General features: G+C 41.2%; 1 protein-coding gene across 4 annotated transcripts; it reads left to right on the forward strand.

Annotated features, from left to right (window-relative positions):
• The first annotated feature begins 8712 nt into the window (after positions 1-8712).
• ZNF326 (zinc finger protein 326) lies at positions 8713-44856 on the forward strand. Of its 4 annotated transcripts, none has more exons than XM_032487043.1 (12): positions 8713-9120; positions 11244-11288; positions 19580-19615; positions 19711-19822; positions 21876-22281; positions 24670-24868; positions 27726-27837; positions 31297-31444; positions 32572-32671; positions 35493-35623; positions 37104-37199; positions 42159-44856. In XM_032487043.1, the coding sequence occupies exons 1-12, from the start codon at positions 9105-9107 to the stop codon at positions 42513-42515; spliced, it is 1758 nt and encodes a 585-aa protein (XP_032342934.1). In that variant the 5' UTR covers positions 8713-9104; the 3' UTR covers positions 42516-44856. The 4 variants fall into 4 exon arrangements, with proteins under 4 accessions (XP_032342934.1, XP_032342935.1, XP_032342936.1 ...); XM_032487044.1 differs by having other exon boundaries at positions 8944-9120; positions 22140-22281; XM_032487045.1 differs by lacking the exon at positions 21876-22281 and having other exon boundaries at positions 8956-9120.
• Positions 44857-72089: the final 27233 nt, after the last annotated feature.

Consider the following 72089-nt stretch of genomic DNA (forward strand, 5'->3'; position numbering starts at 1 on the left):
AATGGTGTACTACGACCTCTTGGGAGAGCGGTCGTTAATTCCCAGGGCTGGGGCACACGCTGTGTTAAAGCAGCTGGAGCCAGGCCCACTGTAGCCTCCCTCTTGCTGGCAGTTTTGGAGCAACGAGGGGAGTGGAGCGGCAGGATAGATCCCCAGAGTTAGTAAGTTTTGTTCCTAGATCCTAGCCAGGGCGAGCAGATTTCAGGGGGGTGGGGAGGGGGGGGCTGGGACAGGCCCCTCCCAGCTGGAATTCTCCCTTCCTGCTCCACCTGCCCTTCTCTCTGCACCTCTTTTCATTGTTCCTGAAAAGGATGTGGTTGGAGGGGAGGAGATTGCAGAGAAGCAGCTGGAAAACAGCTATTCAAGATGCAGGGTAGGGGCGTGTCAGGATGCTCCTTGGGTCAGGCTTACCCATCTTCCAGTCTCACTCCCTCTACTTACTAGCTGAACGACCTTGGGTGAGTATCTGAACTTCAGGAGGCCTTCTTGTCCTCTTTCGATTAGAGCGAGATGAATTCCAGGGCCTTCCGAGACCTGACAACTGTGCCTCTCTTCTGGGATTCCTTTAGCTCCGCCCGCCGCGTTGACTATGCAGGGACAGCAGGCGCTCCTTGTAGGGTCTGCTAGAGAGGGTCCGGGCACCTTTCTTTTAAAACAACTTGTCTTCCTACAATCGTGTATTTCTTTAAAGACAAGCATAGACGACTGGATTGGTCAGAGTAATGTATGCGTAGAAATACCTGGTGGCAAGAATGCCGCTTGTTTCTCCTTCAGGACGACATGTTGGCCGGAGCACAGCTCCGTCTGTGTTCGTTTCTTTGCGCCAGACCGCAGCTCGTGCGCCCTTGCTAAGGACTGACGAACTGTGTGAAAGGGGAAGTAAGCTTCTCCTTCAAGACAGGAGAGTGAGCCTCTATGCGCCTACCTCCCCGCATAACTCCCCCGAAATAAAAGTAAGCAAGTGACCCCCAAAAGTATGTGACTGGAAAGGGCAGAAGCCCACAGACTGGAGATTTCAGCAAATTTCTAAAAGATAAAAAGTAAAAGGGGAGGATTACTGGTTGAACTGGGCAGAACATGTCACAGGCTAGAATACGCAAGACAAAAGGATGGTGAGGAACTTGAGAAGAAAACAAATTCAGAACAGCAACGTCACAGACGACATGTGAAGCAGGCTTCAACCAGGCATGAATGCGAGCAGGGAATGGAGTGGAAGGAAAGACAATCCGTCTGCCCTTGATGCTAGAAATGGCCCCGTTTGAGAGACCCGGGGGTCGTGACACTGGGCCCGTGGAAAATGTCACCCTCGCACATGAACACGGAACAATGTTTATATGGATCGTAACAAAATAAACGTGGTATATTGGCTTGCTTCCCAGTGTTTACTGTATTTTAATAAACTTCATTTTTTAGAACAGTTTTAGATTTACAGAGACATTGTAGCGACGCTACAGAGTTCCCCTGTTACTAACATCTACGCAATATCGTCCCTGTGTCACGATGGGTGAACGAGCGCTGACACAGCACCATTAACTGAAGTCTGTGCTTTGCGCGGATTCCCTGAGTTTTTGCCTGGTCTTCTGTCCCAGGGCCCCGTCCCGGATGCTGCACGCGTCAGCCAGCCTGCTCCTGAGGCTCCTCTTGGCTGTGGCAGTTTCTCAGACTTCCCTTGTTTGTGATGCCCTCGATGGGCCTGAGGAGAGCTGGTCAGGAATTTTGTACAATGTCCCTCGTTTGGGGTTTGTGTGGTGTTTTTCTTAGGATTAGACTGGGGCTATCTATGGGTTTTGCAGAGAAGACCACAAAGTCGAGTGCCATTTTGTCACATCGGATCAAGGGTGCATGCAGTGAACACGACTGACCACTCTTCTTGGCCCTGACAACCTGGCTGAGGTGACGTCTGCCAGGTTTCTCCAATGTAAAGTCACCTTTTCAGACTGTCCCCTTGGGAAGAAGTATACAGGCTATTAACTTCTAAAGTCAACTTAGAGACAAGGTAGGAACGAGTTTTTGTGATTGAAGTATAGAATGTAAATAGTCACAATTTTGTTCATGGTCAAGTGCTGCTGGCAAAAAGGAAATAGGAGAAGCGGAGGAACAGGACGGGGGTTGACACCTACATTTTATGGAGGAAATCCGCAGATACTCTATTCATAAAATAGAAATTTGAGCCCTTGCTTAAAAATATTAAAGTTTAGTTCCAGTAGAGGAAATAAAGCACTATCATTGCTGTGAAACCCTGGGAAGAGAAGCGTAGCACGAGACACATGCTCATCTTCATACTGTGAAGTTGACTGATCCTGACTGAAGCTGGTGATCCAAGAAGAGACACTGTGCAGTGGAAGAGAACACCAGTGACCTCACTCCGGATGAAAGCAGAGTTTTCCTCCGAAACCGGGGACTGGAGCTGCCTGAGCAAGGACAAGAGGAGAGGCTGCTGCTTTTCACTGGAAGTTCTTTTACACGGCTTGATTCATTACCATGTGCACAAATCGTTTGCTTTACCACTGAAGAGGGCGTGTGGGGTGGTGCCAGGATGCATCCTGGACCACAGTGTGACCCTTTCTGTGTGGAACCTGCCTTCAGTGATCCAAGCAGATCAGTCAACAGCCTAAACTTCAGTCACACAAACCACGCTACTATGCAGTGTTTTGTTGAGGCAGAAACCTCATTTCTGAGAAAGTAAAGGGGTAATCTTCTTAGGTCTTTGATTTGTAGGAAAGGCATTTAAAAAAAACTCCTTTTGTTTAGAACTAAAGATTAGGAAGATTTCAGTTACAAAAGAGAAACTGGCTGAAAGACGTATCAACATGTCCCTGGTTGAGAAGTGCTGGCAGTCGGTGGAAACCCTCTGTGTCTCCTGCGTTTAGCATTACACAGCATGTTTCCGTGTAAAGCCTTTATTCTCACTAGCAGGGTTGCAGGGTAGTTGGAGGGAACACTGGAACCAAGTCAGATCTTAGCCCTGACTCAGGGTGTAGTTGTTACACTATTTCACACCCAGGGACAGATCGGTCAGCGTGTGGTTATTCAATCTATGAAGTTTCTTTTCTAGACTCAACATCTTCTCAAGAAATACAAGTTACTGAAACAGAAGCAAACTTATTCCAATAGCATCTCTTGTATGTGTCTTGAAAGTCAACATTGGTGACAATTTTAGATTCATCATTTAATCAGAATCCCCAGAGTGAGTCCTGGATTCTGGAACTTGTTAAAAGTGCCCGGATGGTTCTGGAGTAGAGCCAGGCTTGAAGAACCACTGACTTAAATGGACCATAGCAACTTCTTTCCCTACCCTCAACAGTAACTATGTCTATAAAGAGAATGGAATACAACATTTGACTGAGGAGAAATTTTTATAAACACTGATTATTAATAAATATCACATGTTGTTGGGTATCAAATACATATTTTACACTCTAGATGTGCTCAAGAAGTTTGGAGAATATGGAAAAGTAAATATGTATGTCTACGGGCATATAAAAAGTCATCACAAAAAGAATCACTGTTCATGTTTGGGGATTTTTCTTTCCATTTTATTTTCATGCTTTGTCTTTTCAAAAAATTATTGACATTGTTGGATTCCATATACAATTTTGTACATTGCTTTTCAAATCTGCCATTATAATAAGCACTTTCTAGATTCATCCTTTAAAAGTCATCTCTAAAAATGGTATCTAGTGAAATGAGGGAAACAGGGACATTTATATCCACAATTGAATCAAAATAGAAATTCAGGTACTTAGAGCACAGGCCTATGGGAGTGTTCTCTACTCTGTGCCCATTTAGAACACGTCAGACCAGCACTATCTGGACCATGTGCTCAATTTCTGCAGCTGAATTTTGAGTATATGTGGTGTGTGGTGCCCTCTACTGGCTCTCCCAGGACTGTGCCTTGTTTCTGTTTGTAAACATGTGTTGGGTAAGGATCCTAAAGAAGGGGGTTGAATGCATGTTTGAGTTTTGTATGTCTATATTTTGATTAATATGTTTTGTTTTAATGTAATTTTATAATTTTTATACATACATTTATTTTCATACTCTTTTCCATAAAAGGTTATTACAAGATATTGAATATAGTTCCCTGTGTTAGATAGAAGAAATTTGTTTTTTAACCTATTTTTATATATACCGGTCAACATTTGCAAATATCAAACTCCCAAATTTATCCCCTCCCACCCCCTTTCCCTGGTAACCATAAGATTGTTTACTATGTCTGCGAGTCTGTTTCTGTTCTGGAGATGAGTTCATTAGTGTCCTCTTTTTTTCTTTTCTTTTTTCTCAATTCTATATTTGAGTGATATCATGTGGTATTTTTATTTCTCTTTCTGGCTTACACTCCAGGTCCATCCATGTTGCTGCAAAGGCATTATTTTATTCATTTTTATGGCTGAGTAGTGTTCCATTGTATAAATACACCACAGCTTCTCTATCCAGCCACCTGCCATTGGACATTTAGGTGCTTGCATGTCGTTGCTGTTGTATACAGCGCTGCTATGGAGATTGGGATTCTTTTGCCTTAATGTAGAATTGAAGCTGTCTGAATGCTGGGTATTTAGTGGTGACTGTGGGTCTGTTTCCTTTTTATTAATTGCACAAACATTTTAGAGTCTACCACATGCCAAGGATTGTGCTAAGGGCCTGGGGACACAAAGACAAAGTCTCCACCTTTAAGTGGCACATGGTCAAGTGGGAGGGACACAACCAGGTGGGACAACCTACGTAACAAGCCTTGGATATTCCAGCAGAAGAGCCTGACTCTTTATAGATCCTTGTCCTCCTCCCTCCAGAAAATTCATCCTCTTTGGTGAAGCGTGTGGCTCTAGCAAAGACACGTGTAGCAGAACCAGGAAGAAAGAGGACACCTTTCCAGCAAGGCAGATCCACCAAATCAATTCTGGCAATCAGCGGGGTTGATGGATGTCACAGACAGCTTGCTCTCAGTTTACTTAGGAAATTAAAATTTATGATGGACTATAACACATTAACAAGATGAAATAAAGGGCAATAATTCAGAGGTTTAATTGACCCCCTATAAGGGAATAAACCTCATTTTCTAGAAATGTATGCCTTATATCATATGTACCTAAAGAAGGAAGGTAATTATTACATTTTGATAGAACTTTAGCATTTAAAATTTTACCTTGATTTTTGGTGAAGGAAATGCATATGAAACCAACAGAGTTTTTCTAATCTGAGAAAGGCCGAAAGCACAGAACAGCATGAGGAATTTCTAAAGAGTTCATGATCACTTTTGTTGGCATGACGTTTCTTTGAAAACATTATGTATAATTATGCAAGATGAACTGTAAGTTAGCAAAGCACCCCTGCTTAACCTGAGGACTGTGATGGGGATATTGGGTCTACAAGGTTGACTCCACACACCACTAGACCCAAACGTGACTGTGTAATATTTATCATGAATATGGAGCCAGCTTATATTACACTGTATGCCTTACACATATTGTATATATATATTGTATTGTATTGTATTGTATTGTATTGTATTGTATTGTATCGTATTCTATACCTCAATAAAATTTAAAAAAATGGAACCCACAATTACTTGCTGTGCAGTTTTGGACGAGTAACTTTCACACTGTGAAATCAGGACTCCCTTTTGTGACCCCACTGTCACTGCTGAAATGACTGTAGGATGCTGTGTTTTGTGCCACGAAGCTCTGGTTGTCCAGTTTGTCTGACGTCTTTATTCAGTGGCAGCTTGGCTAACGCGCCGCTCCCTCAGTATACAGTAACAGTGTGCTACACGCAGGCCTTACAAAGGGCACAGAAAAGGTGCCACGCGCCAAGGGTGTGAACAAGGAGCTGGACGAAGAGGTAGCTAACTAATTACAGCAAGAATCCCACTGTGACAGCTGCTATTAGGTAACACAGGGGAAGGGGATTCTGACTAAACGTTAGGGAGGGGCGTACAAGGAGGTAAAATTAGCGTTGAGCTCCGAAGAGCAGCAGAGGAGGAGAGGAAGCACAGCAGAAGCAGAGAGAACAAGACAAGCGAAGGCTTAGAAACATGCAACACACGACTGTCCTGGGGAGCAGCAGACGGCCCTGGGTTGCTGGAGCAGAAGGTATGCAGGTGGAGGGTTAGGAGATGAGGAGCAGAGGGGCCTGGGGCCTCTGGGCAGTGGGGTGGCGGGACCTCTCTAACAACCCCTCGTGACCAGGTCTTGGGCGTAGCCCCTCGATTCCTTCTCCCTGCAGTCTCCTCTTGGCCGCAGCCCCACATCCTTTAACCTCTGTACTTAAAAAAAAAAAAAAAACAAAAAACCCTATTGCCTTTCTTTTCCAAGGGACTGTGCTGGTCTAGCATTTACTAACCTTCTACCTCTTGCGAAATATACGACAGATGAAATGGCATAAGACTTTGTACAAAATGCTGGCCCCTCGGGGTAAAAATCTGAGCGGAGCAAAGAGGGAACAGGCCAGGTAGCCTGGCCAGACCCTGGGGCGGGGATGGGGGTCGGAGAGAGAGAACAATGAAGTCAGATAATGACGTTTGGTACACAGTTGGTGCTCAAGCAGTATTTGTTCAATAAATGAATTGGGGTGACTTGATGGTCTCTCGAGTACAACGGGGTGTCTCAGGTATTGCCACCTGCCTCTGTGAGAACACTTCCCATTTGGGAAGAAGAAAAGAAGGGGAGAGGAGACCCGTGCATTCTGGCTCTCCATGCATTTGTGCTGAGGCCAGGTTTCTTCTGAAGTCAGGAGTTCCTTCCCCGGCAGTTTTCTCTTTCGGAGAGAAAGGGGTGTGTCACATACCTGATGCACAAATACGTATAGTGACTCACTGTTTATTTCCTTCCCCTCAAGCCGAGACCTGAAGACCTTAGGTTACAAAAGCATTCCTTTCCCACGGTAACAAGAAAACAGGTTAAAGCCGTCAGGGAGAGCTCAGTCTTGACGTCAGACACGGGCGCTCGGCACTTAGGGCGCAAAGCTGACGGGTCTAATCTCAGAGGGCTTTTAATGTGGGGAGACGCAAAGCCCAAGTGGCACTTGGTGCGAGGGGACAGCGCTACACAGAGGTTGGCCCAGGGAACTCTGAGCAAGGGCTTTGAATAGGGCCCAGGGCCTTGCGACTCCAGATATAGTTTGACAAACAAGCAGCATCTCCTGGAGATTTGTGAGAAATGCCGACTCTCCGGCTCCAACCCGGACTGACTGAATGTGGATCTGAATTTTAACGAGATCCCTGGGGAATCATATGCACGTTAATATTTGAGAAGTACTGGCCTAGGGAGCGTTTCTTAGAGGAAGTAAATTCTGAACTGTGTTTTGAAGATGAGTAGGGTTAACCAGGGGGCGTTCCAAGCAGAGAGAAAAACATAAACAAAGGTTCAGTGGCGTGAAGAAGCATCGGGGTGTTTTGGGGACTGCGAGTAGCTTGAAACAGTCAATCAGAAGGCAGAGAGCAGCAGAAGAGCAAGGAGGAGGGAGACGGCAGGTCAGGCAGCGGCCGGAGCTTGCGGGAGGGGCCCTGGGTTAAGGAGCTTTGCTTTAACCTCGTCCGTGATAGAGACGCACGATCTGTTCAGATTTGCATGTTAGATCACCGCAGCCCTGAGAGCCTGAGGTCAAGGTGGAGAGGCAGAGAAGTCGTCTAGGACGCTATGGCAATAGTTTGGGAGAGAGATGATGAGTCTAATTCAGGTAGTGCAGTGGGGTTGGGGAGGAAGGGCAAGTTGAAGGCATTTTAGGAGGTAATAAGCAGATGAAAGGCTTCAGTATGGATTGAGGGTGGGAGGATGGGAGAGCGCTGAGTCTTGGCTGCATGAGTTGCAGGCTTCTGGCTGGAATTAGTAGGTGGTTGCTCATGACGCCACTAACAGAGATGAAAGAATAAAGGAGGATGGGCAGGTTTGAGGAGGTAAATTACGAGTTCAGTTTTCAATATGTTCTGCTCAGGTGAATAGAAAACACGTACAAGGTAGGGGTGGGGGAGAGAAGAAAACAAAAGGGTGGAGAAGCGGGTGAATCAGTCAGGGTGGAGAAGGAAAACAATGAGGAAGAAGCAATGCCCTGCCCAGATTTGGGGCTACAGTAATGCACATCGTGTATCTGTGAGTCTTCTCTTTCTGTTCTACTTCCAAAGGCTGCCTTCTTGGAACTTGGTTCCATCAACAAAGAAGAGCAAAGGGCTTGATTCATGATTTCCTTTCCTGTGATTAACTCATTATTGACACCATTTGCTCCAGGAAAAAAAATGTTTTTTCTAACCTGGAGTTCAAGCTGCTCCAGGGTTAGAATGACCAAACAGCTGTCTTTGCTCACATTGTCTTGTGGGTGAATAACTGCCCACAGTCCCCAACACTATTTCCAAAGTGGCCGTAATACAGAGTAATATGTATGAATGTCTGCCCGTGGTCATTCTTCAAGTTCTTGGTGACCCCGGCCACAAATCTTCCCCGTCTGTTAACTTTTCCAACACTTTTAAAATTTTGCACCTTGAAATTCAGAACTTGTGAACAGCCTGAATTGGATCATACTCACAGTCGTCTCCTATCTAGCAATCTCACGAATTTCTAAACACGTCCCGGACTTCTGCATCCCCACCGCAGCAACTCCATAGATATTTTAATACTTTCTCACCAGTCATCCTCAGCCAATAAAAAGCAAAAGGTTGGCACGTGGTATATTAGTTTGGGCAGGAGGAGGTATTCCAACCAATCCTTTCGCTCTTGCCAGAATCAAACATGGCGGGGCCGCAGCCAGACTTCCAGAGCAGCCCGCCGTCTCCCCGCGACCCAGGCCGGTCTCCGGGGCCCCTTCCCTCCACCTGCCTTCCCCCGCGCAGAAGGCGGCCCCGCGCGGAACAGCACCTGGAGCGTGACAGCGGCCCTGCTTCCCGCCCCCACTCGAGGGCACGCCCACCGCCTCGCGCCAGCCAATCGCAGGACGCGCTGCGGCGGCAGGCAGCGCCGGCCGGCCCCGCCCCCAGCCTCGCTGCGGCCTGCGGCTCCGGGCCGGTAGCGCAGCTCGGGTCGCGCTGACTGGCTGTGAGGAACCTCGGGTCGCGGGCGCTCGCCGCCGGCCGCCGCTCAGCCCAGCCCCGCCGAGGCCGCGGGCCCCGAGCCTCCGCCATGGACTTCGAGGACGGTAAGCGCGGCCTGCGGCCGGCGGCCGCGGCTGGCGGGAGGCGGGGGGGCCCGGCCCGGGGTCTGTTTACCGTCTCAAGATGGCCGTGTGGGCTTTGTTCTGCGGCCCGGAGGCCGCGGGCGCGGCGCCCGGAGTCGGCCGCGGCGGGGACCCGGCCGGCCGCCGGGGGGGCTCCGCGCGGGCCGCGCTGCGGGGAGCGGCGCCGCGGCGGCGTCCCGGGCTCAGGCCCCGGCTCGGCCCCGGCCCAGCGCCCGGGCCGCCCGCTCTGGGAGCCCCGGCCCCGGGCGTCTTCTCGCCGGGGGCGGCGGGCAGGGGCTGGCGGCGCGCGGCCGCGTCGCGTCGTCGGCCCCCGGCGGGCGTGCAGGGCGGCGGGGAGAGCCGAGCGCAGGCAGGGCGCCATCCGGAGCGGGAGGGAGGGCGTTCCCGGCGAGCCGAGCGGCGCCCGGCCCCGGGCCCCGGCCCGAGACGCCTCTGCGCCGCGCGGCGCAGCGCCTCCCCGCCGGTGTGCAGGTGGGACTCGAGTCCGGGGTTCCGGCTGAGCGTCGCCTGCGCTTCGGGGTCCGACGGGGGCGCCGCCGCCTGCGCGGGCCTTGCTGTAAGCAGACCGCGGCTTAGCAAGCCCTTTCAGCGTCTCTCTCGCCCGTTCTTTACTCCATTTTCACACGCTCACAACGTAAAGTTAATTTGCTCTTCACCGTGTCTTCGTATCTTGCCCAACTTTTATAGGAATTGGTGTCAAGATAAAATGTGTACATAATGACAGCATTACGGAGACCCGAAAAAGAGTGTGAATGATTAAATTGGATTTTATCCTGTGTCACCACGTATTTCTGAATAAAACCAGTTCATTAACTGGTTGTAAGCCTCTAACCCAACCCCCCAGAAATGTATAACTTTGAATGTGCTGTGAGTCTAACTGATCTTTTTGATCTTTGATTTGGTTTCATGCCACAAAGAGTTAAAGCTGTCAAACCCAAGGCTATGAAAGGGGTCTAGGAAAAAAACCCCTTTTGTGGATACGTTTCAGTTACTTAATAGCAAGTTCAGCTGTTAACAGTAGCACACTCTGGTGTTTTCCTTCATTTTAGTTGGACCTTGACTCATTCTGTTACAGATACCTTTAAATTATGAATATTTGAAGTGCTAGAGTTGAGAATGAATTTTAAAAATACATTATTGTGTTTTCACACCAAAGTTTGATGACAGAAGCAACACCCAAGTTACAGCAGAAACTACCAAGGTGGTGGGAGGGAGTGACGGGAATGGTTCCCTCCCCCCATAAAGGAATCCATTGTAGAGAATTGAAAAACACTAGTAACACTTAGTACATTTGCTTTTTATTATCACCATGTACCTACAATTCTAAAACAGTGTAAGTTATAAAATTCTAAACAATGTCAGTGATAAAATACTCCCTTTCTCATGCCCCCTGCTTACCCCCACTGCTATATTTGGGGAATGGAATTTGACTAACAATATATCTGAATCTAATCCTGTGTAGTGTAGTGGGATTCTGTTGTATCCAAATGACCGCTGTATTAGATTCCTTTCTTTCAATATTTATTAGTAAAATTAAGTGAAGGATTTAAGAATTGCCAAATTAATTTTGACAAATTATCAATATGATTTTTGGTGGTTCCACACCCTGGATAGATGTAGCACACCTACATATACACATATATGCATATGCATTTCTCAAATAAGATCTTGAAATTTTTAGAGAGCAAATTAAGTGGTAAAAGAAATATTAACTTTGTAGAAATATATTATGTAGAATCAATTCCCAGATGCCCCTGCTTTTTGCATTATTTGATATATAATTTAATCTGTCTTTCCTTTTGTTGCTTTGTATATGGATCCTCTTTTTTGGCTGTTATTTATCAGATGTTTTAACTAATTTTTATATTACTGTAATTTTGATGATAAACTTGCCATTTGGGGAGATCATGAAAAGGATTTTTATTTTCCCATATGAAATACTTACAATTATTTATACCCTTTTTCTGCTGATAATTAAATTAATGGTATTTTTTAATTGCCTTTTTTGTCTTTTGAATAGATGTATAATTTCAGATTTTTGCTAATATTGTACTAATTCTTTTCTGTTAAATATGTCTTCATAGATTACACACATTCCGCTTGCAGAAATACCTATCAGAGCTTTAATGGTGAGTGTCCTCTTTCATTTGCTCTTAAATACGTTAAGGGAATGCATTTCGGTTTTTCTCTTTGTCCATATAAAGTACCAATGTAAAAAGTGAATTCTGCCTTGTTGCAGTTGTTGTTTGGTCTCTTGATGAATCTATGATTCCTTTAATTTATTGCGAAAAGCCCTGACTCCATTCTGAGTGATGACTGATGAGAAACTAGCTGAGAGTTATTTTTGTTGAATTTGAGGCTTTGGTATTGAGTAATGTAGATTAAGTGGATTATTGGCTTGGTTCTGTATTGCTTCTTTTGTAATACATTTTGACCTTGTTTTTGAGGTCACTTGCTTTAATTTGCCCAAATGTGTTAGTAGATAAAGAGCTGTCTATAGGAGTACATAAAAAAGCCCGATTATTTATTGATATAACATCAGAGTTGTGACTGCAAGCCTAGATAAAATCATAAGAGATATGCAGAATACAATTGGATGTCATTTTGTTAGTTTTTTAGAGTTAAGGCTCTGCCAGACAGGATGATAATACAAAAAAGAACATGGAACAATCCAAAGAGATTAAAAAAGCATTATGTGAAGGACCCCAAGAAGTGGAATTAAATACCCTGATTGCCAGAGAACTGCAAAATTCAGTTATTGTACAGAATGGAATATATTCACAAAATAATACTGAAACAAATGTATTACTAAATAGACTGTGCCATTTTATGGGAATAGTTACCACACAGTTAATTTCTATTTATCATCTACGAATTTAGAGAAACTTTGAATTTGATGTTGGTGAAAAGGGTTGAGCATATAGGAGGTAGTCAATATGTATTGAGTGCTGAAAAAAATATTTTTGAGCAGGAGAGTGACATAATAAAATTACCAGAGGAAGTTTTATTTGCATCCACAAGTAGATTAGATTGAAAACTGGAAAATTGTCAAGAAGACTGTTTCATAAATGTAGGTGTAAGGATTTTAAGACCCTGAACTTGGGAGGTGATGATAGTAATTTACAAAATATTAAGACATTTCTAGAGAAAATTAGCAGAACTTAGTAGTGAGTGGGAAATTGAGGGGGATGAATAAAAATGAATCCAGAATTTTAAACTGGAGTGAGTAGGGCTAGTACTTTTACCAAAAAGATTTGGAATGGTAGAAGACCATGATCTCCAGTAGGAGGTACCAGAGAGTTGGATTTAATGCCTAAATATAGAACCTTAAAATGCAGAATCATACAGGGCCAGAAGTTTCTTTTTCTTTTTTTTTTTTTTACTGAGTTATAGTCAGTTTACAATGTTGTGTCAATTTCCAGTGTAGAGCACAATTTTTCAGTTTTACATGAACATACATATATTCATTGTTGCATTCTTTTTCACTGTGAGCGACCACAAGATCTTGTATATATTTCCCTGTGCTGTACAGTATAGTCTTGTTTATCTACTTATGCCTGTCAGTATCTACAAATTTCGAACTCCCAGTCTCTCCTTTCCCACCCCCCTCCCCTGCCAGAAGTTTATTTTCTTAATGTACAGTGTTGCAAAAAGTGCTTCAGAAATTTCTGACACTAATGTTATGACCTTTTTTTCCTAAAGATGCACTTTATTTTTAGTAGAAATATAATTGTCATATTAGTTTCCGGTATACAACATAATGATTCCATGTTTGTATATACTGTGAAATGATCGCCACAATGTCTAGTTAGTATCTATCAGTGTAAGTATTTTTCTTTAATGAGAAATTTTAGGATTTACTTTCTTAGCAACTTTCAAATATGAAATACACTATTATTAACTGTAGTTGCTATCTTGCACGTTGCATCCCCATGCCTTATTTTATTTCATAACTAGAAGTTTGTACCTTTTGACTCCCTTTATCCGTTTCATCCCTGCTCCCCACACTCCAAACCCCAAACCCCCTTGTCTGGCAATTGCCAGTCTGTCAAATCTATGAGCTTGGCTTTTTTGTTAATTTGGTTTTGATTTGATTTGTTTCTTTTGTTTGTTTTTAGAGTCTACATACAAGTGAAGTCATACAGTATTTATCTTTCTCTGTCTGACTTAATTTCCTTTAGCATATGCCCTCAAGATCCATCCATGTTGTTGCAAATGGCAAGATTCCATTCTTCATGGCTAAGTAATTCTCTCTGTCTCTCTGTCTCTCTGTCTCTCTCTCTCTCTCTCTCTCTCTCTCTCTCTCTGTCTCTCTCTCTCTCACACACACACACACACAGCCCCCCCACATCGTCTTTATCTGTTCATCTGTCAGTGGGCACTTAGGTTGTTTTCATATCTCGACTGTTGTAAACAATGCTGCACTGAACATGGGGGGGGTACATGTATCCTTACAAATTAGTCTTTTACTAGTGTTATGACTTTTATTTTGCTCTTATTTTTAGTTCCAGATGTGTTCTCACTAGAGAGTGATTATTGGAATCCCCTGTGGAGCTTTCTCAAAATTTATCTGTTTAGCTCATACTCTAGTCCTCTTGAATCTTAATTTTTAAAGCACGTAGTCCTTGGCTGAGTAAGTTTTGAAGGAGTACTTTGAATGATTTGGGAATGCAGCTCTAGTTAAAGGCCACTGCTTAAAAGCACTTGGAGATCTGGTTTATCTACATTTTATAAACGAGGAACTTAATCTGAGGGATACAATTTGACCTCATTCATTCAACAGGTATTTTTTGAGATATTGTTCTTGGAACTGGCAGTATAGCAGTGAACAAAATGGACAAATATTCCTGCCCTTGTGAAGTATACAAACTAGTGGGCTGAAATAATAAACAAGATAGACAGTAAACAAGTAATAAATAATGTATTGCTACAGTTGCTAGGGAGAATAGTAACACAGGGCGAGGGGGAGGGTATGTATGTATGTTACAATTTTAAAGAGATTAGTTGGGGAAAGACTCCTTAAGAAGGTAATTTTGGAGCATAGATTTGAGGGACTTGAGAATGCAAGCCATGAAGCTATCTAGAGGAAGAATGCTGTGGGAAATAAAGAAATGTGTAGTAGTTACCAGCTGAAGCCAACAATGCATTGATTGTTAACATTGTATTTTCCAGTGACTGAAATGAAGTAGAAAATATTAGAAAACATGTCAGGGTACAGATTTCCTCCACACCATTTCTTGGAAGGAAGTTTTATTTCCAGTGTCTGCATGTTTCCTTCTTGTTTCAAAAATACTTCTTATATAAATAGCAGACAAGAAAAAGGAGAGTGTTTCAGGTAGAGGGAAAGCAGGAACAAAGGTAGGGCTGAGTGCATTGTGCTTCAGAGAGGACTTAAGAAGATGGGCTTGATTACAGCAGATGGTTCTTGCTGAGCAGTCTTAAGGCAAAGTTAGAGTAGTGAGGTGTAGCCAGAAGGCATTGAAAATCGGAGATAATTTGCTTATATCTAGGAAGCAGTAGAAAGCGGAGACCTGAAAGAGTTGAGAGAGTGAGCAGCACAGGTACAGAAGAGCGTTACTGGCAGAGGGGGTAGCAGGTGGGAACACGGGTGTAGGCCTGCTGTGTTCTGGAAACAGCAGGGGCCTGGTGTAGTTAGAGTGAGGTCAATGAGGGGAGGTCGTGGACCATGAAACTAAGAGGCAGTGGGGTGAGATTGTCGGTGGGAATGCAGTTTGGTGCAGCTGTTACGGAAAACAGTATGGAGCGTCCTCAGAAGACTGAAAATAGACTTACCATATGACCCAGCAGTCCCACTCCTGGGCGTATGTCCAGAGGAAATCTAATGCAAAAAGATGCAGGCACCCTGGTGTTCACGGCAGCACTGTTTACAGTAGCCAAGACATGGAAACAACCTAAATGTCCATTGACAGACGACTGGATAAAGAAGCTGTGGTATATTTATACAATGGAATACTACTCAGCCACAAAAAAGAATAGTCCCATTTGCAGCAACATGAATGGACCTGGAGATTGTCATTCTAAGTGAAGTAAGCCAGAAAGAGAAAGAAAAATACCATTTTTTAGATATGGAATCTGAAAAAAAGACAAATGAACTTATTTACAAAACAGAAACAGACTCACAGACATAGAAAACAAGCTTATGGTTAATGGGTGGCAGAGGGAAGGGAGTGGGAAGGGATAAATTGGGAGTTCGAGATTTGCAGATACTAACAGATAAAATAGATAAACAACAAGTTCATACTGTATAGCATAGGGAACTGTATTCAATATCTTATAGTAACTTGTGGTGAAAAAGAGTATGAAAACGAATATATGTATGTTCACATATGACTGAAGCATTATGCTGTACACCAGAAATTGATACAACATTGTAAACTATACTTCAATAAAAATATATACATTTAGGGGGGAGAGTATAGCTCAGTGGCAGAATGCATGCATAGAATGCATGAGTTTCTGGGTTCAATCCCCAGTATGTCTATTAAATAAATAGATAAAATTACCTCCCCTCTAAACAAATTTTTAAAAATTAAAAAAAATATATATATTAAAAAAATGTGATGGGGTGGATGAAGAGGTAATGGGCAGGATTTCTCAGCTTTGGTTCTGTTGATGTTGTGGACTAGATACCTCTTTGTTGCGGGAAATGTCCCGTGCGTTGTAGAATGTTAGCAGCATCCTTGGCTTCTGCACTAGATGCAGATAGCGCCCACTGCACATTTTGGTGACAACCAAAAATGTTTTTGGACATTGCCAATGTCCTCTGGGAGGCAAAATTGCTCCTGGTTAAGAACCACTGGTATAGGGCCTTATAGATTTTAAGGCTTTGGCTTTTACTTGGAGTAAAATGGGAAGCCATTGGAAGGTACTGAGCATTGAACATAGTTTAATTTACATTTAAACAGAATTCTTCTAGATTTTTTTTTAAGAATAAACAGAAAGGGAGCAAAAGTGGAAGCAGGAAAATCAGGAGGCTGCTGCAGTAGTGTAGGTGAGAGGTGTGGTGGCCTGCACCGTGATGCTGGTAGTGTAGAGGTATAAGAAGTGGTCCATTCAAGACTCAGCGTCACACACTAGTTGTTTTGGTCACAGGTCGGTGGTTTTTTCCTGCCACCCCACGGCTCTTGTTTTGTGATTTAATAGATGCATTTTGCCATTTGCTGAGCTCATCGTTTCTGTGATAGCGCAGGCAGAGCAGTAGAATAGGTTTGGCTTAAATATCAGGTCAAGTTTAATTTTTGAGTGAATTACCTTCTTATTTAATTTTTTAAATTGAGGAGTGGTTGATGGAATATTACATGTTTCAGGCATACAGTATAGTGATTCACAACATTAAATGTTATATTTCATATAGTTATAAAATACTGGCTATACTCCCTGTGTTGTACAATATATCCTTTTACTCATTTATACTACTAATAAAGACATGTTATATTTTTATAGTTTTATTTTTAAGTGATTTTTAGATTGATTTGGTAAGCTGGAGAATATTGTTTATATATAAACAGTCCTCTTATATGTCTATGTCCCTGTAATCACACTGATTATTTACAATACATATAAAAACTTTTCCTCTTTTCCTTTTTAATAGACTGAATAGTAACAGTACTGTGGAAAATGTACCAAAGTTATTGCTATGTAAAGGTAGCTCTGTTAATTTTTGTGTACTCCACAGTGCCTGGCAGTAGGTGAGTGTTCAGTAAATGTTAGGAATTTATGACTCCATAGTGAAATAGAAACATACAGAATCAAAAAACTAAACGATTTACTATCTAAAGGCAGCCTCTGCTTACTCAAAATAGAAATTAGCAGAAATAACAAAATACTGGTTTTTTTGCTTTGTGTTCCTAAAACTACTTTTTAACATGAGGCTGTAGAAGAAGACTTTTTATTTTGAAAACTTTACTTTAATTTCATAATTGTCTCTGTATAAGAGAAATGAGCATAAATTGTATACTTACCAACTCTAAAGACAAATAATTGACTACTTTATTAGTCTAGAATTATGTTAAGATGGTGGCCACTGAGCACTTGCAGTGTGGATAGTCCGAATTGAGGTGTGCTGTAAATGTAAATCACACACATGATTTCAACTAGTATGAGCAAAAAACAATGTAAAGTCTCTCATTAATGCTTTACTGATAAACTTTTTGTACTCTGTTTTATTAAAATCCATTGGGATGCCTTGCACTTTGAATGGATCTTTTTATGATGTATGATCCTATAATATCAGGCATTAGTTATTTGAAAAATAGTGGTTTACTAAGTTATTCGGATTTTCCAAATATTCACAGATTTTTTTATACAATATATAAGGTCATGTTCATTAATTTTATCAGAAATTTTATCAGAAATCAGTATCAATTTTATCAGGAAAGCCTTTAAATATTGGGAAGCTGTCAAGCTTAAGTTTTATAAAATTCTAATTTTTACTTGAGAGCTTGAATTTTATCATTGGCAACAAACATTGTCACTTGTTTTCCTTGAAGTGACAGTTTCACTTCATTAATTTTTGAGAAAATGCCTGCCAGATGCTCAAGTCTGAAAGCCATAGTTTTTGAATGTCAGTCTTTCCTTTTAGTAAAAATAGTATTCCTTGTAAAAAGTGGCTAATTCAGTTCACAAACCACACACTAGCACGATGGCTTTTCCTGGAGAGAACTATGGCATTTATGGAACTTTATGCCCTGATATGCAGCAGAATTGCTGTATGTGCATTTCTGTTTCACTACACAGGACGGCAGAGAGAAAGTATACTCAAAGGTCATGATGTACTGCAATTAATCTTACTGCTTCACTAAGGACATTCTTAAAGTGAAGATGGCATTTTTGTTACATCATTTTTTACTGCAGGTGTGCAGTACAGCTACTTGCATGGTCTGGTGTCCCTGCCTTGATTTGTGCTGCAGCACCAGGACTTTTACCCACCAGTGCTTTTGCATCTTCAGTGCAGAAAAAATTCCAACACTGTGGAAAAGGCAAATAATGTCTTAAGTATTATTTATGAAAATAGTTTGACCTTGTGGACCCCTTGAAAGGGTCTTGGCCAACAAGCTATTCCTTGAGAACTACTGCCCTAGAGTGTGTTAAAAAATAATGATTAGATCCTGACCACAAGACTCGTGAACATTTAAAATGAGGCCACAGATAACAGAATGTAAGGCAGAGTATCATAAACAGCACAGAGGAGCGACGGACTTTTGTACATATTCAAAGGAGAGAGATAATAATCAGCTGAGACAGCATCAATAAAAATGTCCTTGAAAGGATTAGTGTATGAAATGGACTTTAAAAGATGAGAAGATGTCAGTAAGCAGGTACTTGGGGTGGTAGAGGGGAGTGCTTTCATGCAGAAGCAACAGCATGAGCTTGATAGGTGATACTTAACGAGACTTTGGGAAAATCATTTCATCTCTTTAGACCTTTTTAGTTCTGTAATCTATAAAATGGGAAGATCAAATGTGATCATTTAGGTCCCTTCCATGTTTAAAGTTGCAAGATTTTGTTGTTAGAAACAGAAATACTTACATGATTGTAATTAAAATTTAGTGTTTTTAAAAAATAAAAATTAATGTTTTTGCTCTTCGTATACTATTATATATTAGTGCATAAAACTTGGAGAGTGTGATAAGGATTTAAAAGGACTTTATAGGAAACATTCTAAATTGTTTTTAAAACTTTTTGTTTTTATAATCATAGTAATTTCATGTTGTTATCTCTTTTGTTATATTTTCCATGTCAGAGGTTGAGATTTAGGCTTAGTGTCTTGATTTTATTATAATTTTTTTTAGTGTTTTTATTGTTAGAATTCACATTCATTCCTTTTATTCTAAATATTTGAGGATTTAAATATTTATAGGTACAGTACCACAGATTGGCTCCACTCTGATTTTACTTTTTAAAAATATCTATTTCAGTTACTGTATGAACTAATTGAAATTAGGCTAATTTAAAATCTAGCTGCTTCTGAGTTTCTAGACATTTTGAGAGGAGTTAGGTGCAGAAAACTATTTATAACAAATTTTTTTCCTTTTGACATTATTAAATGCTGGCTTTTTTGAGAATAGGAATTTTAAATTGTGTACCATGTGGTACCTAACCCAGGGCCTTATGGTAATACCCTAGTCAAATAAATACCAGTTAAACTGAAGATAATTTTAACATAGAACTTTTTCATTGATAATGTTTTTCCTTGAAAAATTAGGTTTCATTAGCAAATCTGATTTTTCATTGGATTATCATCTCTGTGTTTTTTCCTACAATGTCTCGTATGAGTTTAGCTTAAATGTTAATGACAAATTTTCAACTCAGATGATTGATATGAATATCTTGTGTTTTATGCAGAGATTCCTGAAGAGAATGGTATTTCACTGATGTTTTGTTATTGACTCTCTTTTAGGAATGGATCGTGATTATGGCCCTGGATCTTATGGAGGTCTGACATTCAAGGATATTTATCTAAAAATTCTTCTTTTGAGAGCCAGTAAAGGTGAGCATCTCTTAATTTTTTTCTTTTTAAACTCTTTATAGGGATGGATCGTGACTATGGCCATGGATCCTATGGGGGTCAAAGATCCATGGACTCCTACCTAAACCAGTCATATGGCATGGACAATCACAGTGGTGGTGGTGGGGGTAGCAGGTAAATTGCATAATCACTTGGCCAAATAATTAGATGACTAAGATTCTGAATATTTTGAGTATTCCTTAGGCATGTTATTATAATACTTTTGAAATTGAATAATTGCCTTATTTGTTTAAAGGTGTTAATTGTTATAAAAATTGTCTTGGTGTCACTGGCAGACATCAGTTTAGGAAAACCGTTATCATTTCAATATAATAGAGTAAGATTTTTTGTCTTTAGCTGTGAACTTTCTTTTTTTTTTTTTTTTTTTTTTTACTTCTTGTGCTTTTACTGCTTATCAATCAGAATGTCCGAAACAAATGATATAAAAATGTTACTGGAAATATTATTTGTGAAGCTTTTTCCTAATGATTTTCAAAAAACTTTCCTAATGTGGGGTACTCTCTAAAGCAGCAAAGCAGGTTTTGACTAGAATAGATTTAACTGAGCCAATCTAGCTACATTCAGTTTCTAAGAAACATTTAAGACAGTTGATTCTTTTAATTTTAATTTTAAAGTAAGTTACAAGAGCATATCATAATAATAAAAATGTTCTTTAAATCCCATCTAGGCTATTTATTGGCAGGTACTACTTACACCACAAACTTGTGCTCTAGACTCGGATCATATTAAAGCCCTAAGTCTATACCTTTGCTTATTTTAACGCACTAGAGTTTGGGTTGTACTTTATTTCACTGTCGATGCTGTCAAGGCTTAAACCTGGCTGAGCTACTGCAGGCTCTGGGGTGAGCACATTTCAGGCCGAGGGGGTCTACTTTTTGAGGCACAAAGATTCCTATTAAATACAAGTAAAGCTAGTTAGGACACATTTGAAACTATTGTCCTTCGTAAAGTGAAGGATCTGGATTCTTTAAAGATGGACTGAATGATATTTTCTTTCTTTCTGCTTTTATGGTTTATAGTAGAGAAAAATCAAGAAAATAAACAGATACAATTTTGCTTATGTGATAGATGTTTCGAAAAACGTAGTTGGAAAGAAGAATAATTTTTATATGGTTACTAGGATTCAGAAGTAGTGATCCGTAGATGATTGAAGTAATGAACACATTTAATGTTTTACCGTATCAATTATTGCTCTATTACATTGTCAATGTAACGTGCTTAAACTGTGTAGATGTTACCATTTATCTCACGTGTGATCATGGGCCTTTATAAACCTATGTTGTAAGGTAACACGCAACTTCTGTACTCAATGCTTTGTGAGAAGTATGATGATTTGCTTCTTTTGTTGACTATTACAACCTTGAGGAGACTGTGCGCTCCCTTTTTTAGAGTAGTTTTACAGTTTCCTCCCAGGGAATAATTTTTCAAGTAATTGAAGACATTATAAAATGTATTCTTTCTAATCTGCTTTGAAAATTCATATGCAGAGGGTATATGTTGGTGGTCTTTTATTTTCTATTTTATGTGCTTATCCTTTCAGAATCGTTAGATTTATGAGTCTACAAGTGAAAAGTGACTGAGGATTGGTTATTGACCTTAGCCACAAATTTTTATAACCAGAGATAATTCTCCAAATTTTGACTGCTAGAGACACAACGAAGCAGTTTTGTGATAGAGATTACTGGGAGTGCAAAAGGATCTCTTTTGTGTCACAAATAACCTACATCTGTGTAGTCTTCAATTTGTGTCCCTATTGAAAGCCAAAATACTGTAAATATTTTGTATTTTCCAGTATTAGGGATGGATTCAAAGAAAGTTTGAGTAGTTTGTGAACTTTAGCAAATGACTTTTTTCAAGACTAGGGCTGGGCTTAAATAATGACAGACAAATCTTTTCTTTTAAATAAAATAGAAAAGCTGCCAAAAAGCAGATTTTGAAGCTAAGGTTTAACTCAATTCATATTTAAACGCTGACTCAGATAGCTTTCTATCTGGGCTCATGTTGAACTGCCCAGCCCTAATCAAGTATGAACCAAAGTAGAACTGTGCAAACCAGTACGGTATAAATGAATTTTAGTTGATAAATGTCATCTAATAATTTGTCTTTTGAATTGTCTAACATTAGTAAGCTTACTTTTGTTTTTTCCCTCACTGTGCAACTCTTCCAGGTTTGGACCTTATGAGTCTTACGACTCCAGGTCTTCTCTGGGTGGGCGAGATCTGTACAGATCTGGCTATGGTTTTAATGAGCCCGAACAAAGCCGCTTCGGAGGTAGTTATGGTGGTCGCTTTGAGAGCTCCTACCGGAATAGCCTTGACTCTTTCGGAGGTAGAAACCAGGGCGGGTCTAGCTGGGAAGCACCTTACTCCCGTTCAAAATTGAGGCCTGGGTTTATGGAGGACAGAGGAAGAGAGAGTTACTCTTCCTGCAGCGGTTTTTCTTCACCCCACATGAAGCCTGCACCTGTAGGCTCTCGGGGGAGAGGAACGCCTGCTTATCCTGAGAGTACGTTTGGAAGCAGAAACTATGATGCTTTTGGAGGACCATCAACAGGCAGAGGCCGAGGCCGAGGAGTAAGTACAACAGAATCTTTCCAGATTCTTTTCACTAGTCACTCTTTTAAACCCTTTCAAGACCATGGTTTTCAACAGAGTAAACACTGTTCATCCCAGTGTATTTTGAAGCAAGAGCTGAGTTGTAAGCATAATTTTTAGGTTGCCTGTAAACGTTCTTCCAGCACCTCAGAAAATACGTGGCAGCGTGAGATGATTGTTCATGAAGTTTTGCCAAATCTCCCTTTATTAAAAAGGTGAGGATATTAGGTTTGGTCTAAAAGGGGTTAAAAGGAGTTGCACTTTTCCTTGTCAACACTAGCAGTTTTGCTGGTGGGACAGTTCTTGGATTATTATAAAGGTAATAAACCCTTTTGGAGTTTCTGAGTAGGTTAAAGGTGCAATGTATGATAAAATGTGTATACTTTGCTGCCAAACTCCAGCATGTAGAATTTCTTCAAAGCTTCATATTTCACATTAAACACAAGAGGCTAAAAGTTGGTGATAGATGAGGGGAGCTCAGCCATGCTTACCTGGTGAAGAAGTTGAGATGCATAGTAGGTTGTAGAGGATTCACGGTCAGTACACTTCCGCTAACTCACCCTCCTGCAGCAGGTCCTGTCACTGGGTGGTCTGTTTTACCTGTGTCACTAGTTTTTCTAAGAGAAATAATTTCCTCCCTGAACAAACGTCTATGGCTTCTTCCTAGGAAGTAATATTTTGTAAATTGCTGCTTAAATGAGTACATACACTAGTCTTCAAGTATTTAATTTCAGGATTTATAGTATAAAGATTATGCTTTACATTCTTAGGTAACTTGACTTACATGAATTTTTACCCAGTAAGTGTATGTAGATTGTGGAGTTATTATGTAGGTTGATCTTATAAAGAATATTGTATTTTTTTCTATAATGTAAGAAATGGGTTTTTTTGTTTGTTTTTTAAGTCAGCTGCTCTTATTCTCTTTGCAGAGGAAAGTACTTCTGATAAAAATGTAGTAGGGCACACATTTTTGACTGTCCATTATTATTAGCCTTTGGTACATCAATGTAGTGTATCATACTTGTGTAGAAATTTTGCATTTATAACAGTTATTCTTTACATATGTAAAATGCATTGCACCTTTAATGGATAATTAATGGAGACTTTTCTGATGTGACTGTGTGAATGACCTGGGAACACAATTTGCTCAAGTCTACCAGGTGAGACAGGCATTCCTTAGCCTAACACACAAATGTGAGCAACTGGCACATTGCTGCTCCACCATACTTTGTGATTGTAGATTAACTGAAAATGGTTCAGATAATAGGCTTTGGGTTTTGAAATTGAAAATCTATTCCAGTTTGAAAATTTGGAAAACACTTGCTATTTATTTTCCGTGCTATGTATTACTGTAGGCAAGTGATTTTTTTCTTAGTGAGACTTAAAGTATCCACTTTGTTTTCACAGTGGAAGAACAGGTACTCCTGTGCTTTGTCTTCACCTTCTAGTCTGAATGAGCTTTTCTTTCTGTCCTCCTGTTACGAAGTAGATGAACCAGTAGGGCTTTCTTTTTTAGTCTTCACTTGTACAATTCCCATTGGATCCTTCTCTTCAGATTACTCCTCAATCTTTATCTTCTAAAAGTAAGGTTAGCAGAATAAATTCCTGTGGACATGTGGCCTCCTGGTGTAGTGGATTTTGTTAATGACAAGAGAAGAGGAAGGGACACAAAGAGTCGTTTGGTAGTATGACTCTTCATTTGTAAACTTTTGTTTCTTGGGCTTCTGGGTCAGAATATGTTTCTCTAGGTAAGAATGTGAATGGAACGTCAGATGCAATTCTTTATCTGAAGTGTGTCTTGGAAGTTGATGCATGGTTATGCTTTAACTCTCCTATTTCATACTGTGTTCCATCTCGCCTTCTCATCCCTTTTTCAGCAGGGAGAAATCCTAAATGATTTCTGGATCTTTTTTGTTACTTCAAACTTCAAATATGGTCATCTTTGTGTTTCAGTTTTAAGCCAGGTTTTAGTAAAATAAAGATTTCTTTTAAGGTCTTTTCATGGGAAAACATCGATTAGGAACTCTGAAGAGGAGTTGTCAGAGAGTTGTACAAGTGGTAACATTCTGACAGGCACATACGTTGTTTATGATCTCAAGTAATTTTGAATTGTAAGAATCAAAAATAGGTAGGAAATACCATATTTGTTCTACTGGAAATAAAAATGCTAATTCACTGGATTTGAGTTCATGTAATAATTTACAAAGTTTTTCAGTATACTTACTCAGAGTGAACACGTGAAATTTAGTTACATTCTGAGGAATTTTCAGGTGAAAATTTTTATGTAGATAACATGTAAATTTTTTATGAATTCATACTTTATCTTTGGATATTATGCTAATATTTCTTGATTTCACAAATTTGCAGCATATGAGTGATTTTGGAAGCATTCATAGACCTGGAATTGTTGTTGACTATCAAAACAAACCCACCAATGTGACAGTTGCTGCTGCAAGAGGAATAAAGAGAAAAATGATGCAACCATTTAATAAGCCTAGTGGGACCTTTGTTAAGAAACCCAAGCTGGCAAAGCCTGTGGAGAAGACGAGCCTCAGCAAGTCACCCAGTAAGTAAGGACATGTAATTGCTGTGGCTCACGGTACTGTTTGTTTTTTTGACTTGATGCTTTTAGATAATTTTTTCATGTTTATGTGGACAAACTGCATAATAATTATAGTTGTTCAAAGCATGATGCTTTTGATACTAATCGTGTGTTTATTTTGTTTCTTGAATTTCGTCTCTTTTTAAACTGCTTCAGGATTAGTGTGTGTATCCAACTTGACAGAAGTGGGATTGTAGTAATTGTTACTAATAGTAAGCTAGCACTTAACTGAACGCTTACTGTACACTGGGCACTGTTTAAAAGGCACGATGGACATTACTTATGTAATTCTCACATCAGCCTGCTCAGGTAGAGGTGTGCATACCAGACCCTCTGTAGCTGGAAGAATAGGTACAAAGCAGATAAGTAAACTTGCTGCCCAGGTCAAACGACCAGTAAATGCAAAGTCAGGGTCTGCTCCAGGGCAGGTCTTGCTGTAGAAACCCTTCACTTAAACCGCCATGTGATTGTGACAGAAAATTACTTTGTATTATTTTTTTCCTTTTTTAAAACAACTTTTTAAAATAATTACATTACAGACATTTTACTGTATCTGAAAAATTAATTGAAATTACAAATGTTGGGTTCTTTCCTCAAAATTATAAGCTATAATACAAAACTCAGGAGCGGTTTAAATACTATCCTTAAATCTACTTTTCTGCCATGCTTTGCATTTGACATCTGTATTGTTTTTAAAAATAACAGTATTCTGGAATTCTGGACGCCTGATACTAAGTTAATAAAGTGTGCTTTAGTAGGATAACTGTGCTAATTGATAGACTGTTATTTACCAATATTACTAGAGTAGGCAATTCAATTGATCCTCTTGCGGTACATTTCAAAGATATATTTTGCAGGTGTAGTTAAATAAACATTGCAGAGTTTGATACAGAAACTGATCCGCTAAAGCGGATATCTGTGACCCAACTTTTTGTTTTTCCTTTTTAATAAAACTTGAGGATAGAATGAAGCCAAAGTTCTGTGGTCAGATCACACTTTCACTGTCAGGTGTGAGGTGGGCATTCTGAAAGATACCTGCTTCTTACTCAGGAGTTAGAAGTCTTGCTACGTTATGGTACGTATAGACTGTATGATTTGTTGAAAAGCAGTAGGAAAGGAACCATATTCAGACATTTGGCTAGAGGTACAACATATATCATAGCTTTAGCACATGGAAGGAAATGAAATTGTTTCTAGTTTAAGGTCTTATACAGGTAGATTCTCCACTGAGTGAGGGTTTGAGGGAAACTGAATGAGGATATTGAAAATGATTAGTAAAATAAAAATGTACATTTAAGCTCCTATAAAATGAGGAAAATCTAGATACTGAATTTTAAGGTATTGATTTTGTATCATTTTGAAACATCCCACTGTATACATAGCAGGAACTTAGTATATATTTACTGTTGAGTTTATGAATCCCCAGGTATTCATGATTTTGTATTAGGTATTTTTTCCAAAGTTAATCCCAAAGGATAAATAATGCATAAAAGGAAAGTTTTGAGGGCAGATGAGTTCTTTGAAGTCTAAAATTAAATGTACCATAAGAAAGAACCATTTTCTTTCTTTTAATACAGTGAGATACCACTTCACACATGTGAAGTTGATGGCCTTAATAAAAAAAAATGAAAAAGGAAAGAACAAGTGTTGACAAGGATGTGGAGAAATTAGAAGCCTCGCACGTTACTGGTGGGAGTGTAAAATGGCACAGCTGCTGTGGGGAACAACTTGGTGGTTCCTCAGTGATTAAACATAGACTGACTGTGTGACCCAGCAGTCCCACTCCTAGATACATACTTCAAAGAACTGAAAAGAAGTACTCAAACAAAAGCTTGTCCACTTAAGTTTATAGTAGCATTATTCACTAATAGCCAAAAGGTGGAAACAGTCCAGATGTTCATCAGCAGATGAATGGATGGAAAAAATGTGGTTTATTCGCATAGTGGAATATTATTCAGCCATAAGAAGGAAGGAGATACTGATCCATGGTACAACACATGGATGAACCTTGAAAACATCATGTTAAATAAAAGAAGCCACACAAGAAAGGCCACATACTGTATGCTTCTGTTTATATGAAATATCCAGAATAGGGAAATCTGTAGAGACAGAGTGTGGATTAGTAATTTTACCAGTTGCTTTGGGATAGAGTAAGTGGGTAGTAACTGCTTAATAGATATGGGGTTTCCCTTTGGAGTGATTAAAAAGTTCTGGAACTAAATAGTAATGATGCACATCATGATATGCTTAATGCCACCAAATTGTACACTTTGAAATGGTTAAAATAGTACATTTTATACTGTGTATTTTATTACTTTATTATATTCACATTAAGACATGTTTTAAGAATAAGAGGAAGAACCAGCTTTTATTTTAGAGTTTATACATTTTAAGAAATTTTGGGAGAGCTACTGTAATAAATGAGTTTTTGCATCCAAGGCTCTCTGTTTGTTGTTTTTCTACTTTTCATGCATGGGCAGGTTACTTCAGTGTTTCCCTAGTGTGATATTCAGAATGATTTTAGGTGATTTGGATATTATTGCTAAAAATGAAGATAAGAAAAAATGAGCAGATTTAGAGAAAAGTATGTAGCAAATAATAGCATATGATGAGAAGTAAATTTGGTAAAATTCATGATGATCTTATTCAGATGAATGAAGTTTCAGAAATACTGAGTAATCTCAAACTCTGATTTTCCTGGTGAGTTCAGTTTAGATAACTGCCCAGTAAATCTGGTATGTCTGTAATTTGTGAACTAGGGACTGGAAAAGGAGAATGGAAGAATGATTTTTGGTTTTAACCTTTTTGTCTGATCCCCTAGCAAAAACTGACCCGAAAAATGAAGAAGAAGAAAAACGACGAATTGAGGCTCGGCGGGAGAAACAAAGGCGCAGGAGAGAGAAGAACAGTGAGAAGTACGGGGATGGATACAGGTTTGTGCTTAGTACAGTTAGAAAGTTGGACTCATTAAGAAACCGTTTCCTAGAAGAGGCAGATATATCAATTAGAATGTGGAAAATTCCTGAGAGTCAAATTAAAAGGTTTGATTAAAGATACATAGAGATGATTTTGAGTTTTGGTATTTTTAGTTATCTGTCGGTATCCACAGTGGATTGGATCGAGGACCACCACCCTTCCTATCTTAACCCCCATCCCACCCCCACCCCCACGAATACCGAAATCTGAAGATTCTCAAGTCCCTTATGTAAAATGACATAGTATTTGCATCTAACCTACGCACATCTTCCCATATAGTATAAACTGTGTCTGCATTTCCTGTGATACCTAATATGGTGCAGATGCGACGTGAATAGTTGCTGGTGTGTGGCAAATTCAACGTCTGCCTTTTGGAACTGGGTAGAGTTTGTTTACCTGGTGTTTCACCTGAGGCTGGTGAAGCCCGCGGGTGCAGAACTTGTGGATGCAGTAACTGCTTAGGAGAGTTAAGGAAAAAGAGGTCCCATTCACGGTGGTAATCCTAAAATAACAAACACCTAGACATACAGTATTCTGAAAAATAAACACATGTCATAGCATGAAGAAGACTGCAGTCTTCCTGAGATTGACTACATGGAGACATAAGGATAGTCTTATAGGGTTATCAGCTTCTAGGCTCAAAAGCTATAGAATAAATTACAAAGGAAATGATGACTAGATTTGTCTAAATAACATTCTAAACTTGAAGCAAACAGACTTGGAAAATATAAATGTGAGAAATGATTAATCAAGTTACATAAATATTACTCAACCAGACTTTTTTAAAAAGGAAGACAAGAAGATGCTCAATATAGAATTTAGTGAAGGAAGAGCAGCCAGTTAATAATTTTAGGGACAATGTTGAAGCTCACTGTAAGTTAAATAAACTGAATATTTTAATAATAGTACAGCATTTTGTTCATGAGGAAAAGGAAATAGAGACTTACTCACTGGGGTATAATCAAAGAACGCCATTACAATTTGCTGGTGACTATATGATGTTAACACTACTGGGAAGCAATAGCAGTTTTAAAAAATGTCTAAAATTTTTTAATATTCATTAATTTCTCCAAGAAAGTAACCTAAAAATATAGAGGAGTTTAATTGAAAAAGATGCCCATTACAGCATTATTTATAATAGCTCCAAACATGAGACAAATACCAGTGACAGAGAGAGATTAAGTATATGTAAGATTTGACACATCCCTTTGTGGCCTCCTAGACCGTTGTTAAAAATAAAGGTTATAATGCCTGTAATAACTTGGAGAAAACGCAGGCAAAGTAGAAAAGTATATGTACAAGATGAAATTATGTATAGGAAAAAGGATAATTAGGCAATTTTTAAAAAGGGGAATAATTGATATATTTTTCTTTTTTTTTTCCTGTGAAATCTGCCCAGGTACTGCTTATGCTAGGAAAATTAAGAATATAAATTAAAAAAAATTAATTTAGTATATTTCCTATTCAGAATAGTTTTGCTCTTTAAAAGTTAACTTGTTTGTATAGTGTGAAGGGAATGAAATATTTCATGTAAGTGAATTTTCTGGATGTCTAAAACTTTATCTTATATCTTAGTTCAAATACAACATTTTAAGAGAAGAACCTGCGAATTACTCCATGGAGATATTTTAGTAGTGTATGAGTTTCTTTTCATATTAAACAGGATACTCTTTGTTTAGGGATATATTGGCTTTATTTATGTAAAATGTAGTAAAAGAAAATTTAGTTGCTTCTGAATCCTCAGATTTTTTTGTTTAGTCTGTCTTTGACAGCAGTTTGCTTAGTATTACTTCTGTAATCCTTGCGTCCAGCTTTAATAACCTTTTGCTCTGCATTTCCTGTTAACTCCTTGTTTGCTGGGTCCCGAGAAACAATAGAATTAAGCTTATTAAGAATTAGCTTATAGGGAGGAGGGTATAGCTCAGTGATAAGGGTGCACGCTTAGCATGCACGAGGTCCTGGGTTCAATCCCAGTGCCTCCATTAAAAATAAGCAAGTAAATAAACCTAATTACCTCCCCCTCAAAAAAAAAAAAAATTAGCCTATAAAAAGAAGTTCTAGTTTTAAGAGGAAACTGTCCTTGATCCTTGTGATCATCTCTGTTATGAGGCAGAGAGTAATCCCTTCCTTTGACAGGGTTAACGGGCTTAGTTACTTCGGTGAGGAAGTAAACTGAATTGAACACTTTGTATCAAATGCATAGAAGTCCAGAGGTGATCTTCTGTTGAATGACCCTGTGAATACTTTCCCCATTAGAATTACAGATTTGGACATGATATATCCATATGAATATGATAAATGTTGTGATTTGGAGAAAGTGAAAGAACTGAACTTAGTCGTTTAGCTGGTTTTCTCTCTAACTCTAAACATAAACCTCTAGACATAACCAAAAGAATGTCAGTTCAGTTAAGTTGTCATTTTAGTATAAGACTCCTTGAAAATCTAAAATTAATTTACTAGAGTGGTTCTGCTTTGAGTTAGGAGGACAAGAGATTGGCAGTGAGCAAGTATTCTTGTGATCGTTCTTTCTGGACACTTGAAAACTTTCAGTAGAACAAAGAGACTGGAAGAGTAAGGGAGCCTGGGGGAAAGGGATGGGTGTATGAGAGGAACAGCAGACAGCAGTGTGTGGTGAAGGGTGCCAAAGAGGGAGGGGAAAGCAGTTTCACAGGAGACGACTTCCAGGTAGGAGTACGAGCACGAGTTCAGATCCTGTGCTCTTACCCAGTGTTGTAAGGAATTAACTGGAAAATGGGAGTGAAAGTCAGAGAAGCCAGTTAGGAAACTATTGTCATAAGGGAAGGGAAGTAACAAGAATATATAAGGTAGGAACAATTAAATGGGAGGAAAGGGGGAGATTCATTCTGGAGTGGCTCCTGAGCTCCTAAATGAGTGCATCTGTCCAGTCCAGGCCTATTAGTCATCCTAAGTACTACTCAGGGGCGGGACTTTTGATCACCCAAGAGTTCCAACAGAGTGAATTATAATTACAGTCATCTGGTGTTCCACTTGGTTTTGTTGATAATACTTAAGTGGTTTGGAAGCTTGAGGATGGAATAGAGTACAAAGTAAGTAGTGGAGCTTTGGAAGCTGGTATTTCTGGACGTTTGCTTTGACTTTCTAGCTGATCTAGGCTTGAAGGGGATAGTTTAGGAATAGATTGAGGAGATCCACTGATTCCATCTTTTATACCCAGAAGCTCCAGTGTGGGCCAGAAATGCCAGTGACAGTGTTGTCCAGACAGGTACTTAAAGAAATACTATTTTTCTTCTGACTTAAGCTAAATTTAAATCAACCATCAAGTGGAAGAAAGGAAATAATTTATGCTGGTAAAATTAATTTCATTAGTATAGTCTTACGAACTCCTTCTAAGTAAATAAGGTAATATTTAAAGGAAAACTTTTTATTCTTTACAGGATGGCATTTACATGTTCATTTTGTAAATTTCGAACATTTGAGGAAAAAGATATTGAACTGCATCTGGAAAGTTCTTCACACCAGGAAACACTAGATCATATTCAGAAACAAACCAAATTTGATAAAGTAGTTATGGAGTTTTTGCATGTAAGTATCTCTTTGAAGTGAGAAGCACTTTATCTGATATTTGAATTTCTAATTTTTTCATAGTTTCCCATCTTTCTCTCATTTTGTGTTCTAAAAATTTAATTTACTGTTCACCTAAAGAAAGAGTTGTTTTAAAATTAGCTTAGAAGTAGATGTGAATTCCTCTTTTATAGATTTTAGATTTGTTATTTGAGAGAACATTTTATATTTTTCACAGTAGTTTCTGGCAGAGCTGTCAGGAAAAGAATTCCTTTAACAACTGTTTACTGATGTAGAATCAGCTGTGTTGTATTAACAGTCCTCTAGGTACCTGGTGTTGTGCTGGGTACTTTTCTTCATATTTCGTTTGAGCCTTGTGGCAACTCCGTTTTATCTTAAGAGATCATATGCTCTCAGCAGTTTATTGGCTCTTTCAGTAAATGGAGTCCAGATTCAGAGCCAGAGATTCTGGTGTACGTTCAGTGTCCTTTGTATTATCAGGACGTGGGCATCAGTCCAACAGTGTTTCCTTAAGTACCTTCCAGAGGCGCTCTGCAGGCACTGGAGACATAGGCCCTCCGTGAACTAGCAATAGCTGGAAATGGAGCGACTCACACACAGGTCACACTATTAGGCGGAAGGGCCAAGAGCCATCATGTAGGCAGAAGGGGCTTAAAGAAGGGGAGGAGAGTTGGGCCAGGGCTGGAGCTGGACTGCTAACTGCATACATATAATTAATCGGGCAAAAGAGATGGAATTGTTAGAAGGTTAGAAGTACAGCGAGCACTCACTCCTCTGCGTCCGTGTAGAACTGTGTCCCTTAGTTAAGATTTCTTTCTGTAATTGTGCTCACTGACTGGTTCCTAACTGTCGTTTAGAACTCAAGTACTGACCTGCCCTGAGAAGGTCTCTTGACTGTTCTAGCTGGCTTAGATCTCTCTCTGTATATGCTTAAAATATGTTTTGAAAAGTAAATACTTTTTGTAGTTTCCTGCTACTTTGTAATAGTCTTTTCAACTAAATTGTAAGCTCCTTGAGAACATTTATTCTTATGTAACAGATGTCATTATCTTCCATGGGCCAGACATGGTGCCAAGCACACACTGCATGCCCACTGAAAACTGTTTGCATTCTGTTTTGTTTTCTAGGAATGTATGGTTAATAAGTTTAAGAAAACATCTATTCGTAAGCAACAGACAAATAATCAAACAGAAGTAGTCAAAATAATTGAAAAAGATGTCATGGAAGGTATGTATTTAAACAAATTATTTTAGAAATTTACATGCATGTTTCATATACCGTAACCTACTTCATTGTAAATGATGCCCATTAGAGTGACACAGTACAGAGTCGTATGTGGGAGGTCTGAGTGGGTCATCAGAAATGAGTTCGTTTGGTTCCTATTCTCATGCTTGCAGATTTACCTACCCTCATTGCTTTCACTTCATTTCCTTCATACGGGAAAAATCAGCTTTGCCTCTAGACGGAAGATACAGTTGTCCCTCAGTATCTGAGAAAGACTGGTTCTGGGGCTCACTGTGGGTACCAAAATCTGCAGATGCACAGGTCCCATAGCTGGCTCTCCAGTATCCACGGATGCAGAACCCACGGATGCAGAGGGCCAGCTGTACTCCTGTGTGTCCTGTGTCTCTTATTCCTTCTCATCTTTTTAAGGACTTTTGCTCAAATGGTGAACTCTTCTGTTTTTCAGTCTTTTCTTCTCTCTCTTTCTTTTTTCTTTCCTTCTTTTGATTCTGTCTCTGAAGCTTATGCTTATCTTAAAAACAAATAAACAAGCACAAATGTTCTAAAAACTCCAAAAGAAAAGAAAAACATAGGCACTACTTCCTCTAAAACCTGCCTTTCTCTTTAAACAAACACACTTCTTTAAGCGTAGTCGACACTGGTCTCATTTCTTCATTCCCGTTTATTATTTCATCCACAGTAGACAGCTTCCTGCTACCACTAGTGTGCTGACACTGCTCTGACAGGGGTTACCAACACCAGCTTCCGTGTGCTCTTTGCAGTCGTTGTCTTTCCAGCACTTTCCACTGATAACTCTGTTTGTGGATCTGTCTTCCTCCTTGGGTTCTGTGACGTCTCACTGCCCTGTCTCTGCCCTCATGCTCTCTCTTCACTCCCTTGTCGTTTTCACTCCCTGTGCTCTTCTTTCTCTACCAGGCTTTTAGAAGTTGTTACTTTTCAGTATTCTGTCATTCGTACCATCATCATCTTTCTTTGCATTCCTTCCTGATGAATCAGTTTACTTACACAGCTTAGTTCACATCTATATATCGATTACTTACACATCTGTATCTTCAGCATAGATCTCTCTTCCGAACTCCAGGCTCACATCCAACTGACTGCTGACATCTCTCTTTAGCAGTCTCACAAAACGAACATGTCCAAAAAGTCTATCCTCCCCGTAAGCGTCCCCCACCCCATAAAGAAAGCAAAACAAAAACTTAACAGAGATCTCCTTCATTCATCTTGGAACATGGCCCTATCATCCAAGCCGGAGTGTGCAGTTAATCTTAAGTGCTTACCCTTTCTTTGCTGTGTCTGTAGCACTACGTTTTACTTATGTACTGAGTCTTTCTTTATCTCCTTTTTAAATACTGAATTTGTTCAAATCTGTATCTGTTCTCTTTTCAGTTACAGTATTTTTCTAACACGTTTCCTTACTTTTAGTCTTTCTTATCTCTAATTCTGCTACATGATTTTATTACTTGGAGAATTTTCAATGGCTTCCCCATCCTCCACCGAATGAAGTTCAAATTTCTAGGCATGGCACGTGAAGCTTTCCAGTATCTAGGCCCTGCTCTTTTTCTCTTTGTCCCTTCTTTAGAGTCTGTGTCCCAGCCATATTGAATTACTTTCAGTTTCCAGAAAGTGCCATTTTCTCTCATACTTTCACTTGCACGGACAGTTGTCTCTCTGTATCTGAGGGAGACTGGTTCTAGGACCCCTCTGCAGGTACTAAAATCTCTGGATGCTCAAGTCCTTTATAAAAAATGAATGTAGTATTTGTATATAACCTACTCATATCCTGTCATATACTTTAAATCATCTCTAGATTATTTATGATATCTAATACAGTGTAAACATAATGTAAATAATTGCCAGCACAATTTTTTGCATTTTGGAACTTTATGAAATTTTTTTTTTTTTTTTACTATTTTCCATCTGTGGTTGAATCCACAGATGTGGAACCAATGGATACAGCTGGCCACAGTCCTAGTACCTTACAACGTTACTTCAAGAATGAAATGCCAGAGGTCATGGAGATCTTTTCATATAATGGAAGCTACATGTTATCTGCTGTTTTCTTAATCAAATGTCACGATAAATTGAATTACCCAAAGGAAGAGCCAAGTCAGTTTTTTTTAACATTAAAAAATACATGATTCTTCAAAAGTGATATAACTCCAATACATATAATTTATCAATTCAATGTATTTACCAGGGTCCTGTTATGTGGCAGGCACTGTTCCTGAGAGCCAGAGTTACAGGGATAGCCAGAGCGCCAAAGCTGTTACTCTCATTCTATTGAGATGTGCAGAAATCAACAAATAAAATAGATATTAAAACCATGCAAAGTAACCTTCGCCTCTGATAAACCTCAATCAGCATTTTTAAGATCCAACATACATTTTTGTTCCTAATGAATCCAATTTTGACATTGTTTCCCCTATTCCTACCTGCTCACTTTCATAAGCGTGGGAATTCTTATTTTACTACAGAGTAAGTTTTTTTAATACTACTTTTATTTTCTTTATTAATATTCTTTGGAGCTGGACTTACAGGCCTCAGAGCATCATTGTGTAACACGACTTGGAAATATAATGTCATTATACTTTATAATTTGAATCTGTTATCCATATAGGTTTTAATCTATACATGTAGATTTATGAGATAGGGCAGAAAAACTCAGCCTACACACTCTGATCTGTCTTTTGGAAGAAGGGGTGTAGATAATCAGGGGACTGAAACAGTGAAAATTTGACTTGTCACAAGGAAGGATGTCTGAATGGCACTTTTCTCACTGACAGCTGCGTTTCTCTTGTAGGGGTCGCTGCAGACGACCACATGATGAAAGTGGAGACGGTCCACTGCAGCGCGTGCAGTGTGTACATCCCTGCTTTGCACAGCTCCGTTCAGCAGCACTTAAAGTCTCCCGATCACATCAAAGGGAAGCAGGTAGGTTTTAGTCTGTCTCAATGACGTCGTTGAAGTATTCATTAATCCCTTACTGCCCTTCAAAGGCTGGTTTCACACCTGTCTACTTACGGTTTCCTTTTTTGGGGGCGGGGGAGGTGTAATTAGGCTTATTTATTTACTTTTAAGGAAGGTGCTGGGGATTGAACCCAGGCTAGGCATGCACTCTGCCTCTGAGCTGTACCCTCCCCACCCCAAAACCTACCTACTTGTGTACAATCCGATTAATCTCATGCGTGAATAGCTGTAACAATGCTTAGAGAGGTAGTGTAGTGCAGTGGTTAAGCGTCGTACTGTGGGCTCTGGAGCAGGACTTCCTGCGTCTGGATCCTGGTGCAGTACATCCGTGTGTTAAACAAGTAACGAGCTTTGCTTTGCCTGAGTTTCCTTATCTGTAAAACGAGGATGGATAATCACTCTACTCTTAAGTAATTGATTAAGGATTAGGGTGATTAAAATGTAAAAGGCATTTAAGTGGTGTCTGGCACATGGTATACATTCAGGACATCAGAGCTGTTGTTGAGCCGTTCTTTTTATTGTTAACATTTTTTAAAGTTGGTACAAAATAGTTTTATGAATGAGTGTGTATGTGTTTTAGAACAAAAAAGAAAGGAAAGATTTGATTGTAACATATTTTGATGATTGCAAAAATAAATTAAAAAACTAGGATTGCCAGTTACTATCTGTTGTTTACTATTTTTTACTCAAAAATTTTAGGAAAATTTACTATTTTCTCATTAATTAGCACATTTCTGCTTCTGTGTTGGTTTTATTTAATCAAATTTATTTCAAATAAAAAATGTTTATTTTGTGAGAAATTTGTTTTCTGAGAAGCAAATTTAAAAATTCAAGTATTAAAGACTTTAGTTTTAAATAGAGCATTCCTGAATCTTAAATTCATAATTTGTATTGACATGAACCTCATGTAACTCAGAATGTTTTAGCTACTTGCAGCACATATGATCTTTTTTTAAGTCTTTGTTCTTTTTTCTTTTTGATATTCCCTTGACACCTTTTTGGCAACTAGACATTCCGTATTATTTTCCTCCTTGGTTTAATACAGTCTTGTACTAACCACAGTCTAGAGGAAGACTAATTACTCTAGCAGTGTGAAAAGTTATTCTTTCTTTTTTGATAGCATGAAAATGAACAGTTGGAGTAGTTGGGGCGGGGGAGGTGGCCGTGGAGCGGGAAGGAGAGAAGGCAGCTGCGCACCTGGACTTGGGGCGTCTAGTGGCTGGGTGTCTGGTGCGGCTGGTCAGCCCAGGGAGTCCTCGTTGTTCCAGCCCAGAGCTGACTCAGGTTGTGGCCAGTGCCGCCCATGTTGCTTTAAAGCTTAATTTGCTTTAAAGAAAGTAAATAATTTAATTCTAGGGATTTGGTCGTGCAGTGTCACTTTAATTATGGAAATATTTTTCATGGCATGGTTTTCAAGTATTTTAATGTGTCCTGTTTTTCATAGGCTTATAAGGAACAAATAAAAAGAGAAAGTGTCTTGACTGCTACAAGCATTTTAAATAATCCAATAGTGAAGGCACGATATGAACGTTTTGTTAAGGTAAGATTTTAGGGCAAAGACTTTAAGTTACATTGTAGTATTGTAATAATTAAATGGTGACGTGGCCACTCTTTATGATATTTAATGTAGTACAAAATTAGGAAAATTTTACTTAATATCTTGCATGTAGAAGGTCTTTTTTCTTAATTTTTGGGATTTGTGGGGGGAGGGAGCAATAAGCCATTCCTTTCTCATCCCCTTCCTCGTGCTGGGCCATCTGAGAGATACATAAGAGTCTGATAGAAGATCCAGCTGTCAGCTTTATTCTTTTTTTTAATTCCACCTATTTCTTTTATATTTATTTATTTTATTGACATACAGTCAGTTACAATGTATAGATTTCTGCTGTACAGCACAGTGTTCTAGTCATGCATATATATACACACATATATTTGTTTTCATATTCTTTTTCACTAAAGGTTATTACAAGATATTTAATATAGTTCCCTGTGCTACACAGAAGAAGTTTGTTTGTCTATTTTTACATATAGTAGTTAACATTTGCAAATCTGAAACTCCCAAATTTATCCCTCCCCATCCCCTTTCCCGCCCCCGGTAACCATAAGATTATTTACTATGTCTGCAAGTCTATTTCTGTTTTGTAGATGAGTTCATTAGTGTCCTCTTTTTTCTTTTTCTTTTTTAGATTCCACATATGAGTTATATCCTATGGTGTTTTTCTTTCTCTTTCTGGCTGTCAGCTTTATTCTTGATTTTTTTTTTAAAAAGGTGACTTGGAGAATGTATCTTAGATATGTGGTTACTGTGGACCTTCTAGTATTTCACTCCTAGGTAGACTTACCTCCCCCTGACTTCTGTTACTGGTTCAGCTGGATGGCAACAGGCTTCTTGACTACCACATGGCATAGAACACAGACTAGAATGTACCCTTTCTGTTGCTAGGAGGACCCAAAAGAGGGGACAGAAAGGACTGAGTTGTGCATGCCCAGTTTCTTTTTCCAAGCATACCAGTTGGATAAGTCATTCCTCTTCCTTGGATAAAAGTTGGAGAAGCAGCAGGGAGATGAGAAATGTTGCTCGTAGAATCAGGAGGAAGAAGGTTTGCTTCTCATGTCAGGAACCTCGGAGGTGAATGGTTAGGTATACCTGGCCCACTGCTTCCCAGGAGTTTTGCTTTTTATTATTGCATAAAACCCTTACATGTTATAAACACCGTACAAATAAGAATTACTATTATTCAGGAAATTAATAGAAATAAATTGTAGAGGTTAGTTTTTGAGTCTTTATAAAATAATACCTCATTTAAAATCATCCCTACACTGAAGAGAGCTGCTATATTGAAGATTTACAAAAGCATTACTTATATAAGTAACTAAATCTTTATTTTATAAATTAGAGAAGTTCTGTTTATTTTGCCTGTTGTGATTAACAGTTACTCTTATTTAATGATTATTAAATGATTATACATGTATATTTAATATTTATATTAAATGATCATTAAATTATTCCTCAACTAGATGACTTGAAAGCTGAATAGATCTCAGTTCTTTCAGTTTGTTCCTATGGGGCCTATATTCTGATTTGTCCCATTTGTCACTTTACTACAGTCTTCTTCTCCTTCTTCTTCTTCTCCTCCTCCTCCTCCTTCTTCTTTCTTCTTCTTTCTTCTTCTTCCTCCTCCTCCTCCCTCTTCCTCCTCCTCCCTCTTCCTCCTCCTCCCTCTTCCTCCTCTTCTTCCTCTTCTTCTTCTCTTTTTGCTGAGGTCAAACCATTTTACTGAGGAGATTCAGGGGAGGGTCGATCGGCTGGGAGGACAATTAGGTCTGACGTCCTTGTCCGGCCGGGATCTCTCTAGCTTCACACTTGCTGAAAGCCGCTTTACTACATTCTGGACACCACTTTTAAAAAGTGAAGACAGCCCTAATTAAAATCTGATTTTGTGGAAGATATGGCATCAAAAAGATTAAAGCATCATAGCTAAATTAGGAAAAGTTAGATTTTTATCCTTGCTATATCACAAACTTTTGAGAAGTTAATGGTTTCTATTGATGTATGAAAGTAATTTTTTATGAAAGAAGAATACAAATTAGACTATCTCCTTGGAGTTTTCAAGCTGCAGTTTACAGTCAGTTCATGGGATGAGATACATCACTAGTGGGGGTGTCTTGCTCATGTGCATGTTGTGGAAGAAGTCCCTGAACTGAGGAGAACTCTTCTAGAATCCTGTTCCTCCATGGGATCCCAGGACCAACAGTATTGACACTGCCTGCAAGCTCGTTAGAAATGCAGTTTCTGTTCATGTCCAGGTTTTATTGAATAAGAATCTTCATTTTAACAAGATCCAAGTGAATCAGCACATACATGTTACAACATGAGAAGCGCTGGTGTCACATTACTCAGCGATGCTCTGTCCAGCAGTCCTGTCTGCTCTGTTTCCTGCTGCTGCTCCCCAGAGCGTCCTCTGCTCGTGATCTGCTCCGGTCACGGTTTAAAATGCTTTCATCTTCAAGTGCTCCCAGACTGGCAGAATACCTTTTAAACTCTTTGTCCCATGAAAATAGTCAGCTTATCAATTTCTCCCAATTCTCCAGCTGTATCGTCTTGTTCTACCTTCCCTTCCTGGCCCAGGCTCTCGTGGTCAGCCCTCTGACAATGCAGTGCTTCCGTTCTAAGATTCCTGACCGCCTTGTTCTTCCACCACTGCAGTTCTCAGCTGTGCCATCTGTGGTTAGCTTTATTACCTGTCGTTCTTGTTAGAAGTGTTGTGGAATTGTGCCTTTACTATGTTTGCCGGATTTCCACTGCAGTTCACAATGATTTTATTCACTATCACCCAGTGTAGGGTGCTTCCTGTAGTGACTGTTTCAGACAGTTTCCACTCTTCACACATCCTGAGTTCATCCTTACTCCCTTCGCTTCCCATCTTCTTACCTCTTCTCTTGTTTTAGGGAGATTGAGGCCATTAGATGTGAGCTCTAGCTTTTCTGCTTTTTGCTTTAGATTTATGTATGTTTCCCTCACCTTTATTGTTGTCTTTGGAGGAAAATTACTCTGGCCCTTTAACTGTGTTCTTGTTTCATCAGTTTTCTCTCTCTCCTTACTTTTCATCTGATTATTTTCTGTTTATTATCTTATTCCCCAAAGAGACATGGTTATGCGTTCCCTAAACTAAAAATGACTTGACTTTTCCTAGACTCTGCCTCCTATCTTATTATCTCTTCCCTTACTATCATCCTTGAAAAGATATTTCACCCTGCACTGTGCTCTCTACTTCTTCTGTATTATTCACCCCTAGCATTTCCCAGTTGGAGATGTGTGATTAGAATCCCCAACAAAGGTAAAATCAAATAAAAAGCTGTCTAGGCCCCTTTTAATACCTTCTGAATTAGGGTTTCTCAAAAATGAGTATCTCCCTAAGTGCTTCTTAAATACGCGTATTACCAGACTTCTTTCCTGGAAACTGCGATTCAGGAGGTTTAGGTCTTAAATTAATTTAGGAATTTGTGTCTTAGCAGGAACTCCAGTACTTGATTAATTTGAGACCTGAAAGTATTAGGCCCAGGCCTGTGTTTTCTGGGGGCTGCAGAGGAAGCTGCGACGAGTCCGTGCTGGGCGGTCGTCGCTCTCTGACTTCCACCTGCACCACGCTCTCGAGATCACCAGTGCCTTAAATTCAAAATAAAGATACTGATATATCATTCCTTTAAACATACGAAAGTAAAAGGGATCGTGTAATAAATGCCTCAAGTACCCGTACTCGGCTTTAGTAACTAGTCAGCTCTAGGGACCTTCTCCAGTTCTCTTCCGTTGTTACCGGTTTGCCTCATTTGACACAGCTGATCTGTCATTTAGTCTTGAAACTTTGTTTTTTGGATTATGTTGTGTTACCCTGGGTTTCCTCCTGCGCTGAGGATTCCTTTTCTAACCCTTGTCCCCATGTGCAGGCAACTTCAGCAGGGTTTATTCCTGGCTCTTTTCCTGCCTGCTCCCTCAGCACCCCCTCCCCCAGCTGTCCTATTTAAGACCTGGTTTCACTGTTCACTCTGCCGCCAGTTCTGAAATCTAAATGTCTTACTTGGAAGTCTCCTCTCTCTTGAGTTGCAAGCTTACAGTTTCCTATTAGACATCTTAGATTTTAATTAGATGCAGCCTATACCTGCCTCTTCCCCTTTCCCCATCTTAATTTACCTGTTCCGTTAATGGTGTCACTATCTCTTTTGCCCTTTCCTGGGCTGTTAGAATGGACTCCGCACTAGTGCTTCTTCTCTTGCTGCTCCAGCTCATCTTCCTACTTGGTGCATCTTTTTTTTAGTCTTTAGTTTCACACCTCTAAATTTTATTTTATTTTTTTCTTTTTCTTTTAAACATTTTTATTGAGTTATAGTCATTTTACAATGTTGTGTCAAATTCCAGCGTAGAGCACAATCTTTCCTACTTGGTGCATCTTAAAGTGTAGCACCAGTGTTACTCTCCCCTACTTAGTGACCTCCCTGCCTTTTCACTTCTTACGTCACTAATACAGCCTTCTTATATGGTCCAATTTATGAGATATAATCCAGGTACATAGTGTAAGTATTTAAATAAAATACTAAAATAAAATTGTATCTGTGAATGTTTAGTAAATTCCAGATTTGCTTGTTTAAAGTAAAAGTAAGGCATGCTGTCTGATACATACCTGATTTTTCATTTGAGTTTTATTTAATTTTCATTTGAATTTTTTAAAGAGGACTTGCAACAGTAGTACATTGGATACTGGTATAATTAAGTAGAACATAAATCTTCATCTGCTTTGTTTTATGGAGTATAAAGTAACGACTTCAGGAATTTATATACTCACATAGGTATGAAATAGATACTCAACAAATATTAAACAGATTTGCCATAAGTTGAAATAAAAAGCTCTAAATAGTATTTATTTTCAATGACACAGCAAATTAAAAGCACTGATTAAAAAATGAATGTGCTGATGTTAAAAACTATTTTTCTTCATGATTTTAGGGTGAGAATCCTTTTGAAATTCAAGATCATTCTCAAGATCAACAAATAGAAGGAGATGAGGAGGAGGAAGAAAAGATTGATGAGCCTGTTGAAGAAGAGGAGGAGGAAGAGGAGGAGGAAGAGGAGGAAGTGGGGGAAGGGGAGGAAGTGGAGGAGGTGGAGGAAGTGGGGGAAGGTGGAGGAGTAGAAGGAGTAGGGGACACAGAGGAAGGAGGGGACACAGAGGGAGTGGGGGAGGAGGGGGCTCTGGGGGGAGGAGAGGGAGGAGAGGGGGTCGGGGAAGGGGAAGACGCAGAGGAAGAAGAAGCCAAGGAGGAGCCTGTTGGCTTCCCTGTTGACCAACCTGAAGAAAATTAAATGTAAGGTGTTAGTCAGATTTAAAAGAAGCTTTAAATTTCTGTCCCAATGTGGAAAATGGTAAGAATTTTAATAGTTTAAAATATGAGAGTTAACACCATGTTGCATGCATTCCACACATTACAATTTGTTTTATATAATTTCTAAACGTTTGACATTTGTTTAATAAAATGAAGGTAAGACTATTTTAGTTTTTATAGCTACCAAACTTAGATTCGATAAATTGTTTGTATAATTTTTAAGCTTAATTTTTATTACTTTATTGGTGTTAAGGATAACAGATGTGTATTGTTAGTATATCTATTCTAATCATTTGAACTTAAATGCTGCTCTTGGGAGTGTATATTCAAGTGTGCATTAATGTTTTGAATACTTACCCTAGAAGAGATAAATTGGGCAAGTATTTTGTGCTCTGTGTATTTTTTTACGGCATTGGACATTGAATAGTAATTTGCGTTAAGATACGCTTAAAGGCTTTTTGTGACCATGTTTCCCTTTGTAGCAATAAAACGTTTTTTACAAAAACTCTCCCTGGATTAGCAATTTTAAATGAAACAGAATTCATTAATTAAATGAGTATATAAAATCAGGATTTGCCTTAATGTATGAGTTCAGCTCTCAAGTGTTTTAAGATAATTGAGAAGATGTGAATTAAAGAAAAAAATTACTTCAATCACTTTTTTTAAGTATAATTAAAATATTTTTTAACATATTTCAATTAGAGGTCAGTCTATAACTGACCTGTTTATACTTGTTTTAATTCATTTCTTTTCTCTGTGCCTGTGTCAGATCTTGAAATCTTCTTGGAAATATATTTGAATACAAATAATTTTTCATAGTTGTGTTAGTTCTTCTGTCATGCCTGTTTTTTGGCTGAAGAGTCAAGAAGCAAAGTATCACTTTTTTAGAAAGAATCATTTCTCCCTTGAATATTTCTTTCCTTTTTGTAGCTCGTATGCTTACATACTCAACAAGAGAAGACGAGATTGATAGGTGATCTATTTCCAAGTGACCATCTACGTCACTGAAAAAAGCCGTGCTCTTATTTGAATCCTTACTCTGGTCTCTTTTGAGAGGAGGACCCTTCCAGTGAACTTAGCTTCTCAAAATTCTGAGGCATTGAATGGACGAACATATGGGTATGTTAAGTAATTCTGAAGCATTCAGTGGATGGATGGATGGGCATTTGTGGAGTTTCATAGATGATGTATCTTTTTGCATATAATAGAGTTTTTGAAAAACAGTTTTTGAGGTCAATTTGGGTTTATTGTCATGGGCTAGATTTGCATATCTGTAAGCTGGGAAAATCCCATAGGCATTCATATCCGTTTGTAAGGAACTGGAGCCAAATAAGAGGTTAGTTGAAGACTGGAGAAATCTGGATCCTACTGGGAGTCTGGATTTACTTGCACAGGCCTCAGGGAGCCTGTGCTCAGGAGTGCAGGGCTTGATGAACCTTCTTGTTTCTCCTTTATTTTAAAATATTTGTGGAAGGGCTAAGGTAAAAACAAGGTAAAAGCCTTTTAACCCTTTGGATTAAAATTATAGGCAGCCCTGCGTACCCGAGGGTTCTGCATCCTTGGATTCACCGACTATGGATTGAAAATATTTAGGGGGAGAAAAGTTCCAAAAAATTCTAAAAAGCAAAACATGAATTTGCCAGAAACTGACAACAATTTAAATAGCATTTATATTTTACATTGCACTTACATTGTATTAGGTATTATAAGTAATCTAGAGATGATTCAAAGTATAAGAGAGGATGTTTTTAAGTTATATGCAAATACTTAACCATTTTATGTAAGGGACTTCAGCGTCCGTGGATTTTGGTATCTGCGAGGGTCCTAGAACCAATCCCCCGTGGGTACTGGGGAATGAATCTGGCATTAGTAGAGTACTTACTTAAAAAAAAAAAAAAAAAAAAAAAAAAGACTGCCCTGAGTAATTTGATTGATATGTAGAACTTTTGGAAAGAATTCTGTATAACAGGAATCTGTATAACAACCTCTAAGTAAACATTTGAATGTGAGAGATAACAAAGAACATCTTAGTACTGAGTTTTGTGAAACATCTTAAGACTTTTATTCAGATTAGCTTATTTGCAAGATATTAATAAAGTGTATTTTGTTAATTGTGCTTAATTCAGGAATTTAAACTTTTGTATATCTTACTGGATAATTTGTAGGCAGTTTACTTTGCTGGCAGGTTAATTTCTGTGATCCTTCAGTGTTTATATTTTCAGTGTTTTTGTGATAAGGATTTATGTAGTATCTTTAATAACCTTTCAACTTCTGTTACCCAGGCATTATTTGTTTTCTTTATTAAAAGGCTAAACGTGTCAGCTTTCTTTTGCAGACTCTTCCATCCTTCAAGGTACCTTGAACATTAGAAGAAGCTTTTCTGAGGAAACATAAGGATAGTAGTTCTTACATTTTTGTAGAAGTGAGAGTTTGGGGCCACCTGTACTACAGGTGTACTAGATCATATTCTTTGGAGATGATGTGTTTTTAAAAAATATCCCAGGTGATTCTCATAGTAGCGGTCAGTGATTGCGTTTTGAGAATATTTATGGTCGCTTCAAACAAATTGTAGTACCTACAGCTCCTGTCTGTTAATAAACGAGTACAAGTTTGGGAGATTCTCCATAGTATTTCACAGAAACACTGGCATGACCTGTTACAGGCCTCTGTGAGTCAGAAGACTGGGCCTTGTTTTTGTTTTTGTTTTTGTCCCCCCCCCCATTAGATTATTTAATTCCTGTAAGCATTTTGTAAAGTTGTGGTAATAGGAGGAGTAGTTTGCCCATATAATAAGCTTGCTTTCGTGTTACTCCCCTACTTGAAGTCCTTCATTGGCTTTCAGTACCAGGTAGTATAAACATCCTAATTGCTTTGCTGTGGCAGTCATGGTGCTGTGTGTTTTGTTCCTTGCCTGCTTCTCCAGCCTTAGATCTCAGCCTTACCATGTTTATATTAACTTCCTGTCCGCATAAACGTTTGAACTTACAACCCTACTTCAGGAGGTAAGAGTGATCCCTAGAGTTGCCGAGACCTGACTGTAACTTGACCATATTATAGCGCTCAGACACTGTGTTTGTGCTTCATAATGTCATACTATTGTAAAATATGCTTACTTATTTCTTATACTATCTATTATGTTTTATAATAGTGTAATATAATATCATTTCTAAAAAACCTTTAATCCTTTCTAAGAATGAGGTGAAAATAACTGCAAATGTCTACAGAAATTTGTATCCGAAAAGTCTTGGACATGCATGTAGAAAAAAGTACTAAAAAGGCAGATATTGGTAGGACACTTTAAAATGTATTTAAGAACTCTGTTTTTATTGGCAAGATTGTTCTTATTGTAGAGATAGTGTCAAGTTATCTTGTTACCAGACTTTCCTTATTTAACATTTGCTTCACCTACCAAATTGTCCTTGTTTTGGAGTCAGACTTTTTTTAATGTATATGTAAAATATACGTTGTGTGAAATTTACCACTTTCATTTTTTTTGAATGTACAATTCAGAGGCGTTAGTGACAGGCAAACTTTTGATTACAGTTTGACATCCGTTGTCATTCTCCCAGTGGACAGAAAATAGAGTAGTCATGCTGGCAGAAGTGTTTCAGTCCAGTTGACAGTTACAGTTCATGTAATAAAATGAACAATTTGCCTTTGATAGTTAGAGTTCCTACCCTGATAGCTGGATCACTGTTTAAATCAGGGAGCCTGCAAGGCTGGGGGGCAGCTTTTTGGCTTTGGTGAATTCAGTCAGCACTGCCACCATCTGAGGGCTCCTCGGAAACAGTCATACTTGTCTCTTCCAACTTTTTTCCTTCTGATTTTCCTAGTTTTTGTTTCTATTTAAAAAAATTTTTTTAATTGTGTAGTAGGGGTAGAGGTGAGGTGGTATTGACAGTGATGGGAGATGGTCCCTCTGGTGACTGGGAGTGGGGAAGAAAAGTATGAATTTGGGGAGAGTTGCAGATCGAAGTGGCAGGCTGGATTCAAGTCACTGTCTTCTAAAGTTCTGCTAAAATTACAGAAGATACACAGTGACAAAAAATTACAACAGTAAAGATAAACCCAGAGCCTCGTTGGAAGCACAACAAGGGTGTGCTGTGAGGCATTTCTAGAAGATGGAAAACCAGGAGCCAGACCTTGGTGAGGAGAAGCAGCCGTGGCCACAGGCAGATGACAGTAGGGAATGGCCTGCATGTTCAGAGGCCGCTGTGAGTGGGTGGCTGCAGTCTGTGTGGTGAGGCAGTTTCAGAGGACTGAGTGGTCGTGCTTGCCTCTGGCTCAGAGCAGTTGGTCCACGGAGCCCCGTCAAGTGAGAGCCATGACACAGCATGCGGTTTGCCAAGAGGAGTGAGACCTCTGATACAGGAGCATCCCAGAGGACACACACAGGGGCCTTCAGAATGTGGCAGCGTCCTGTGTGTTTTGTGGACACCACAAGAAGCTTTGGTTCCTCATACTTAGGAAACAGACAGACAAAAACCTGGTAGCTCTCCATTTCCCATTTTTCCTCCTAACCGTTCCACCCTCCTGCCTCAGCAATTCCCTCCTTGTCATCAGAGTCGGCCAGGAGATTTCACTCAGACCGAGAAAACAAACTTCAGGTGACCGCACTTAAAACCTAGCACTTGGCAGACCGCCTTAGTTCTCGAGCCTCCCAGTGCCTGCTTTCATCTGGATTTTACATTTGTAAAGGGTTGTGAGGAACAAAGACGATGTGATAGAGTCCTAATGCGGCTCTCAAAGCCTAAAAGACTTTGCTAACTGTCCCTTCACAGAAAAAGTCTTCTGGTTCCTTGCTTCTCCTTTTACGCAGACAACCTAGGGGCAACAAACTGCGAAGGAAAAGAGCAACATGAGAGAGAAGCAGTAACCTTCAAGCAGAAATAATTTCTGGGGAAACAGTGCAGGGGGGAGAAAGAACGTTAGCGTAAGCATGATTAGCATTACATGTAGTAATTAGTAATCATAATAGTTTTATATGTAATCCTTAGATACAATGTTTTATATATAATCTTCAAAGATTTGAGAGGTTTTTGCACTAATTTTAAAAAATGTAAACTATGAAAAAGAAATATCTTGGAAATAAAAAATAGCTGCTAAAATGAAAATACCTATTTCAGGCCAAGCAGTTGAATAAACATGAGCGAAGATCAGATTACTGACCTAGGGTTTGAGCCCAGGGTTGCTTCCAGAACTTCTGAGAAAAGATCAAATAGGTGGAAATGATTAATGAAAAGTTAAGACCCATGGGATAGTCAGGTGAATAGCATCCATTTAAAATAAAAATTGGTGAGGTTAGGAGCCATACAGAGGGAGAATTCACCATTGACTCTCCTGCATACATGACAGTGCCAGGCCCATGGTGAGTGATCAATATTTTTGAATGAATCAGTGAAGGTATGCATAAGAGTTCTAGAAAGTGAGAACTAAAGAAAAGAAGTAATGGGGAAAAAATTCTGATGAAAGACTGACCTCATGTTAAAATGCCTAAGTACTGAGAAAAAGTAATGAGAAAGGAGACACTTTAAAAATACATCCTGACAAAATCTATGTAATCCCAGGATGAAAAGACGATCTCAGAATGTCTAAAGAGAAACAACCTGCGTGTAAGGGGGAAAGAGCCCCACTGGTCTCAGTTTTACTCTTAACGCCATGAAGAATGACTGAAGCAGACCGCAAGAAGTCCTGTAGGCTGCGTCCTGTCGTCACAGTACGGTGAACTGGAACAACAAGTGGGCAGCAATCAGTGGACATCTAATCGATGTAAGAGAAGACTCTGCCTTGTAATGCTTGAATTTAAAAGAAAAATGAAATTTCAAGAAATTTCTATTTTCTTTAACCTGTTTCAGTGAATACAGAAATCTGAAACACCTCTCAGTTTGGTCTCTGAGGCTAGCATGACCCTTATTCCAGAATGTTGTGTGTCAAAGACAACTATAGATCAATCTCACTTAGGAACAAATGGAATCATTGAAAAAACATTAGCAAATTAAATCTAAAAGAACACAGTCATGGCAAAGTAGGGTTTATCCAAAGAATACAAAATAATCTATTAATGTAACAAAACATTGGGAAATCTATTTATTGTGACTTTTTAAAAAGGCAGATCTAATGAGGAAAAAAAACTCATGATAATCTCGACAGATGCTAGAAAAACATTTCCTAAAATTTAACACTCATTCCAGATGTGAATCTTGTGAAGCTAGGGATAGAAAGAAAACTTGAGTGAGGACATCTACCAGAACCCTTCAGCAAACGTCCACATTCAAGTCAGGATCAAGCCTGTTGGCTACAGAACAATCACTTACCCGCAAGAAACAGAAATACCAGGAAGGGACAGCATAGTCGTCATTTCAGGCAATGTGGTTGTGGAAGTGGCACCTCCAAGAGCATCGAGCGGAAACTATTAGAAATAGAAGAAGGTAGTTGTGTTTAACAGTTCAGCATGCAAGAATCTGTAGCATTCCATGGATTGAAATGGGCCAATTGGAAATGTGATTTTAAAAACCCTATTTGCTGTTAAAAATCTGAACTATATACTATTTAGGGAATAAACAACAGGAAAGTGCAAGATCCGTATGGGGAAAATTACACATTTTAATGAAGGGTATTTACATATCCTGAATAAATAAACATTCTATATTCTTGCTTGTAAAAACTCAGTATTGTCCAGATGACAGTTATCTTCAAATGAATTCATTAATTATAATCCCAATGGGATTTCATTACTTAGTTGTTAGTGATTAAGCTGTGAGAGAAAAGTTTTAAAAAATGTGAAGTGGCTTAAGATTGAAATGTGTTTCTCATAAAAGTTCAGGTGGGCAAAGCAGGGCTGGTGGTGCCCTTCTGGGTGTTGGAGTCTGAGGCTCCCTCTGTACTGTTGTGCCGTCTTCCAGCCTCTGATCTCCAGTCACCTTGTTTATATTCCGGTCAGTGGAGAGGAAGAAGAGAAGAAAGTAACACAGCTTCACTCTAAGAACAGGTACCAGATATTGCTCCTGCATTTCTACATTAATCTTGGTGGTGGAAATAATAAGTAATCTATAACAGGAAGAGAAAAGAGTTTTATTTGAGCCAAACAGGACAACAGCCTGAGACACACAGATTCAGGAAGCACTTGAATTGTGTTCACCAGACTGTAAAATGGAGGGAGGCTTAGAAAGGCAAAACCTGCAGAATTTTAAAATTGTTTGTCAAGGATTTTAATTGGGGCTGGCGAGAAGTATCGGTGCTTGTTAAGCAAGGATTGGTTAGGGTCTGAAATGGTTGCATAGTTACAAGGGGAGAACTTGAGGCCACGGGTGGCAGTTGGCAGCTGCTAGCAGGTACTATTTTGAGAATGGTTGGTGGTGTCCTTGAGTTTGATACAGTTCTGAAAATTCAAGTTCTCAGTGATGCAGAAACATGTCTGAAATCACATTCTGGCCACCTGGCCCCACTGTGGAGGCCTAACCAGTTACTCCATGCTGACTTTTAAACGCCGCCTTTGACAGTTAAAGCAGATGCACAGCGCATGTTGAACAGGCCACAAACAGGTGGTTCTGGTTAGCTTAAAGTTCACGTCAAATCATGCATATGCCAGAATGACCTCCCCATACCTCAGTGTGTGAAAATTTCTTCCATCAATCCCATTGCTTAAAACACCCACATGAGCACACCTGCCAGTAAAGCTGAGAATTGTATGTATTCTGTATGGTCATGTTCCTAGTAAGCAGGGGTTCTACTACAGGAAAGGGGAAAATGGATATCGGGGTATAGCTAGCAGTATATGTCATTCAAGCTGATTCAGAAATGCACGTGCAAAGTAAGTGACCAAGAAAAACAAACTTAAAAAAAGAACATTGACGAAAATTTGGCTTATGTTTCTTATTAGAAATGTATAACGGAACTACAGTAATGTGCTAAAGAGAAGTAGGTCAGTAGGTCAGGGACGCAGACTAGAGAAGCAGGCTCACGTGGCCCATGCTCACGTGGCAGTGATAGAGGTGCCGCTGTGAGCCCCGGGTAGAAGCAGAGCAGCCACACTGGGGGAAGGTGAGTGACCGCGTCACATTATACACAGAATAATTTTCAAGTGGGTTAGAGACAAAGATTTTTTAAAAAAATACACAAGTACCAAGATAAAGTGAAGGAAAATCATTTATAATTTTGGGGTGAAGTTCTTTCTAAGATATAAACCCCAGAAGACAAGGGAAAATACTGACAAATTTGGTATGTGAAAGAAGTGATTGTAGGGTGAAAGGCACCCTAAATGAAGTTGAAAGAAGAGCGACAGAAGGGGGGGAAATATTTGCAATGTGTGTAAGAGATCAAAGATTAAATTAAGCCAATAAGGAGCTCCAGTGTATCAATTATTGTGTTGATGAATGTTCAGATATTTATAGTAGCCACTTCTGGTGAGGAGAGTAGGCCCTCTCCCAGGTGGTTGACAGCTGAATAAGTTGTTTCACCTTATTTGGAGGGCAATTTGGAAGTAACCTGCAAAATTTAAAACACACTTACTATTTGATCCGGCCATCCCACCTATAAATAAATAGCTAGTTCATTTGCTCGAAATCACAAATGCCTAAAATGCCCATGAATGCAAAGATAACTTATTTCATCTAATCTAAAATAGATTGAGGTTGATGCTTTTTTAACTGTTATAAAAAGGTGTCAAAAAACAAACAAGAAAATGGTTTTATTACACCGCAAAAACCACCAGGCTGACAGCAATTGTAAGATGCCATCAGTTGTAAAGATGCATTCCAGCCCCAGAGATGATAAAGTGTGTGTGGGAGGGGAAGTGTGTCTAAGAATTGCTGAAACAGAACATACCTGAAAGAGTCATCTTTGCAATATTACTTGTAATAATGAGAAATAGGAAACAAGCTAAATAGCAACAAGGGGAACCGTTAATCACGGTGCAGTTGTGACAGTTCAGTCCTCTGCAGCCACTGGAAAGAATGAGAGAGATTTGTATGTCGCTAGGAGGAAAAAGGCAAGTTACAATATAATGTATGTATGAGAATTTTACTTGGAAAAACTACATGCATATACATGTAAATATGTAAATTACAAATGATATATTTGTATAGAAATGCATAAAAATAAACAATGTACTTGCACAGAAAAAAGTCTGAAAGGAAACAAAATAGTGTTTACACGTGAGGAGGGAAGTTGCTTTGGGAGACAGTAGCAGTTTGTTTTAACTCTGCCTATTTCTGTTTTCTGTTTTTTAAACACTAAGGGTACAAGCATGTGTCATGTATGTATAGTGTAAATGTTTCAGAAGAATCTGGAAAATACAGAGCAGTATGAAGAATAAAACAAAGCCAAGTAGTAGCACTGATAGCAGTTTTTGTGTATTTCCTTCTAATCTATCTTTCTTTGCAACTAGGTAGATGTTAATACTGTTGCTTGAGGTAGGAGAAACCAGAGGAAGAGCAAGTTTAGGGGGGGAAGATGATAAATGAATTTGGGGGCATGTTAAGTTGGTATTGCCTTTGGGACATTGAAACGGTGGTATGAAGTAAGTAACTGGACTTGTGGGTGTGGAGCTGTGGGGAACTCATGATCCACTTGCAGTGTTAATGCTTTCTCTTTCAAGTGATGAATTTTAACATTCATGTGTCTGACAAAAATAAAAATCTTAATTGCTTGTAGCGGCATAGTGTAACACAGCTTTTTAGCCTTGGGATTCAGCAGATTTTCTCCACCTGTTGTTCCCCACTGCCTGCCCCAACTGTACTATTTTCTAGGTCTGTCCATCTTGAGAAAAACATTTCAATTAAGAAAAGCCTCAGTTTTCTCATCTACAGAGTGAAGACACTGTTCTCGTCCTTGCACAAGCGAGCCAGAGGTTACATGAGTGTAAGGAAACACCTAGTCCTGTCTGGGGTGTGGAGTGGCCTCTCGACATTCACATTTTCACTCTCCTACTCTTACCTAAATACCTGAGTTCGTTTACTTACTTATTTTTAATTAGAGATAAAAGAGAAAAGGAAGTATTGGCTTGGTTAATCTCTCTATAAATTAATACAGAAATTCAGTTTTTTTTCATGTTCATTTTGATCTAGTCTTGATCTTTCAAAATGTGTTTTGAAGATTACATTACATCTGCTCTTTTCTCCATAAGGTTTGCATAGGGCTTTGGTCCAAATTAATTATGACCTGATAATTTGCTATGATTAAAGTTGAAGTAATTGCTGAATGGCTCATGAAACAGAACCAATCATAGTTATTCCCAATAACTTTTTCGTTCGGCATCAGAGGTCCTCAGCTGACAAGGATATTAATAACCTGCTAATGTTGGAGCTTCAGACGCAGTCACCACAAAGAGTTAAGTAACTCTCCTCCACCGGGGTTTGAATTGCTTGTCAGAGCTGAGGTCACTCTCACTGTTAAATGGCAGATGTTTGCCTGCAAATCCCTGCTATCTCTTCTTGGGATATAAAGTTCAGTGTCTGAAACAACAGGATGGTGTTCTTTAATAACTGTTACATTTAATCTTCAGAGAGTTTACAAAGATGTGCTGTCGCTCCTGGAGGACTCCCCCGACACCCAGCGCCGCGTTTCCTTTTTGCATGATGCCTGCAGTTCAGAGCCACCAGGTCCCTGTTGTGTAGCGCCTGTGTCCTTGGTTCAGTGTAACCAAACTACTTATAAATCTCCTTTTCTTTCAGCAGCTTTCTGCAGCAGCTGGGGCATGACAGTGATGTCCCTGGTCTGTAATTTGAGACAGCCCTCGGGTGACAGACAGACCAGTCCAGAGCTGCCACGTCACATAAAGTGATGCTGTTTGCACAGCGCAGTGTCCTCAAGAGGTAGTCATGTAATACTCCCAATTTGTATTCTGCATAAAACTCCTTTTACAAGTTACAACCTTCCTACAGGGAACAAACGTATCCAGCTAAAGGATGAGGAACGTACGACTGACTCTGTAATGGAATTTTAAACTCTAAAAGGAAACGGGCTAAGCCTTCTCCATCCGGAAGCTGAAAGCTATGAAAGAGCCCACAGTTTCTATTTTGAGTGTAACCTTCTTCAGTTTGGAATTCTAATCAAGCAGTGTTTTCCCGAGACCCTGTGTTCAATATGCAATGCTAGGTATTTGATTGATTAGTATAAATATTTGAATTGTATGTATCATGAGACTTCATTCATAGTTATAAGAGAATTTTAATTGATTGCTTTGTTATTTGTGTTTCATTGATTACAACTGAGGCAGCTATTTTGTGATTCTTACGATCGCGTTAGATACATGAGAGAAATCCTGACTGACTGACACACTTGCATTTTTATTTGCATAGTACTTCCTAATTCTTTCGTCATTCTGGATCAGGGCTTCTCAGTCGTGGCACTGTTGACATTCTGGACAGGACAGTTCTTTCTTGTGCCAGACGCTAATGCTGGGAGCCGAGGACACAGTTATAAACAAGCAGGCATAACCCTCATCCTCAGGAGTCTTACGGAAGATTAAGAGGTGATTACAATCCAGGAGCAACCTGCTCACTTCGGTCTGCCTGACAACACCGGTTTATGGACAAACCAAAATTGGATGTGCCTAGAAACTAGATGCATGGCACGTTAGAAACTTGGCCTGTTGACTTCCAGGGTTTCTGTGCTGCTTCAGAGATCCTTAAATTATGTTTTCCAGCTTTTCCTGTGCTCTGAAACATCAGAGGAGGAAATCTGGAGTCAATAGCATTGGGGTTCTAGTTAGGAAGTAGTGAGGGGGACATTGCTCTGTTCTTCCCAACACACTGCCTGCCAGGAACCCAGGAGGCAGCAGTCCAAGAAAGCGCACGATTCTGAGTGAGAAGAGTGCTGAATAGCTTGCTTTCTCCTCTAGTTACAAATGTGTCCCTAAGCTTCAGTCAGTTGTGTGTGGGTACTGATGGGGTGCAGTAACAAGAACTCAGATTCTTCTGCTCTCACCCCTGTCCGCTCACTGACTTGCCCTGTTTAGTTCCCCTGTGAAGTCCCCACCCCGACTCCAGCTTTTCACGTGCGCCAGGGAGGATCCCACCTGGGCACGACTGTGCACTCACACTGCTTCCAGTCGCCGCCAGGCACTGAGCTCCCCCTCTGAATCTCCACGTGGTGCCATGCCAGCAGCACCGTCTGTGAGCCTGCAGATGTCTTTCTGACCTCATCTCCTGCCTTACTCATCGTGCTGTAGGTACGCAGGTCCTTCTGCTCCTCTGAGACATCACACTTACTTGTCTCACGGTCATCGGGTTTAGCATTTCCTCTGCCCAGAATGCTCTTTGCCTAAACCATAGCATGATTGGGTCTCTCCTCATCCAGGGAGGTTAAACTGCAATGTTCTCAGAGAGGGCTCCCCACGGAGTCACTCACTAGGTCTAAAAGCATTTTATTTATATGTTCATCACCTGTCTCCTTCACTAGAATGTAATCTCCTTAAGAACAGAATTTTTTCTTTTAATTCAGCACAGGATCACTGGCATCTAGAACGGTGGCAGGTGCTCAGTAAATACTTACTGGCATGACTAGTCAACCTGTCAGTACACACACACGCACGCATCCTTAACAGCTCAGCAGAGGTGTGTGGTAAAATGGGAAAGAGTATTTTATCTTCACTTGTGCCGTATTGTATGAAGACAAGGGTTGCTCAGCTTCAGCACTACCGACATTCTGGACAGGATACTTGTTTGTTGTGCGGCCTGTCCTGTGCATTGTAGGATTTTTAGCAGCTTCCCTGGACTCTGTGCACTGGATGCCACCCCTCCCCAATTTAAGACAACCAAAAACATCTTGACATTGTCAAATATCTGCCTGAGGGACAAAATCCCTGCCAGTTGAAAGCCACTTTATTAAAGAGATCCAAAACTGGGGAATTTGTATACCTGTCTTACAGATTTTTTTTTGAGATAGTTTGTTTCGGTTATTTTTATAATAGCACTGTGTAACCTACCCTAACTCAGTGGTGTACAGCTGTGTACATACGTTGTTTTGTGTTTTGTGTTTCTCTCACTGATGTGCCTGCAGTTTGGGTGGGATTGGACTGATGTTGGCTGGACTAGGCTAGGTTTGGCTTCAAGCTGCAGGTTTGATCCAGTCTGTTCCAAATACCTCTCATTCTCCTTAGGTCAGTGGCCACCCGAGTCCATTCACCATGAAAAGCAGATGTACAAGAGACAAACCCGATTATGCTAATGTATTGCAAGCTCCTGCTTTTGTCATGTTCGCAAACATATCTTTGAGAAAGCAAGACACCACCAAGAACAAAGTCAAAGGGCAGGGAAAGACACCACGTGCAGTGGGAGGTGGCGGGACTGAGGATTTGCCGGATGGTGGTGCAGACGATCACCCAGAGCTCCCGGCTCTCACTCACAGTTCTCCATTAGACATGGAGCCAAGAGGCTAGAGCAGGAGGCACCGCGAGTGATGATCGCACTGCCGCCGTCCCCGGCAGGTCAGGCTTTCTCCATGGGCCCTGCTGGCTCTGCCCCACAGCACTGGTTTGTTTCAGGGCGATTCTTAGTTTAATTTGAACCCCTCTTAGCCTTTAGAGTAGAACATGCCTATTAAAGTTTTGATAAAATATTTGGCTTTTATGTCTCGAAGAGTCTCTGAAGGACAGAGCTGTTGTTAATTCCCCTTTTCACAACTTTCTCTTGCACGTACCCTGAAGTACTTCAGGAGGTTCAGTCAGTCTTGGCAGTGTTTCATTGCAAGGAACAAAAACTGATTTCTGTTGGCTTAAACAAGTAGGGTTTCCTTTTGTCATGGAAGGAACCTGGAGTTGGGTAACTACTGACATAGGTTCAGCTGCTCGGTGCTGTCAGAGGGTCAGCCGCTCCGTTCTGCTGGCCTTTCCCTCGTCGTCTCAGGACACTGCTGCAGCTCCAAGCACTGTATCTACACTTAATGCAGAATGAAGGGAGGACGAGGAAGGCAGTTTCCAGACACATCTGTCTCTGTTACTGGGAAAGCAGACGTCTTCCTGGAAGCTCTCCAGCAGACTTCCACTGAAGTCCGTTTGGCCTGGGCTGAATCCCTTGACCACCTCCAGCTGCCTGTGGTGAAAGAGGGCACGGGGGGAGACGACCGGCAAGGCTGGCAAGCCAGTGTTCCTGTGGCCTCTGGGGCGTGGCTTTGACGTGATGCAGAAGACAGCAGTGATGAGTAAACAGCAAGAGCGGTGGCCTCAGTTGGTCGCACGCTGACAGGGATTCGTTCATGTTACTTCATCCTCACCCGAACTCGGATCAGGAAACGGAGGCCCGGAGTGAGTAGTGGTTCCCCGGACCCGTCGCGCCCCCGTGTACACAGCTGGGAAGTGGAGGAGCTGAATTCACCCCTGGTTCTGTTCCAGAGTTTGTGCCCTTGACTCTGTCATGGGGACAGTTTGAGTGACGGCTAATTTCAGTTGGGGGGTCATAGTATCTCAGACTTAAGAGTCAGTCGATTACTTGAGCTCAGGAAAACGACCCTGAGATTCAGCTGTGTAGTAACACTTAATACGTGGTCGGTTCACTCAGATGCTTCCTGAACATAGACACGCCGTGTGCTCTGCCGGGCTCCGTGTGGGAGAGGCACACAGAGCGACTGGCTATTGAAATATGGATGCTCATGAAGTTTTCAGGCCAGGAGGGAAAGATACGTACACGGAACGAGAATACAAGTGGGGAAGTGTAAATTCTAGACTGAGACGCACAAGGATAGTGCGCGTGTCTGTGTTTTCCTCAGTGTGCCCCGACCTGGTACATCTCACACACGGTAGGAACTCGGCGAGTATTTGCTACTTGAACTGAAGAAAGGAGCAGAGTGGACTACAGACAAAGGTTTGTTCCAGTTGAAGGAATTAGGGAAGGCTTTGTGAAGAAGCAGCATGTGACCTAGGTCTTGAAAGATGCATGTGATTTGGACATAAACAGCTGGGGAAAGTGGAGGTGGTGGAGGAAAAACATTCACGGAAGAGGTCTCAGTGGGAGGGAGCCAGGCCCAGAGGCCACCACAGCCACCGCAGGGGCTGCGTACAACTGTGGAATCGGGTGGTGGCAGATCACGAGGGCCCTGCCTGCCAGAGGAAAGGGTTTGCAGGTTATTCTGAGGCAAGAGGTAGACGGTAGAGTGGCATGAGCAGAGCTGAACTTCAGAAAGGTAACTGTCAGCAGTTTTAAGATGCAGTGGAATAAAGAAAAGCTGGTAGGAGGGGGAGACTGCAGGTAGAAGGCCATGGAGCGTTCCAGATGGAAGTAGCAGGGGCCCAGTGAAGGCCTAACCTGGGCTGACGAGAGGAGGCAGCAGGTGAGAGCGTGCTGATAGGAGAAGGCAGTGCCTGCGGCTCATCTGATGCCAGCACCTAGGGAGAGGGAAGGTCAGACCGCGGACAGTTTTTTTGACTTGAGTGACTGGAGGATAGCAGTGCCATGAAAAGATACCAAGCTCACTGAAGAAAAAGAAAAATCTTTCTGTTGGTTGGTTTGTGAGGGAAAACATGGGTTTTGGTCATTTTGGGGTTTGAAGGCCTTGTTGGATATTCAGGTATGAGTGAAACTGGGCTGGTGAGTGTAGGAGATTCTCCGTCAGCTTGGACACGACGGCTGAAGTCGGAGGATTGTCACAGGAGTTGCACAGACGGGCAGATCTGGGGAGTCGGGTCCACGGCGCCACTCAGCCTGCCACGCGGGCCTCCCAGTGCTTATTATCACCGCAAGCAGGTGACGGTGTGCAGGTGACGGGCTAAGATGATGGGGGACGTTTTGGGAACTCCAGTTTCGGGGTGTGTGCACGTGGGTGTGAGAGAGACCGTGTCCTTCGGTGAGTTAGTGCTTTCCAACTGTGTCTAAGCATTTTTTATGGTGGAAGGCAGGGGGCAGCAGAGTCCCACTATTTAAAGGCGATTCAGGCTGTAACTTCAGGCTTTCTGTTGTTTTTTTCCCCTTGTATCTTTTTTGTTAGTGAAACCACATCACCTTTTAAAAGCTGGAGAGCATGATTTGTTTCCTAAGCTGCTGTGTTCGGGTCCAGTTTATGGGTGTGAAGCTTTACTCTGGGGGAGATTGTCTCCAGGATGATTATGCCGACTTCTTTTAAAGAAAGAGGTCAAGGACTTGTTTACTGGGGATGGTCCCAGGCTGTGTCAGTGGAAGGCCTGAGGTTAGATCTGCGAGGGAGAGTTTTAGCCTAAGGGCTAACTCCGTGCTGAAGACTTTGGTCTGCCCTTAAAGACAAAAACTAGATCTGTCACAGTAGCCCTTTCCAGATACGTTTGCTGTTACAGTTTCAGTCGTGGTGAACACAGTCCACAGGCCCTGGCTGGTTTTCTTGAGTCAGGCTGACCTGGGAAGGAGGGTGGGAAACGCAGCCGCGTTCACAGGGAGAACTTGTATTTCTTTGGTCTTCACCCCGGCTCATCCTCACCACTGCAGCTCCTCTAGCCCTTTCCAGTTTTTTTGGTTTTTTTTTTTTTTACCCATATTACCTTTCGGCCTCTCTCTCCTGTCTAGACTCTCTGGGAAGCATTTCCTTTTCTAGTGCTTGGCTGTGCCGTCTGCCTCCAGGGGATGTCAGCACTGTGCCCTGAGCAGCGGGCCCTGCTCTTGCCCGTCTGTGTGCCAGCCGTGCTGGACGCCACGCGGAGCTGTGGGCCTGCTTCTGCGTTGGCGTTCTGGTTTGTTACGGGGGGTGAGGGCCGCCTCCAGCTAGTTGGTTACTGTACGTGTGACACGCACTGTGCTGTGGAATAGGTGCGTGGACCTTTTTTTTTAATTGTTGTTAAAAAGGCACCAAAGCTTTTTCGGCTCAATGTTTTACGGAACTTTAAATAAATTAAAACAATTTGTTTTCAGTTCTTCTACTTGTGCTTTCTCTCTCTCTAGGCGTTAGACACGTGTCCGTGGGGGTGAGTACAAAAGGCAAACTCCCCTGGGTTCCAGGAGGAAGGGGGCAGCGGGTAGATGGCTGGCAGTCAGCGCCAAGGGTCGCATGCGCTGAGCTTGTGGTCGGGTCTGCCCTGTGCTTCCCTGATAGCTGGGCTGTACGCCGCGCGGTCGGGTCTCTGACATGCCGCCCCCTTAGATCCCCAGGCCTGTGCTCACGCCACTCCCGCTTAGTGTGTCCTTCCTCTTCTCTGTTTCATGGACTTGTCTTTCTTGCTCTGCTTCTTCTTTTCCACTCGTAGCATTTTCACTTTCTATCAAGTTACGTAGTTTATCTAGTACGTCTGTTGACCATTCTCCCATCCTTCTACTAGAACGTAAGCTTCATGAGTGCAGAGATCTTTGTTTTGTTCACTGACAGATCCCAAGCACCTAGAATACTGCTTAGAACATATAATCAGTATTTGTTAAATGAGCAGAAGGATCCTTGGAGGCTCACCTCAGAAGTCACTGCCTCAGTGAGGGCTTACGTGCCTGGCATGTACTCCCAGCCCTGCATAAAACGTGTTTGCCTGTCCTCTGTATTGCCATGGAGTTCTTATTTTCTACTTGCATTATAACACTTACCGGGTTATCTGATAGTTGCTTTATATTTCAATAAAAATGATAATAGAAATGTAACAGAGTATTAAGTTGGAAGTTTTGATTGAGGTACCAAGATGTAGTAAGTATGAAATTTCAAACTGAAGTAACATCCAAAGATGCAAATTTCTTTGAGTTTCTTGATTCTTAAAGAAACAAACCCACCTGCATTGTGATATCGAAAAATCGAGAGGGTGGAGATGAGGAGAGGTTTCTGAGGAGGATTTCTTTGGAGAGAGATGTGCTCGGAGTCTTCCGCCCCCACTGGGAGGAACATGGAGGGTGACAGGGTTTCAGGAGGACTAGCAGAGTTAGGTGTCCTTGGCTGTAAGGGAGACAGAGCTGGGTCTTGGGTCTTGCCTATACATTGTAGAAGGCAAAGGCTGGGTGTCAGTGTTCAGGAGCATTTGAACAGTGACTGTACTTACTGTAGCTTGTGGCTCAACAACGTGGTGACGCTGACTTACTTCGGTTTTGTGTTGTATTGGATTTTTGAATTGGCAGAGGGAGAGTCTGGTAATGGTAGACGGTTAGACCCAACCCTGAGCAAGATTGTGAAGCACACTAGAAGCTGTCAACAAACCCACATGCTGTCTGATGCCCAGGGCTAGCTGGACAGTCTGATTGGCATTTATGTTATTTCCCAGAGAATGGTACGGCATGCATTATAATTAAATTTGAAAGTAGAACCTATGGTATTACTTCTCCAGCCCTGCAGACTGTGCTCCCAGCCTTTACTCTTCAGTGGCAAACTCTGGGTTCAGACCTGCTCACAACACTTAGTCTGGCTACTGTCTTGTGAATTCTGCTAGGGTGAAATATTTATTTATCTTTGCACACTGCCTCGGTAAATGCTTATGGAACAAAAGACTTGATTCTCACTTAATGTGTGTTGGTTTTAACTTTCCTTTCATGCAGAAAAATTGAGAACACGATACAACTAGAATCAAACAATTAGAAAGGACTTGGGGAAATTGTAGCCCAGCCGTCTCATTCTACACATGAGGAAATTAAGCCAAAGAGAGATGAAACGGCTTGTAGGAGGTCGTACGGTGAGTCAGTCCCGGGCCTGGATTTAGAGCCCGGGCCTTCTGACTCCTGTCATAGGACCGTCTTGCTGCTCCAGCTATTGCGTTTGAAAATGTATTAGTAATACCCAACATTTATTTAGTGTTTACTATAGTTAAGCTGTAATCAATAGCCCTGTACATTTATTAACTCATTGTATTCTCACAACAGCTCTATAAAACAGGTACAGTTTTTTATTTCGTTTTGTTTGTTTAACTACCATAGAGTGCTAACAACGTACAAAGTTCATATGGTGATTCACACAGTCTGAATTAATATTACTCTACAGAGGATCCCTGTTTCTTTAACTTCAAACCCACAACCTTGAAATGGATTTTTATTGGTGCTGTATGTAGAGCTACCTGAAAATTCTGCTGTCTAGACCCTTAGGTCATCATGTCCGAAGCCCTTCAGTGCAGGGGCACAGCTGAGATGAAATGGCTCGCTCAGCATCACAGCACCTGTTCAGTGGCAGGTCCAAGACCAGAACCCGGGCCTCTTGACTCTTGCCGTGCTGCTCGCTCCTCCCCACCGCAGCTGCCTTCCCGTTTCTAAAGGAAGTGTCTGGTGGATGGCTGGGTTAGCACAGGCCAGGCCGCTGTGCAGCCAGGCCTCTGGCTGCAGGCTGACTTCTCTCCGGAGCAAGGTGTGCACAGCCGCGTCTGGGAGGTGAGAGGGAGCCCTGCAGTGGCCCCTGTGGGTGTGAGGAGACTGCCCTCTGCTGGGGTGCGGGGGCGGCCTCCACCCGCACCGTCTGCAGGGACGCGGGGCCCTAAAGTGGCGTGTGGAGACAGTGGAGGGCAGAAGCCAAGACTTCCTGGAAAACTATTTTCCCCCTGCAGTCACGTTCACTTTTACGAGGGCGTGTGGAGTTGTGACCCTGCCCAGCATCTGGCTCCTCCAGCAGGGCCCCGGGCATCCCCTGCCTCATGCACCCGAACCTGAGGACACCGTGCTTACCTTTGTGTGTCACCAGATGAGTCCAGGAGGGATGAGAGAGTGCCTGTCTTTCAGGTGAAGGCCAGCACGATTGCTACAGCCTCATCCTCGAAGGCTTTTTGGAGAAAATAAGCACCGTCAGGTTGCAAGTCTGATTTTCCTGTCTACCCCTAAGAAGGAATTGCCCTCAGTAAATCATCTTCCTAAGAGAAGTGACAGACTCTCCCAGGAGAGGTAGGCCCTAAGGGCTGCACAGACGACACTTACCTCTCGAGGGCGGTAGAGGGGACAGGACCATGGGAACCTGGGCGGAGCTAAGCCTGTCTGGGGGTTTGTTCTACCTAAGTCGTTCCTTTTTTTAATTAAAAAAATTCAGTTTATCTAAACTAAAAAAACAAAGGCAATTCATCTATTTCTCACCCTCTCCCCTACAACTACCATCTCTGATTTTCACATACACACACACACACACACACATACACATTTTTTAGATTCCACATGTAAGAGAGGTCATATGGTATTTGTCTTTCTCTGCCTTGTTTCACTCAGCCTAATGCTCTTGAGGTCCATTAATGTTGTCACAAGTGGCAAAAATTCACTCTTTTTTATGGCTGAATAATATTCCATTGTATCTTTTTTTTTTTTTTTTTTTTTTTACATTTTCTTTTTTATTTCATCTGTTGATGGACATTCAAGTTGTTTCCATGTCTTGGCTACTGTAAATAATTCAGTGAACCTGGGGGTGCAGATATCTTTTAAAAAATTTTTTATCTTTTTATTTATTTATTTTTGTTGATGGGGAGGTAATTAGGTTTGTTTGTTTGTTTAGTTAGTTAGTTAGTTAGTTATTAATGGAGGTACTGGGGATGGAACCCAGGACCCTGTGCATGCTAGGCATACTCTGTACCACTGAGCTATACCCTCCCCACCAGATATCTTTTTGAGTTAGTGTTTTTGTTTCCTTTGGATAAATACCCACAAGTGGAATTGCTGGATCCTGGATCATAGGTACAGTTCTATTTTTAAATTTTTGAGGAACCTCCACACTTTCCATGGTGGCCACACCAATGCATTCCCACCAATAGTGCACACAAAAAGGTATCTTTTCCCACATCCTCACCAACACATTATTTCTTGTCTTTTTGGTAATAGCCATTCTATTAGAGATTTTATTGTGGTTTTGATTTGCATTTCCATGATGATTAATGATGTTGGGCACCCTTTCATATATCTGTTGGTCATCTATATGTCTTCTTTGGAAAAATGTCTATTCAAGTCCCCCACCCATTTTTAAATCAAATATATATATATATATATATATATATATATATATATATATATATATATATATATGCTTTTGCTTTTGTTTTTGCTGTTGTTCTTTACATAGTTTGGATATTAACCCCTTATCAGGTGTATGATTTTAAAGTATTTTCTCCCATTCAGTAGGTTGCCTCTTCATTTTATTGATGGTTTCCTCTGCTGTGCAAAAGCTTTTTAGTTTGATTGTAGTCCTAGTTGTTTAATTTTGCTTTTATTGCTTTTGCTTTTGGTGTCAAATCCAAAAAGTCATTGCTAAGATTGATGTCAAGGAGTTTACCACTTATGTTTTCTTCTAGGAAGAAATTCTTGTAGGAGTTTTATGGTTCCAGGTCATACATTCAAGTCTTTAATTGATTTTGAGTTAATTTTTGTGTGTGGTGTAAGATAGTATATTTTTGCATGTGGTAGAATATATTTTATAGGAAACCATGTGGCACAAACATAAAAATAGACAAATGGAAAAAAGGAGCAACAACAAAAATGCCAGCGTAGATACATGCATGGTCAGAGGCTGGCACCATAGACTGGATGGGAGATTACAGACTGTTTACTGCAGTGTGTTTGCAACGTGCAACACTGGCTCACTTTCTCGCCAGCTGTATCTCTAATACAGTTGGATTTCCATTTCACATCATGTACAAAGTTGAACTCTAGGTGGATTAAAGGCCTGAATGTGAAATGCAGAACTATAAGTCAAATAGGATCTATTATAAATATTGGTAACAAACCACAATGGTGTTTACAGTACCTGTGAATTTCACTGATAGAAGTGGCAGATACTTTTCTGCCACATTAAGTTCTGCAGGTATCTCATTACTGCTTTGAAGTCATGGTAGTCATTAGATCCACTGACTTACCTTCTCATTTGATATTTTAATTATGTAAGTCAAGTTGACACATAAAATTAATCATCACAATGACAGTTTCAGTCATGGAAAAATCCTCCTTTGGGGGAGGTAGGTCTGGTTTAGAAACAGCAAAGAGCCTTTAGAAACAGGTCTGGTGAAGCAGCAAACACTGTGCTTGGTGGAAGACAAAGCGTGACTGCAGTGTGACGAGATGAGTTTTCTCATGATGGAGAAAAACAAAACTGGCTCTGAGGGCGACACTGGTCTTGTGTGTGAGGGGAATTAGGAAGGCAGGTAGGATCCAGACTACGCAGGCTGGGGCTGTGAAGCTGCTTGGATGTAATTTTGAATCCAGTGGGGGTCCATTAAAAGTTCTGAGCAGCAGGGCGACACCTAGGACTTGGCGGTTGTCTTCAGTTGTGCTGATGTAACAGCCCTTCCCAGGAAAAGGAAGTGATTTGACACGATTTGTTAGTGAGCTGATTCTCTATCCTTCTATCCTTTTAAAAATGATTTCCTTTGATGGAGAGGACGGGAGTGAGGGAGGGCAAAAGGGGGAAGATACTGATAATCAGTGTGATGTTGGGTCATTAATTAAGTGGATTGAATCGCTGAGTAAATCGTCATTTATTTTTTAAAAATTCTTTTAAAATGGTATAAGAACCACCTTTCATGGGGTCACACACTGCATCTTACTTGTATCCTCTGCATCTTCTATGACACCTGCAATTTAGGAAGCATACTTCACCAGGGCAGAGCTGACGCGTGCTCGTTTCCTCTAGAATCTCTCTTCTGGTGTTTGAGGCGATCAGCAGTCACTTGGTCAACTTCAAGACTTCTGAGTTCTTCTAGACGCTTTTATTTCTATGCCATCTGCAATTAACTGTCCTATTTTGCCAGCATCACTGCCTTATTTTAGGTTCCCATGAACTGTCTATAAACTGCAACAATCTTACTGATCTTTTAAAATATAGTCTCAACCCCCTTCAGTAAATTTATTTATTTATTCATTTAAGTCTGCAAATAATAACCAAATGGCTTCTATTCCAGGCACTGTATTGGGCTCTGGGTCTACAGTAGTGAACAAAGTGGACATGACCCCTGATTTCATGGATTTATAATTTAGTGGGAAGATGAGCATAAACGTATATATGAGTTGTAAACTGTTAAAAATGAAAAGAACAGAGTGGTTTGAGAGAGAATGACGCTGTAGCCAAGTTAATCTTTCTAGAGGTCAAATCTAATCGTATCTAAAACCTTTCATTTAGTTTCCTGCAGGATTAAATCCAGACTCCTTGGAGTGGCTCACAGGGGACCATATGTTTGTACCTTAATGTCTAGCATAATGCCAAACTTACAGAGGTCAACAATACTAGTGGAGTGAATGGATGTTAATCTTAAAAATTGTTTTAAGACAAACTTACATTTACTTGCATTAACAACATTTGTTTGCTTTGAATCAGATTGCCAAATACTTCATTAAAAGGAAAAAAAAAATGCTTCCATCAATTTTTGAGCCCAGATTACATTTAGAACTCTTTTTTGTCCTTGAAAATAGTACTAGAATTTTAACTGAAATATCAGAAATGTGTTATTACTACAGTGTTTAAAACACTGCTTTTTTGTGTGCCAGGAGAAGACTGTAGTAAGGACAGTGAAAAACAGATTGACATTTGGTCATTATTTCTTATCAAGGGTGTTTCACTCGTAATGCCATTTGACAGCTATATTCCAGGTCTGACAGCACTGAACCAGCGTAATTCCCACTGAACTGCTCTAAATAGGCAGTATTGCAATCAGTTTAACAACCCCTGGAGGCAATAAAATCTCTCCTTTGAACAAATACTCAAGAGGAAGAAATCTCAGATTTATAAAGGGCAGCAAGTATTCAAGACAGGGGCAAAGTTTATGTGTGAGCCTGTAATTGATGTTCCCTTTGTTGGAAAAGAAAGCTTGAGGATGCTTTAAGAATTAATCTTTAACAAGTTCTAATCTGCACTAACAAGTGTGTTCAAATGAGTGAAAGAGATATGTGATTCTGCGAGTTGAGTTGCTTCCGGCCAACTAAGAAAATTTGAGAGGGTCATAAAAGTATGAGGACACTTTAAAATTAAAGCAGAAGACTTAAGCCATGTCTGTCTCCTTGATGTCTGGGCCAGAGGGTCACCATCATGCAGACCGTGTTGATTAAGCTTCATGATTGGCTGTCTCATGGTTTGTACTTACTTAATATGTATGTACCTGTATGAAGAGAAATTCAGTCAAGTATAGTATCACACTAATTCTAAATGAACTTGGCAGCTCTACTTCTACTGGTAGTAATTTAGTTAAGCACAACTTTAATCGGGGTTTAAATGAAGGCAGCCCCAGCTTTAATCTTCTGCTTCTGTCACTGTTAGCTGTGCATCCTGGGGGATATTATGTCATTCACAGTTTTCTCATCTGTAAAATGGGGTTGATACTTCTTGTTAACTGGGGGGCTTTGAAAATATGTAGCTAAAGGAGAGTGCCTAATTCAACGTGGGTCACAGAGTAATAGCTGAAGCCGACTTAACTGCTGGCTTAGGATGTGCTGCGCAACCAGGAGCTCCAGGCAGCTTGATACCCTCGGTAACATAGAGGCTGGTGCAGTAGTGGCATGGAGAGGATGCTCTGAGGGTGGGGGCTGTCAGGAGAAATAGGCTGGGATATGCAATCAACTTGTTACTTCTCTATCTTGGACCCAGATGCTAGGGAAGTAGCTTTGTCCCTCTCAGGGACTCCAGGGAGGTTGGTCCTGAAAGTGTGGACTTCCTCAGCATGTCAGGGTGTTCTTGTCCCTAGAGGGTAGTGGGGGCAGGCACTATCGTCGAAACTCCAGTGACACGTGTCCCCACCTCTCCGTTGTGTGTGTGTGTGTGTGTGTGTGTGTGTGTGTGTGTGCGCGCGTGTGTGCAGGCTTCTTACTGACTCCTCTAGCCCTGACTCTTCTAAGCTCACCATTTACACCCGCCTTGTAAATGCAGCTTCTGTAGCACTGGCAGGACTGGCCACAGGGTTTCTTTATGTAAGTGCTTCCTGCCTAGGGTGCTCACCCTCCACCGTTTATTTAATGTATCAAATTCTATTCCTCTTTGGGTCTCAGCTGAAGTGTTGTGTCCCTCAGCAAGCCTGCCTTGGCCCCTCAAGACTGGAAAGGCTCCCCCACGTGCCCCTGTGACGCCCTGACGCGCCGCCACGCCCTCTCCTGCGTTCTCGGGGTGGGGGGGCGTTTCCTCTCTTTAGTAGTATCGGCTTCTTTACTTCTGAGCGTGTGGGAGGTCGGCACCTGCTCAACTTCCTGAAGGTAGGTGCGGCCACATGGCTTGATTTGGTTGATGACTTGTGAGCGGATGGACATAGGTCCCCTCTCTTTTCTGTGCAGTTCCGCGGGCTGTGTTGGCCAGGGAGGTGCAACGGTGATTGCTCATCTGGAGGGCAGCTGCCACGGAGAGTTGTCGAGACGTGCAGTGAACACTGAGGGGTCCGATGTGTACCTTTGCTGCCTTTTAGCCACTGAGGGTTGTCGATGACTGTGACGTGTTGTGGCTGACACAGGCGTTGCCAGGCCACCGGCCTGCCTCCTCGCCTGCCCACAGGTCTTTGAGGGGAGTAATTGCCTTGTTTTCCATGCCATCCCCAGAGCCTCGTTACAGGGCTGCCAGACATGTGCTAGGCAGCCAAGAAATCATTCACAGAATGAAAAAATGATTCCATATCAAGGAGGGATCTATCTGAAGGGTTAACTTCCGCAGCAGCCAAACCCTCGGCGTGGTTCTGATGTGAGAAAAAGTGATGAAGGAATATTATTTCAGGGGAAAAATAATGACCATGATTCAGTATCTAAAGCTTTTGAAAATATTTTTTGGAAAGAAGATGTTTTTTCATTGAAAGAGAGCTATGTAGAGACAAGAAATGAACACTTCTTTATATTTATGGATAAATAACAATAGCGAAATAGCAAGGAATTGGAGAAAGGGGCCTCTGATCTGAGTTCACACTGAAACACTTTTTCCCAGGTGTGTGTCTGTCCGTTCATTCAGCGCTGCATGCTGACTGCCCTGTGCAGGGTCCTGTGATGGGTGGGGAGAACACGCCCTGATGCCCCTCCCTGAAGAGCTCCGGCGGGCGGCAGGCAGAGGCCCAGCTGAGGAGAACACAGCGGGATGAGGGCAGGGATGCAAGCGCTCGTGGCGGAGAGCAAGGAGAAGACGATGGGCTTACAGAAGGGATACTTCATTTGAGCCCCTCCACCGGTACAAACTCACCTTTCCCTTCAGTGACCATCTTTGCATTCATCCTCAGTCACTACCATGGCCTCATTCTGAACTTTACGTCACCAGGAGCTGTACCGACTCTGATAGGATGAAATGCACCACCCCCCTCTCTGTCCAGACCCACCCAGCTTGCTTATTCAGTTACGACCAGAGAGAGCTGTTCCTTCAAACTCATCAAGACTTCCCCTCTCAGATCCCTCCTGTTTCGACTTCTTTCTTTTCCCTGCCTAGACCTCCATGGACCGACTGTTTGGCCCCCCTCTTGCTGTTGTCCTGAATTCCTTTACTCCCTTACTGTCTCTTTTCGGGTTCTACAGAACCCACCTGGAAAATCTCACCTTGGAGAAAACCGCTTGTGGCTTCCTCTGTGCTATGTTTAGACTGCTGGAAGAAATCATAGGCAGATTGGGAACATTTAAAAACCATTATTTCTGCCTTTAACTAAACCTCAGCATTTCTCAGTTATCTGTTGATGTTTCCCAACCTAATCTTCTTGCCAGTCCTCCATAATGACTATTTCAAGACTCCTCTTTCCTAATACTCTTGGATCCTACCCGCTTCTGCGTACACATGCTCAGCAGATGACTTGGCCTGTTAATTTTCTGGGAAAATATGAACCATCACACAGGCACTCCTTTAACTTCCTGCAACACATGTAAAAACTTACTGATGTTACAACCATCTTTTTCTCCACCTTAGGCTCAGTGCATCCCAAACAGAATTTATTATCATCTCTTCCAAATAGGCTTTCTTTTCAATGTTTCTTATACCAGCAAAAGGCTCCACTGTCCAACCAAAACTGTAGTAGGCACCTTCGCCTTGCCTTTGCCGTCCCATCATCTCTTCCCGCTTTCTTCCCCAGGTGAATTCTTTCCGTCGTGAGTCCTAGCTTGGACTTCCCCTTCTCCAGGAAGCCCTCCCGGCCCCTGCGAGTCAGGAGTAGACGCTCTTCCTCTATGACCTCAGTGCATTACATGCATCCTCTATTTTGGCATTTATTATTTTGCTTTTGTAATTGCCTTTTTACTGGACGCTAAGCTCCATGCTGACAGGCAGGCACTGTGTCCACTTCACAGCTACATCTCCAGGGCTTGGAACTTGGTGAGCGTTGAATGAATATTAGTAGAAGGAATGAATAATTATAACTGCTAATATTTGTATACCACTTTAAGGCATTTCTACATTATTGTCTAATTTAATCTTCATATACAACCGAGAGAGAGAGGTAAGCACTGTTTTCCCTGTTTTATTGATGAAGGAAGATGGGGCTCAGGGAGTTTAAGGAAGAGCAGTCCTTGTAGGGGGTGCATCCACCTGTAAGCAGCAAGGCGGGCCTCTCACTTTCCTGGCATTTACCGCACAGCACACTGTCTCCCAGGGGTGGGGAGATTTGGCTTAGAGCAGTAACGGCCTGAGACAGCAAGGGTTCATGTGGAATGCGGTGTTTTTCTGATACTGATCATACTGGTTCCGTATTATTCCAGGCTCTCTGGGAGATTCCTGGTGTAACGGTTGAAGAAAAAAAAAAGCTGGAATCAGGCTACACATATTAGAATCCTGGCTGCTACCGCTTGTGAGCTGGGGCAGGCCGCAGCTGTCTCAAAGGTAAATTGGGTTTATCTCAGAGGTGTTTTGAATGTGGCCCATAACGTAGAGGCTGGCTCAGGCTTGGCCATCAGTCAGTGGTAGCTGTTACTACTACCCAGGCCGTCACCCTGTGTTCTCAGTCAGTACGCTGCTGTGACACGACACACTCGGGTCCTTGTTTTCTAGGGCAAGTAAAGAATGTCACCTTGGCAGTTCCTTTTGTCGGTTGACTTGTGCAGACTGGTCTCAAGGTTCAGGCCGCTCAGGGTCCCTTGTGCACGATGACACTCAGGGAAGGATCCGCCCTCTAGGCATTGGACGGACAGTGTTGCTGTGGCCCAAAGGGGGCCCGGACTGGGTAAGATGGGAGCCTGTGGGCACGCTCTAGTTCAGAACCTGGAGATTTACAAATTTGGGGAAGGGGTGGATGACGATGTATTGGGTTTAGGGAAGAAACCAAAGATAGGGATGTCCAGTAAGAAAGGAGAGGCAAGACTTGAATAAAGCCGGAAAAAATTAAAATACCTACTAAATATTGATTGCTTAGTATATATTACTAGTTACTTCTGTGTCGTACTTAATCCTGTAACAGCCCAGCAGACTGTGGAATTATCCCTGTTTTACAGTTGGGGAAACTGAGGCCCAGGAGGGCCAAGTAGCTTGGGCCCGCTCTCACAGATGTCGCCAGCGGAGCGCACCTGGGGTGCAGGGCACGTTGGAGCCTGGAGGGGCGCTAGAGCGTGCTGTTCTGGGGAACACCCTGAGCTGGATGGTCTGGTTTCCAAGGGTCATGCGGACAAACTGTTTGTACCAGGCCCCACTCAGGTCGACCCTTAAAGCAGCTGACCAAGCTGGCTGCACATTGCAGTCTCCTGGGGGCTTGTTAAATGTGCAGATTCCCGGGTCCTGCTCCCAGAGGATCTGACTCAGCGGGTCTCGGGCACGCTCAACAAATCCGTGTTGTTTACAGTCACTTCAGAAAATTCTGAATCACCTGGGCCCTCAGCAGGTGTTTAGGAACGACTGCCTTGAAGCCACCTACCACTGGAGGCAGCATGCGAGCGTTATGCAGGCATTTCCTGCCGCGAGCGACCCAGGCAGCCGCAGGTAGAGATCTATTGATTACCTAGTCTGGCTGGGGAAGGGTTGGAACCATGTCAAGAAATTCCCTTGGCTTCTCAAATCCTAGGCTTCAGAATAAAACCTGGATTAATAGCCCGCACGTGTAGAATGCAGCGTGGGCTGGGGAAGGTATTCCTGCTAAATACCGTCTTTATTCTCCACAGAATCTGCTGGTCTGTTAGGTGAGCTTAAAATCCTGAATATTGGGTTTGAGTTCTCAGCAATCATTTGTGTTCTACACGAGTAAAGAAGCAATAAGCATTTTGTCTGCGGCAAGCTAAATCATCCTGAGGGAGCAGTTTACATCATTAGAATGTAATGAAATAAGTTGTCACCAGCAGCTGCCAACAATATTTCTGGCGACTTAGAAAAAGGTTACGTTCAGCAGACATTTTCTGAGTTGCATTTACGTTTGTCCACGGGGGAGGCAGGGTATGCTGGCAGGCTGCTTTCCCTTCTGGTTTCGTGTCTTTTAATAGAGGTGTTTCTGGGTAGGTTGGGACGACTCTAGGAAAGGGCTTGATGAAACGCTGGGTGTCAGAGCAGTAATTTAGTGCTTCCCTCGGAGGCTTGAGGGGTCTGTTCCCCTCAGAGGAGAGGTGTGTGGCGCGCTAAACGCTGCCCACCCCAGGCTTTCCAACCCCGCTGTTGGGCACGGCAGTAAAACTCTCATAGGGTGCCAGCGGCTCCACCTGCACCGTCACCGCTCGGGCCGAAGGAAGCCGCTGCTGCTCCTCGTCTGAGAACAGCATAAGCTCCTGACTGGTCGTCCCGCCCCCCCCCTTCTATACCCGGTGCTCCATTTGGTAGCCAGAGCAGTTGTTCAGTACATAAATCCTATTATGTTTAGCTGCTATTTCTCCAGCATTTAGAACAGCTTTGACACGCGGTA

The sequence above is a fragment of the Camelus ferus genome, chromosome 9, assembly GCF_009834535.1.
Source record: "Camelus ferus isolate YT-003-E chromosome 9, BCGSAC_Cfer_1.0, whole genome shotgun sequence".
Classification (NCBI taxonomy): Eukaryota; Metazoa; Chordata; class Mammalia; order Artiodactyla; family Camelidae; genus Camelus; species Camelus ferus.

Excerpts from the sequence above, each read along its gene's own strand:
- ZNF326 (XM_032487043.1), top strand. Across the intron at positions 19,616-19,710 it reads TGGCCCTGGATCTTATGGAG|GGATGGATCGTGACTATGGC; the intron begins GTCTGACATTCA and ends AACTCTTTATAG. Across the intron at positions 35,624-37,103 it reads ATCACATCAAAGGGAAGCAG|GCTTATAAGGAACAAATAAA; the intron begins GTAGGTTTTAGT and ends TGTTTTTCATAG.